We start from the raw sequence: 72,089 nt of genomic DNA on the forward strand, positions 1-72,089 counted from the left end.
ATCAACAAGTTAGAGCCATAATAAAGATGCAGATGTCATGTAAGGTTAGAAATGAACCCCTGACACACATGAGGCAAAGAACTACCAAAGAGCTAATGAGTTTGTTTTGTGTTGGCCATTCCCTGCTGGATATGGGGCCTGCCTTAGAAATTCTTTGTATTTCAGAAAGAATACATTTGAGAAGTCTACTTTTTCACTTTTGAGTGGTTATCAATTGCAAATAGCTTTTGATTTGTGAATGGGGCTTGTTTCTCCTTCTCCTCTCAGTGTTACCCCGTCTGGAGCACACGCATGGAGTTCCTGTAGAAAACTCATTGCAGAATTCACACAACAAAAGCATGTAAGTACTCTAAGTATACACTGTTGTAATAATGAAAATATTAAGCTATAATCAAAGAATGGAATGAACTCACAGTTGTTAATATGACTGACTTCTTTGTAGTTATGCTTATCAACATGGAAAAACACTAATCTCTTGTTACTCAATGAAAAATTTACAGATAAAAACACATTAAATAACCCAGTAAATCATTTAGAGTAAATGGTGCTTATATGGATGGTGACACTATAGACAAACCAAACAACAACAACCACAACAAAACTCTGACAAATGTATGTAAATGTGCATATATATATATATATATATATATATATATATATATATATGGAAGAGAACTGATCAGTCAACCTCATCAGCTTAATCCATGTAACCCAATATGTACAAGTTCAACAGAACCACCATATATGGCCTATCCGCGCATGCTGTGGCATTGCCAGGGCATAAATTTCATTTCATTCATATGAAAATGACAAAACAGAGTGCCCTCCACTAACCAATACAGCTGGTAATGAACAGACAGTTTATGCATATTACAATTCTCTAAGGCACTCACAGAAAGTGATATACAATTTATTTAAAATATTGACGTAAACATATAAATAAGCACAATGCATGCAATCTTAAGGAGATTTCACTTTCATTTGTTTTAGTAGTTTCACAGGAAAGAAGCTTGTCATATTTTCTTTTTTTCTTCAGTTTTTTCTTTCTTTCTTTCTTTCTTTCTTTTTTTTTTTTTTTTTTTTTTTTTGATTTTTCGAGAAAGGGTTTCTCCGTAGCTTTTGGTTCCTGTCCTGGAACTAGCTCTTGTAGACCAGACTGGCCTCTTACTCACAGAACTCTCCTGCCTCTGCCTCCTGAGTGCTGGGATTAAAGGCGTGCGCCACCACCGCCTGGCACGTTTTTTCTATTTTTTATTGACTGAACTCGAACCCAGGGTTGTATTGCTAATTAGGCATGCATTCTACCATTGTACACTCTAACTCAGCTTCTTTCTTTGAAAATATGTCTGTAGTATGATTTGTTGATTGATCTACACATCATTGTTACACTCCAAAGTGAAGACTGCCTTCTTCCTGATGTCAGACGTGTCTTTCAACATGTATAACAAAAAGCTATTACTCAACAAATCCTTGCTGGTAAAAGAAAGAATATGATGTTGTGCAGCAATTAACTATTAAAATGTGAACAGAAACAATAATCCCAGCCGTCTTGAGGTCCAAACTATTCTTTTGCCATTCATGTTCAAGAGGGGATCACTCACAGTTTCTGGATAACACCTCCACCACACTGAAAGGCACATTGGTACCAATTAAAGAAAATGACAGATGTTAGTGGGAGCTCATGGGGATTTGGTATGATATCACCAAACCTACCACTCACACAAGTCACCCAGGCTGGCTAGACAAGAGTATCCTGGCTTCTTCCCTTGAGGTTGTGAGTCAGTTTGGTATGGGGTCTGAGATTTTGTTTCTCAAATGAATTCTTCCCCAGGTGGTTTTCCCATTGGGAAGGTTTGACATAATCACAGTAGGTTTTTGTTTTTGTCTTTTTCTGAGTAACAGCCCTAATTATCTTGGGACTTGCGCTTTAGACCAGGCTGGCCTCAAACACAGAGGTCCACCAGTCTCTGCCTCCAGAATGCTGGTATTAAAGGCATGTGCCACCACCTCCTGGCCTACAGTAGGTTCTTTTATTATTGATTTTTATTGAGCTCTACATTTTTCTCTGCTCCCCTCTCTGCCTCTCCCCTCCCCTTCAACCCTCTCCAAAGGTCCCCATGCTCCCAATTTACTCAGGAGATCTTGTCTTTTTCTACATCCCATGTAGATTAGATCTATGTATGTCTCAGGGTCCTCATGTTGTGTAGGTTTTTGGGATTGCGATTTGTGGGCTGGTTTTCTTTACCTTATGTTTAAAAACCACTTATGAGTGAGTACATATGATAATTGTCTTTCTGTGTCTGGGTGTCCTCACTCAAAATGATGTATTCTAGCTCCATCCATTTTACTGCAAAATTCAAGATGTCTTTATTTTTTTCTGCTGTGTAGTACTTCATTGTGTAAATATACCACATTTTCCTTATCCATTCTTTGGTCGAAGAGCACTCAGGTTCTTTACAAGTTCTGGCTATGACAAACAATGCTGTTATGAACATCATTGAGCACCTGTCCTTGTGGCACAATTAAGCTTTTTTTTTTTTGAATACATACCAAAAGTGGTATTACTGGGTCTTAGGGAAGGTTATTTCCTAATTTTCTGAGAAATCATCACACTGACTTCCAAAGGGGCTGTACCAGCTTGCATTCCCACAAGCAATGTAGAAATGTTTCCTTTACCCCATAACCTCTCCAGCATAAGTTGTCTTCAGTGGTTTTAATCTTGGCCATTCTTAAAGGTGAAAGATGGAATCTCAGAGTTGTTTTGATTTGCATTTCTCTGATTAGTAAGGATGTTAAATACTTCCTTAAGTGTCTTTCAGCCATTTTATATTCCTCTGATGAGAGTTCTCTGTTTAGGTCTGTACTCCATTTTTTTATTGGATTATTTGTTCTTGTGATGACAATTTCTTGAGTTTTTGTATATTTTGGAGATCAGACCTCTGTCTGATGTGGGGTTAGTGAAGATCTCTTCTCATTCTGTAGGCTGTTGTTTTGTCTTGTTGACCATGTCCTTTGCTTTACAGAAGCTTTTCAGTTTCAGGAGGTTCCATTTATTAATTGATTCTCTCAGTGTCTGTGCTGCTGGGATTATATTTAGGAAGTGGTCTCCTGTACTAATGTGTTCAAGTGTACTTCCCACTTTCTCTTGTATAAGGTTCAGTGTGATTGTATTTATGTTTAGGTCTTTGATCCATTTGGACTTGAGTATTGTGCATAGTGATAGATATGAGTCTATTTTCATTCTTCTGCATGTTGATATCCAGTTATGCCAGCACCATTTGTTAAATATGCTTTCTTTTTTCCCTTTGATATTTATTGTGTCTTTGTTCAAAGGTGTGTGGATTAATATCTGGGTCTTTGATTCTTTTCCATTCATCCTCCTATCTATTCTTACGTCAATATAAGGCTGTGAGTGGAAGGTGAATATGTGATCAATATTATTATAAAGAATTCTTAAAAATTTAACACAAATATATTTAAAATGTAAGTATTGAACTAGTTCTTTAATTGATTCTTAGTGAGGATTATAGCAACAGGAGATTTTCATTGTATAATTATATCCTCAAACTCTTAAAGAGGTCTTTTCTTAATATGATAAACAAAATACAACTTTTCTTATTTCATTCACATTATAATTCTATTGCAATCTCTTCACCTTTCTCAGAAGCAGTAATATGATTTTGAGATCATATCATCATATCAACTCATAGCACCTTTTTGTTGTGCTGTAATTTGACATGTGAAGGGAGTCAACTCTCAGAAAGATTGCAAGTATTAATGATTTCCAGGATCTTTGAGACATCAACTTATAATTGCACAGCTTACTGTTATGATGGCCATCGTGGAGATTATTTACTGATGCTTGCAAAAAAGGCATGTGGGATTTCTGGGCTAATTTGCTTTGACCTTCCCTTTATTATGCCATCAACCATGTTTTGATTCCCATCTGTAGGCAGCCCATTGATATTCTGACACTCCTGCCATGTATTAGGCTCATGACAATGACATACTTAAAATATAGATGCAAAATGAGTATAGGCAGAATATAAAAAGGTACATCCATTTGGCAATTCTTTAAAAATAAAAAAAAAACATGAGTTTACTGTGTGAAACAACTCCACTCTCTAGCATCTTCACAAAGATTTCAAATATTCCTTTTTATATCAATCTGGAAAATCTCAGCTATAATAATCATAAAAGGAGTTATGTAGACATAGTCCAAGTATACAATGAGAGGATAAGATATATACAGAATATGAAATATTCCTTCAGTGTATTATTAGTGGGCCATAAACATGCTAGATAATTGTCAGTATTCAGGGAATTGTTACATAAAAATCGGTATATGTAAAAGTGTAGATGGGTCTTGATTATAAATACTAAGTAAAGTAATTAAGTCACCAAAAATGTACATATTATATGAAATATTGAAAATTGGTTACTGGGTGGATAAATAAATTATAAAAGTTCTTAAGTTAGGCCATGACAAGAGAAGTTGCCTGTCTCTCTACCATGTGTGGTCAAAGAGTATATTTTGGCAAATGATGACTATGTTCCAAAATTAAATAGTGATGATGGTTACATAATACTATTTATAGATTAGAAACTGTATATTTTAGGCTACAAGCAGGTAATTTCTAGCCCTGTAAATTGCAGGGGATTTTTTTCTTAAATGTACACTTCACAACAAAATGATTTACTGAAAATTTCAGCATAAACTTGTCTTTGGGGTTCCTCTGTTCCTGTTAGGCTGGCCTTATACTTAATATATCTTAGGGGATGTGTATTTCTTCTGCTTTACAAGTTAGACATTGGATTCACCTTGCCGAATAAAGCAACATTTCACTCTGGTATGCTTTCCTTCCCTTTACAATGCTCAAAGTGAAATTTTAGTTGCGGATCACTTCAAAGCAGCAGGACTAAATATCAGGCGGGACTGCACATTCTGTACTGTTCCTACCATAAACACATACCTTGTTGGGGATGAGCACACTCAGGAAAATGGGATCTTCCCTTAAGGATTTGACAGATTTTGTCCAACTGCTAAAATAGATGCTTTCTTTTGAGACTTCATGTTTTATTACTATTTGGTAGTAGAACTTTTTTTGGTTCTTTCTCTGACCTCAACTTCCTCCTGGTTTTATTGTTAGCAATCAGGAGTGTGTATAATTTTAGAAGCAGGGTTCTGTGAGTCAGCATAGCTTCTCTACAGAGCATTCCAGGAAATTCGGTTTTCTCAAGCCTTTTATTGACCCAGCTCTATCTTTCAGAATAACAATAAAATAAAATTGAATGGAGGGCTATAGATTTTGAAGACAGGGACACAGAAACCTCTTTGTTTTCTTCTTTGTTAGCTTCTTAGAAGCTATGCTGGACATCAGGAGAAATAACTGTAATCTTCTGGGACAAAAGCTAATCACACAAATTCTTATTATAGGAGTTGACCCTTTTGCAAGATGGAAAGTCCTGCAATGCTTAGAAATACCTTTTCTTTCTTGAAATAAACAATATAACTTTATTTTTAGCTACTGTTCCAATTATAAACACACAGACATACACACATACATAAACAGTTTATTCACACTCTCAAGACTGAAATGGAAAGTATCACCAGTATTAAAATTAAAAGTAAGCAAAAGTTCTTAATGAAAATTCAAATTAATATAAAAATTTTAATGATAATTATAGATAAAAAGGGCTGAAAGTACAATATATTTTGAGTTCTGAAAAGTAAAGGGGACTAGTGTATTTTCCCACTATACAGATTATGTGGAATCCTTGAGGATGGGAAAGGGCAGGCGAAACAAAATGGAACACAAAACAAAACAAAAACTATTACAAATAAGACTAGAATACGCTCCAGAAAATACTTTGTTAAAAATTTAAGAAAAATTCTGTCTTTTGCTCAATAAAGAGAAACCAAATCTTAAATTGTTAGTTGATGAACATATACATGGAATAATAACCTGTTACAGTTAAATATATTAACACAAGGTTTTCTAACATTAAGGCACATAAAGTCTGAAAAAGTGGATATATATGAGGGTAAAATAGATACTTTTTTTATTTAAAATAATTTACCTTTGCTATTTAATAATTGGTTTTTAAAGGGTTTAGAAAGTTATTAAAGGCAGAAGATGTTCATAACTGTCTTTTTTTTATTGAGAAAAGGAGAAAAAAAAAAGTTTCCACCTCCTCCCAGCCTCCCATTTCCCTCCCCCTCCTCCCACCCTTCTCCCCCTCCCCCCACTCCTTTCCCCCTCCCTCTCCAGTCCAAAGAGCAGTCAGGGTTCCCTGCCCTGTGGTAAGTCCTAGATCCTCCCCCCTCCGTCCATATCTAGGAAGGTGAATATCCAAACTGGCTAGGCTCCCACAAAGCCAGCACATAAAGTAGGATCAAAACCCCGTGCCATTGTCCTTGGCGACTCATCAGCCCTCATTGTTCGACATATTCAGAGAGTCCAGTTTTATCCCATGCTTTTTCAGTCACAGTCCAGCTGGCCTTGGTGAGCTCCCAGTAGATCAGCTCCACTGTCTCAGTGGGTGGGTGTACCCCTCATGGTCCCGACTTCCAAGGAAAAACATATGGATATCCTCTTGGCTAAGGGAAGTAGACAAAATTGCCAGGGAGAAAATTGGGATCTTGGGGGTGGGGTGGGATGGGGGTAAGGGGAGATGGGAAGAGAAAAGGGAGAAGGGAAGGGGGGAGGACTTGGGGAAACAGGAGGATTGGGATAAAGGAAGGTTGAACAGGGGAGCACGGAACCACAATTCTTAGTTAAGAGAGCCACTTTAGGGTGGGCAAGAGACTTGACCCTAGAGGGGCTCCCAGGTGCCCAAGCTGAAGTCCCCAGTTAGTTCCTTGGGCAGCTGAGGATAGGGAACCTGAAATGACCCTATCCAAGAGCAATACTGACGAATATCTTGCATATCATCATAGAACCTTCGTCTGGTGATGGATGGAGATAGAGACAGAGACCCACACTGGAGCACTGGACTGAGCTCCCAAGGTCCCAATGAGGAGCAGAAGGAGGGAGAACATGAGCATAAATGTCTTTTTGAATGATGGGAAAGTCCTTGTAATTTCATGAATCACACCAAAGCTCCTCATACTCTAAACTCAATGGCTAACTAAGAAGAAGAAAACAATCTAAAGATGAAGTGATGAGCTACTCCCAGGGTAAACATACAGTTTAAGCTGTATTAGGATTGAAGATATAGCCAAATACCATAGTCTCAAAAGGAACACTTCAAAGACATAGTTTTTCATTTGTTATAATATATTTCTAGCAGATGCTACTTCTATTTTCATGGATTATTTCATAACATCTACTAGAATAAAAATAATTTTCTTGGATTTTAAGTTAATATGCTTGAAAGGACATGGAAAATATATTTGTATTTTCTAGAAAGTTCTAGTATCTTGGTATTGTAATATTCATATCAGTGTGCCCTGATTTGAATATAAATCGAAGTAAGATATTTAAATTTATTCTAGGCGGAGACAGTATTACATAAAAAATATAGCTATTTACTTAGTCTTTTCCAAATATTTCACAGGACTGGCGTGAGTACTTTTACTGACCAGGGCATTTTATATTAAACACATCACACAAACTAGTGCGACAGGGGCTGGAGAGATGGCTCAGAGGTTAAGAGCATCGCCTGCTCTTCCAAAGGTCCTGAGTTCAATTCCCAGCAACCACATGGTGGCTCACAACCATCTGTAATTAGGTCTGGTGCCCTCTTCTGGTCTGCAGACACACACACAGACAGAATGTTGTATACATAATAAATAAATAAATAAAAAAAAAACAAACTAGTGCGACAAATCATGAATGATGCTTAAATGATCTCTTAGTGAACCCACATCAGTACGAGTACCTTATCCTGATGAATTGGGAAAATGATTTCTCATACATAATCAAAATTATTATGTACAATTTCTTCCTTATTACTTATTCTATCATTGTATTTACTATATGTTAATTCTTATGTAATGGTTATTCAGTAGTAAGCAGTCATGTTATATATATTTCATACTAACAGATGGCATTGTTATGTGTTATAGACAATATTTAATCCTTGCTCAAAATTTCCTTCCTAAATAATGGAATAGTCTTGATGGAAGTCCTGTTACTAAGTGATTATTTGCCTAACCTTTCCCCATTCCTCAGTTTTTCACCCAGTTCACCCAGAGAAAATAAAGTTAAAAGTTGTCTAAGAGTCTAGGGCATGTAACTCAGGCAGGGAATTTGAAGAAATTCAAAGAAGTTCCAACCAAATCAGAACCGACCAGATCAGTTAACTATTGTATTTTAGTGAAATCTAGAGAGATAATTTTGGTCCCTGGAAAATGAGACTACTTGGGGTAATTAGAAAAAGAAATGAATTAACAGAGCTTTCTGAGAGGGTGAGCACAAGATCTTCAGATAAGAACATGTCTTATCTTCCTTTTCGCAAACTAACACCTAATCACGTGATCAATATTGATACTATCTTTACAAACTTCCAACAGATGCCATTCTGAACTACATTTTGTTAATTTCCATTCTTGATTTATCTAATTTAAGATAGTAAGGAAACAATACAAATTCAATATGTTCTATTATCTCTGTGACTCTCTGGAAGACAAAAGAGATTGATATATTATAATTTTGAAAGTACATTATTGTATAGCAGAAAATATAACAGGTAACTCATTTATTGTTACATATGTTCCAGGTGAAGGGTTAAATATTTTCATACAGGATATATAATGTCATCTTCCCAGTTCTACAGTAAATAGAATTATGAAACATACTTTTCCAAAATGGAAATTAAAATATAATGATATTGGGTGAATTTCAAAGCTTTTTATCTTTGATTTTGTTTCAATAAAATTGTGCATTCTTTTGTATAAAGCAGACAATATCCTCCAGACATAATACTTTCTCTTAATATGTATAGAACAAATTACAATAGGCTGAAACCAAGGAATTTAGGTATTTTAGTTTTCAAATTCTGTTAATTATACTGGCTACTTTCTCCCACTGTGCAAATGACTTCTAGAAACTAGTTTCCTTTAGAACCTTAAGTATTCCCAAAAATTCCTTTGAAAATATCACGAAGAGATGAACAGATGGCTTAGAGGATAAAGGATTTGCTGTACGGATATAAGGAACTGAGTTTAGATCCCTGATAAAAAAACAAACAAACAAAAGCCAAAATCCCTGAACATTGCATTGTTTGCCTATAATCCTAGGATGTGGAATACAAAGCCAAGTATATCTTGACAGCAAGCTAGCCAGCCAGCTTATCTGCAACAGGATGCTGCAGATTCATTGAGAGATATTCAATTACAATAACAGGAGCAGAGAATGATAGAGGAAGACATCACAACAATGTCTGGATATCATGTGCAACTGCCATGCTCATGTGTATAACATGCCATTATGCATGTTAACAAACAAATGTACACATACATGCAAACACACACATGCAGAGACAGAGAGACAGAGACAGAGAGACAGAGATCTTGAACCTGGACTTTGTCGCTTTGTTGATTATGGACTAATGTAGAGAAGAAAAACTATATGTATCTGAGAAGTAGAATAAATGTACCTATATAATACATATAAATATATAAGGAAATTATTACTGGAATTTTCTTAAAGAATATGGGAGATCAGTTTGTCATATCTTAGGATGTCATGGAGAAAAAGGACAACCTAACAAGCCTCTATTTTGTTAAATATGATTCTGAATGGCTGAGAACAAATGCAGTCAATAGTATATGTCCAGTGTGAGGATCCAAGAACCACAATCCTCAATGTCTGATGGTATAAAAAGATTGATGCACATGATGAAGACAAAAATATATAATTAACCTTTTCTCTGCATTTTTCTTCTGTGTGAGCCCTAATGATGCCTGCCCACTATGGTAAGGGAAATCTCTACATTATTCGTTAATTCAGATATAAATGTCTTTTCAAATATCTTCAGTAGAAATAATGTTCTGTCCTCTTTATGAGCATTCATTAGCTCCAAAAGGGTGATGCATAAAAGTAATTACCACAAACTTAACTAAAATATTCAGTTAACAGAATTCATGAATCTGACCTAATTTGATGCATTTACCTTTTATGAAAATATTGATATACCTCAACAATAAAACTGAAAGACAAATAAGTTTTGAAGATACCAGATACATTCTTTGAACTTTGGAAATTGATGTAAGAATGTAGTGTCCTTTAGGAATATGAATGATAAATATAGTTCATTACTTATTTTTTTAATAAAACTAAATCTGAACCTTTTCCTTATGACAGGTTGCAAGCACAGTTATATTTATATATGGAACCTGAAAATTTTGGTCACAAGGAAGCAGAGAAGAGCACTGTGATTATCAGTCCAAACAGGAATTTACACAGAAGAAGGGAGTGTGGAGAATGAATGATTAATGGGCATTGGAGATATTTGATAGGAAGAAAAACTTTACTGTTCCATAGAAGAGACACAAGTCTAGGGTTGAAAATAAATAATTGGATATTGAAAAATAGATAGCACACAATATTTTAATGTTCATATCCCATAGGTAAACAAATAACCAAAAGATGTTCTTGTAATTATAATAAATTGGTAATCATAATTATATGCATGTGTTGATATACAATTCTACAGTGTATATACATATATCCCTGAAGTTATATAACAAATGAAAGAACAAATGCTTAAGTAGCAATAGAGACAATTTTGTTGCCTTGGTTGTTTGCAGTACACTTTCTTAGTAATTATTTATATGTAGTATTATACAATTCTCTGCAGATTTTAGCTATTAACATAATATAGTACCAACATTTTTGGGAACTAAAACTGACTTAGTTACTTTGCTATTGCTGTGATAAACATCATGACCAAAGAAACTAATAAAATACAGCATTTAATGCGGGGTCTTACATTTTCAGATTGTTAGAGTCCATATTCATCATGATTAGGAGCATGGCAGCAAGCAGGCAGGCATGATAACTGGAGCAGTAGCTGAGAGCTGATATCTTAAGAAATAATCCTGTAATAGAGAGAGCTAACTGGAAAGCACATAGACTATTGAAGCATCAAAGGCCATTCCCAGTGCCAAGCCTCCTTCAACAAAGCCACAGCTCCTAATCCTTCCCAAACAGTTCTACCAACTGAAAACGAAGTATTAAATCTATCAACCTATAGGGCTGTTCTCATTGAAACTGCTTTTCCATTCCCATTATTCCTTGAAGTATGTGCCTTGTTTTTCAACTAGTCCACTAGTTACTCTGAAGATGACAGTATTGATGCAGAGAAGATGATAAAATAAATTTTGTATATGTTTTTTTATATTATCATACCATATCCCATAAAGTTATACATTTGTAAGTGCCAATTAAAATTTAAAATTAATGGTAAAATATTGTACCAATAAACACATGACATGCATATTTGTTGACAAGTACTTCTATTGTACTATCATCTGCCTTTATTACTAATTTTATGCTTCCTTGAGTTGTCCTCATTAGTTTACACAAAGGTGATCACAGATTTATCATCAAATATCTAACCACTAAATGGGGAGGATTCTTTTGTTTTTGTGAAATAGGATTTTATGTAAGTATATAATTTATTAACACCTAAATCTGAGATGTAAAAAGTGATTTAATAAAAATTGTGTATGTTTTTAGTTCTTATGTAAATGGGGATTAAATAAGGTTCTGGAAAATAAAAATTAGTTTTTATTTAATTTTGAATACACGTGCTTGAATGTAAATAACAATGAACATGAAATGGGATGTGACACATAAATTACATAAATACAATCTAATTAAAATGAGAACAGCTATCTATAAAAATGTAAAAATCTGAATTATAAAAATTCATCTCGGTAATGAGAAATTGATAAAGGATTCGACAAGATTCAATGTTATTTCTTATACTGATTTTACAAAAGGGAATAAAAATTTGATTGTCACAAACAGTGAAATATTATGCAGTCTGACTTTAAAAATCCAACTGTTTACATAATCAAAATTTGTTTTAACCAAATGTCATTTTTCTTCACTTAATAGAGATGGACCAATAATTACTAAAATCCTCCAAAATTGAAATAACATTCCCAAATCCTTTTTAATAATATTTTACTTATTTTAAAAATGTAATACAATTTTTATAATTATCATTGTAAATGTTTAATGTACTATATTTCATTAGAATAAAATTTTGATCTTAGTACACAATATTATGAAAATCTTCTATTAAAACTAATTTAGACAAGTACATATTGGGAACATTTTCTAATAATCAATTTATGATCATAATTTAATATTTTATAATTGAATAGTTACAGTTACCTGCAATTATATAGCTTAATTTTTGCACCTTATATGTATATGCTTTTTATGTTTACCTTTGCTTTAGTTCACACATTCTTATTTTGATGTACTTTCTAATACTCTTCTAAATATCTTCTACCCATTTGAACTTGTCATTTCATTTCTGATCCTGCCTTACTCCCTCTTTCTTTAAACACTTTCATCTAACTGTCTTACATTTTGTCACATGTAGGCATTTTAACCATGATCATGTTTAACATAAATGCCTGTACTTGATATAATCATTTGCTTAGCTGAACATTAGAGCTCTTTGAGATTCTAACCTGATTTATATCCTTTAGCTTATCAAGTCACCAGCAACAACATCAATAGGCTTATACTAAACATGATATAATTAATAGTGCTTCAGTGGACAGACATCTGGAGTTTTCTCCAGAAGTTTATATAGATGATTGACTGATGACTGATACACGAAAGATCAATAATTGATAGAGAGATAACAGATACCTAGATGATAGAAATATTGATGGTAAATATAAAAGTAGTCAAACTATTAAGAAGAAAATCCTATTAGTTGGTTTCATGAAACTTTTGTTTGGACAATTATAAATAAAATTTTATAAGCTATTTCTTTATGTACTCAAAACAATACATCTTCAGTGTTTTCTTGTGTGGAAATTGATGCTTTTGAAACATTTGTAAAGTCATTCATTAGGATGGCTCGAAGATTATAGATGTATGTTTCTTCCAGTTTCCAGTATTAACCAACAGAAGTCAAGGGCACAGAAGAGGAAGAATCATAATAACAGGGTGTGCTTAGACAAAGGCCAGTGTTATGCTTTACATGACAAGGCACACCTTTAGAAAGAATCAGAATATATTTCACTATAATTTTCTCAATGATATTGATTGTTTTTTATATTATAAAAAGCCTTATTTCCCAGAAGCAAACCATATTTTAAAAAAAAATATTTAAACCCCTTTTCCTCATAGAAAAATACAGTTGAAACCATCATTAATGATAATGAGGTATGGGAATTGAGGTGTAAGTTGAAAGGGTGATGTTTGTGTTAAATGATGGGGCCAGAAATAAACCTATTGGACATTCTGAAACAAGTGTGTTGTAATATGTTTGCTTTTCAAAAACAAGATTCCATAGACAAAACTTAAAATTAGATCTCACCATAGCTCACTGATAAGGTTCTTCCCCTAAAGGAAACATAAAACATTTTCATTTCTTTCAATCAAGAAAAGAGGCTTAACCTGTGGAAAATAGAAAGCCAAAGGGAATTAAAAAAAATAAAGCAAAGCCTAGAGGACAATCTGGCAGTGCTACCCTTTTCTAAGGAGGGTTGAATTGGGGAGGATGTTTTCACTTCTCAGTGATAAAAGGAATTTTCCTTGGTTTGGAAAGGAGCACTAGTTGCCAGGATCAGAAAATAGTCAGAGACTCTAAAGCTGAGAAGCACATTATTATGTCATGATGAGCTCTGCTTTGTCTTATATTTGTTTCAGAAATCTATTTTCCTCATCTCACTTTAGAGTCTCCCTGTTAGTCAGCCTCCAGAAATAACCAAGGAGCTTATTCATGCACACTCAAAAGAAGAAATGGTTTCCAATCCAGAGACAGAATTATTGAATAATTTATACTAGTTAAGTCAGTATTAATATTTTTCTTCTGAACAAATTAATTAGTTTGGATTGAAAGTTAGTTCCCTTTACACTTTGCATTTCCCTCCTATAGTAATACTCATTATCTGTCCTACAATATTATTATTTCAATATTCTCTGCTAGCTGCATATATAAGTATTTTATTTATATTATTTCTACCTTTTCTTCAATCTACAACTCCTTCTTCTCCTCTCTCAATTTCATGACCTATCTTTCTTTAATTACTAATTATATATACATATTCATATATACATATTCATTTGTATGTATGCATGTGGACGTTACAATCTCACCAAAGCATTTAGTGTTTCTTGTGTCTGTACGCTCTGAGGGATAACCACTTGCTATTGGATAATCTATCATAGAGACTGTCCCTAGAGAAGACTGATTTTCCATCTCTCATCAGCCATAATGCCTTTTGATCTTCATTTATAATTAGAGCCTTGTGAAATTTCTCCATTCAGATTAACAAGTTGAGTTGTGTTGACATAGTTCAGATTTTGTTGCAAAATGTTCATGGACACAGCTTCCCTGTCTGATTTGGAATATACAATGAAGCAGAAGACTTCTTCAGAGTCTTACAGTCTTTGCATCTCTTTCTTGGTGCTCTCTGATCCTGGTTTGGCTTTGAGTTGTTGGTGATGTGCAATATGCAACAATTGCTCTACACACTTTGACCAGTTATGGATTTCTAGAATGTTATTGAAGGCAAAAAGAAACTTCTTTGATGATAGATTGATCTCTGTGCATGAAGATGGGAATTGAGAGTGAAGTTAGAAGTTGTACTGTTTCAAGAAAGTAGCGTTAGGTATGTTTCATGGCTTTAGCAGCCCCAAGCAGATTTACAAGGCTACATTTATATGGTATGAGATTCTTTGTATTAACGTCAATTAGATGGTCATTGATCAATTAAAAGATGTAAGTGCCATCATAGCACATTTATGGTTGTCTTGCCATGCTTGCTAGTCATAAGCACGACATCTGTGTAGGTCTGTCGATTGCCTAACTCCAGTGGCAGGTACATACGTCCCTCTCATTCTTTGACAATTATCAGAGAATGAGGATACTAGATCAGTACTTTCAGTTCCTCCAAGTGTCGTGTCTTCAACTTGGGGTTTTTCCTTAAGTTCACGTGGCAGTCAAAGGCAAAAGAAATAGCCTACATTATTTTAGGAGTTTCTTTCTTTCTTTCTTTCTTTCTTTCTTTCTTTCTTTCTTTCTTTTTTGAGGGGTTGTTTTTTATTTTATTTTATTTTTTTGCGTTTTTTCTTTTTATTATTATTATTACAAATTTTCACCTCCTCCCCTCCTCCCATTTCCCTCCTCCTCCCGCCATTCCCCCTCTGCCTCCCTCTCCAGTCCAAAGAGCAGTCAGGGTGCCCTGCCCTGTGGGAAGTCCAAGGTCCTCCCCGCTCCATCCAGGTCTAAGAAGTTGAGGCTCCAAACAGACTAGGTTCCCACAAAGTACATGGAGTGGAATCAAAACCCAGTGCCTTTGTGCTTGGCTTCTCAGACAGCCCTCCATGTCAGCCACCTTCAGAGAGTCCGGTTTATCACATGCTCGTCAGTGTCAGTGCAGCTGTCCTTGGTGAGCTCCCATTAGGTCATTCCCACCGTCTCCGTGGGTGGACGCACCCCTCGTGGTCCTGACTTCCTTACTCATGTTCTCTCTTCTCATTTGGACCTTGGGAGCTCAGTCCAATGCTCCAGTGTGGGTCTCTGTCTCTATCTCCATCCATCGCCAGATGAAGTTTCTATGGTGATATGCAAGGTATTCATCAGAGTGGCTATAGGATAGGGCCAGTTCAGACGCCTTCTCCTCAGCTGCTCAAGGAACAAGCTGAGGACATCTCCTTGAACACCTGGGAAACCCTAAAAACTGACAAAAGAATCAATTCAAAGAAAGTCCACATAGGAAGTTTATATCTTTGGCTGGAGATTTATCTCTCTAAGTATAATAATTCATTTAAGTTATATTTTACACACAACCTCCAAACACACCTATATTTATACATATATTATTATTAGAATATATATGCAAACACATATACAAATAATAATCCTGAGAAAAAGATTATGACCATAGTCTCACTCACAGCAGTCTCAAAATATAAAATATCAAGTTAAACCTAACCTAGAATATGAAGTTCTTCCAATATGTCAAATTTCAATCACTGAAGAAAAAAATGAGAAATATTATAAAAAGCTGAAAAGACCTTTCATACTCACAGTTTGTTAGAATTAATGTTGCTATAAATTACAATTTAAAGCAAAGCAATTACTGATTCATTGCAATCTCAATCAAAATCAATATAGAAAAAAAGTATAAAATTAATATGGAAGCAAAAATCACCCCAAGTCAACAAAAAACTGAGTTAAAAAAACGACCTTGGAGTAATGATTAAACCATATTTCATGCTATATGAAGCTATGGAAGAAAAGTACCCTAAAACATTGTGGTAACAACATGAAAACAGACATATAGATATAATACAATACAATGGAAGATGCCATTATGAAGGCACAAATTTATAGCAATCTTCAACTACAGGCTGGGGATAAGACTGGTTTTGGAGAACTGAGGGTGAGGTAAAGATCTGAAGTTAGTCTAAACTTCCTGGCCAGACTGGTAGAAAAAAAAAAGAAAAAAAAAAGAACATCAACAAACATGTTTTAATGTATTTGTTAAAAGTAATTTTTCTTTTTGGAGGTGGTTAAGGCATGACAACAAGAACTCCTTGAATGTTCCCAGCAACCTATCCAGGGAGTGAAAGACTGCTCTCTAGAGCTTTTCTCCCTGTGGTTGTCTGAATCTGAATGTCCCCTGCAAGCTCATTTATTTAAATGATTGGTAAACGTTGGCAGAACTGTTTAGGAGGGATTGAGAGATTTGGTCCTGTCAATGTCAGAGAAGTCTACAACTGGGAATGGGCTTGGAGGTTTAAAAATGTTCATGCCATTCACAGTTTGCTCTCATGGCTCCTACTTGTATATAAAGGATGCAAGCTTTCAGCTCCTGCTTTAGTGTCACACCTGCTGGCAGGCTTCCATTTTCCCACTGATGAACATGAACTCTAGCCTGGTAGAACTGTGAATGCCAATAAATGTTTGCCTTTATAAGTTGCCTCGGTCATGGTGTTTTGTCTTGGAAATAGAAAAGTAACCAATACTGCCTTACAATCATGAGTAGACACACAGCATGTTGAAAATAGTTACTGTGTTCTTAGTTAACCCATTGACTTCTACATTTTATACTTCTAGATCTGGTTATTTGTTTTGTGCTTATTATACTCCAAGCACTATTCTTTTTTTGGTTTATAGGTGCAGATTTTAAGCTTCCACTATTCCACAGAGATATTATTCGTTGTTTTTCCTATGTACAGATAAATAAGAAGAAAGGAAACGAACAAAAACAGCAAAAAGTGAAACATGAGGATTCAAGAAATTTATCAAAGTTTACATATTAGGTAACAAGGTTCAACTTTGATCAAGGTAGAAAGGCATGAACATAACTTACAGGCATATCAAATGATGCTTGCAGTTCTGCCAAATCACAAAGCCATGTTACAGTTATCCCATTTTCAATATACTTCTGTCAGATTTACCATCCCATTTCTTATTTTGGTGCTCCTGGCAGGTATGAATTACTTTTGCTTAAATAATTCACATCAGTCATAAGTCAGGCCTTGTTAAAATATTATGGGAAAGTCAGAGAAGAAACTTGCTAGGCATACACAATTCATCATCATTTTTATATTATAAACATGTAAAATGTTTCACCATATGTATTAAGTCACTCTTCTGTACTCATTATTAATAGCATCATCAGAACTCTTCCTTCATTGTACATAAATAACAAGACCATATTAGATGTAATGCTAACATCTGGGTTTTCCTATCAGAAGATCAGCTATGAGGCCAAACAACAGGATCACAAAATAGATATTGCTCTACATAAAGTGATTTCTTTGCCAATAATTCAATTTTCCCATATGTGTCATTATGACACCATGAGAACCGAATTTAAAGTTTAAATCTATAAATTTGAAAACAAAATTCCCTGAATTGTTATCACCTTATTGGGAACTAAATTACATGGCAACAAAGTACATTCATATCATATGGCTTGCTTCATATCATATGAAATGACTGAAGTTTCTAATTTGTTTCAATTTAGACTTAAACTTGAAAAGGTTAGTTGTAGCACCACAGAGTTGTTATTATTTTAGAGATTAGTGACTGAGAGTTTATTACATGCCACAACTCATGCTGATAAATTTATATCAGTTAAGCCAACATGATTTGCACAGAAATTTAAGAAGCTAGCTATTAACTCAAAGAGGCAAATTGATAACCAAATCAAGAGAAGTATATACCCAAAATTCAGGCACATCAAGCCAGCAAAATCTAGGTGGGAATCACGTTTCTCTGTTATTAGATCTCATGCTTTTAAACACTAAAGGTTGTTTCTGGAACATGCATGGGGATCCTTGTCATCTTTCCCTCCTTTCTCCTTCTTGTTTTCCTTTGCATTCTACATCTGTACAGAAAACACTTTATAATTATAAATTCTAGAATATGATATCACTAAAAGACATTACCATACTTTAGTTTGAAGGTGTGAAATATGACAGAATCAAGTAATTGAATGAAAAGAAAGATGATAATTTCAGTAAATCTAGACTCGTCTGCTAAGTCTGTGCCTGAATTACAGTAATCACTGATAAATTGGAAACAGATTACACATGCAAACATATATATGTGTGTATATATATATATATATATATAATCAGTCCATGAAGTCTAGAAATGTTTGGGATAATCAACTATCCATGTTTTTTAGACTAGAATTTTAATATTTACTTATGTATGTTCCATGTAATCAGTAATGACACTATGACCTGGTATCCTAGGGGATAATTATATTAAATACAAATACGAATTTAATTGTGTTACTTCTTCATTTAATAGAATATGAAATCAGGAGTAGATAACTTTTAGATAGAAAATGTTATCTCCTAAAATTTTAAAAGATGGAAGGAGGTAGATGACCACTTAACACATGAAAAAAAAAGTTGTTTTAAAAAATAATTTATCTACATAATAACTGAACTTTTACTTTAAAGTACTATGAAATAAAGATGGTCATACTAAGAGCTACAGTATACACCTCTGAGTGGAATGCCAATGTAGGTCAATGGGAGGAATCAAGTGCATTGGGAGAGAAAGAACAAGACAAATAGCAAGAAGAGACCAAGTAACGGCAATGACATGAACACATTTTATTCTATGAATCCAAAAGGGAAAAAATTACGCTTTCATAAATGTACACCTTTAATGTTATATACATTGCATATATATATATATATATATATATATATATATATATATATATATATATAATTTGTGGTTCACATGAGATATAAAGTGAGAAGCATGTTGCTGCTTGACCCAGAGGGCACTGTGAAATTGACTTTATCAAATTACATTAAAAAATCTTATAGAATTTTTAATATTTATATGTTACTATGTCAGCATATTTAAGTGGTTTTTATGATTAAAGTTTCTTTTTAAACTAAAAGTTCATATACAGAAAGGGTGAGAAGTCTACTCAATATCACAATGTGTGACCTGAGATGAGAGGAAGACATGTCAAGATTGGTTGTGTGTTTCTGCATTAGTAAATCAAGAAGAAGTTCTCATCTAACTCAGCTGCCATATAAGCAACATACTGTTCTTTCTATAAAGGTGTAAGATTTCAGTATTCCATGTAGGACAGAAGAACCTTTCTCATTACATTACTCAATTTCTTTCTAAAATATATAAAAATAATGGAATAATCTAAATCTAAATATTATATTCTTAGAATGCTAAGAATTCCTAACAATCCTCTAAATTGCTAGTTTCCTCCTTTTCAAATATAGTAGTTTTTTAAAACAAAATTACAACCAATTCAGAAGTAGATAACATACTCACATTGATAACCAGTAGCCATGTTTCCCAATTCTACGGATAATGAATTCACAAGCAATTACCCCCAAAATGGATAGGAGATTGTTTGTCCAAACTAATGTCAGCAGTATCCTGGTGTTCTGACAAAGGAAAATCTGATTTCACATCTAATGATGACAGATATGGACTATTAATTAATCAAATTGCCTCAAAAGAGAGTTCAGCAGGTGGAAATAATTATCAGCTAATTGTCTCCTGTTCATTACTTTACAGATATATAAATCCAACGACTGCAGTCATTTTTATAATATTTACTGAAAAGCTACTAGGAAATAAAACAGAATCACAGATGTTATGTGACAATATTTGCATTTGCTGACCGAGACAATGCTAACAGATAGCAAAATGTCTGTTGCATCCATTTATAAAAGAATATTTTATCTAATACGGGTAGAGGACTTATACAATTGAAAAAAAGGTCTTGTGGCAGAAGGAAATAAAAGATGTTCAAATTGAATCCTTAAAAAAAGGAAAATAGGTATTTGTGAAATTTATGATCCATGAGAGACATACCTTTCTGAGATATCAGAATTTTCTATCCTGTATCTGGATACAGAATAAAGTTACTACAAATATATGCATATGTGGGTTAAACAGAAGAATATCTTATTTAGTAGATAAAAATTTTAACTCTGGATATCATTTTATTCTTTGATATAAAACTTTATAAAATGGTGATGATGATGGCATTGCTTAAGGTTTAAGATAAGAGAGTAGTAATTGACCTGAGGTGTTAAACATAATTTTTGAAAGCTAACAGGTAGTAGATCATTAAATTTTTATGTAATTACCCTTTTCTCCTAATTTAAGTGTTAAGTAACAATTTTGTTGTAAAAATGCTAATTAGCTAAATTCTTAATTTGATTTTTACTCATTTGTCATATTTAGAACTAAATGTTAACTTTTTAAATTTGAGTTTTGAAGCAAGGGTTTGTAGCATACTCAGACTTCAAACTCTATAGCTAATTAATGTTCTGAGATAAACCCTCTGAAACTCTCAAGCACAGCAAAAAGTAGATATCATAGCAATGGTTTGCTGAACTCAAACAACAGAATGAAAGTAAGAGGTTTTTTTTTCTGTTTTAATCAAACTTTGATATACAGGATATCTGTGTTGGAGCTATGTATATAAAATATGATTTAGAAAAAGTAAATCAATATCCACTTAGTTTAATTAATCTCTATTGTTTAATGGAACACAATGAAATTTTTTTTTTAGAAAATGGAGCATATTAATGAATTTGTTATTAGTTAAATATGGGTATCATTTTATCACATATATACTGATTATTTATAACTATTTAATACAACATCATCTCTAGAGTCATATTTTTCCTGATAAGGTGATAAATTATCACATATTACTACCCAGGATTTTATGAACAATGAGAGATTGACAGATACTTACTACTATTTTCTTTAAAAGCAGTCTTATATTATATACCAATCCCATTCACTCTCCCTCCTGTTCTCCTGCTTTCCCTACCTTCTCTCAACCCCCTCCACAGCCATGCTTCAAAGATGGTAAGGACCCTCATGGGAAGTCAACAAAGTCAGTTACATCACTTGAGGCAGGATCAAGGTCATCTCTCCTATATCTAAGTTGAGAAAGGTATCCCTCGATAGGAAATGGGCTCCAAAGAGCCAGTTCACTAGGTATAAATACTGACTCCATTGCTAGTACCCCCACAAACTTCCCATGCCACACAGCTGGGGTTTAGTGAGCTCCCACTATCTTGGGTCAACTGTTACTGAGGGTTTCCCCATCATGATCTTGGACCCTTTGGTCATAATATCACTCCTCCCTTTCTGTGACTGACTCCATAAGTTCAGCCCAGTACTTAGCTGCAGTTCTGTGTGTCTGCTTCCATCAGTTGCTGGATGAATGACAATTAAGGTAGTCATCAATCTGAATACAGGGGAAGGGCAGTTAAGTTAGCTTATCCACTATTATTTAGATTCTTAGCTGTGGCAATACTTGTGGATTCCTGGTAATTTCCCTAGTGCTTGGTTTCACTCAATCCTCATAGATGAGAAAGTGGGAAGTAACCTTGAACAGGACAAAGCAGCAGCCAAAAGAATGGTAGAAAAATCTTCACCAATTGGACATCCAAAATATACAAATTGCTCAAGAAACTAGATATCAAAATATCAAATAATCCAATTTAAAGATGGGGTAGAGATCTAAACAGAGTATTCTCATCAGAATAATCTCAAATGGCTGAAAGGCACTTAAGGAACTGCTCAACATCTTTAGCCACAAAGAAAATGCAAATCAAAACAACTCTGAGATATCATCTTATACCAGTCAGTATGACTAAAATCAAAAACAATATTGAAATATTATGCAGCAGAGGATGTGGAGTTAAGGGAACACTACTCCATTGCTCATGGGAGTATAAACTTGTACAGCCACTTTGAAAATTAGTAGGGAAGTTTCTCAGAAAATTGGGAATCATTCTACCTTAAGACCCAGCATTACCACTTTTGGGCATATACCCTAAGGTTGTACACTAATATTACAAAGATATTTCCTCAACTATGTTCATAGTAGCATTATTCATAATAGGCAGAACCTGGAAACAACCTAGATGCCCTTCAACTGAAGAATTAATAAAGAAAATGTGGTACATTTGCACAATGGAGTGTTATTCAACTGTTAAAAACAATGACATCTTGAAATTTGATGAAAATTGCTGAAACTAGAAAAAACAACCTGATAGTGGTAACCTAGGCCCCCAAAGGCAAAGTATATACTTAGATGTGGATAGTAGATGTAAAGCAAAGGATAACCATCTTATAGTCCACAACCCCAAAGACAGGAAGCAAGGAGAACCCTGAGAGAGACCTATATGGATTTCCCTAGTAAGGGGAAGTAGACAAGGTCTCCTTAGTTAATTGTTAGTGTAGGGGGAGGGTGGAAGGTGATAGAAAAGTTGTGAGGGGAGAAAGGGAGCAGAGAGGAGAACATAAGGGATTGCGAAGGTAGAGGGAAGTGAAGAACAGAGAGGGAGAGCAGGAAAGAGATACCCTGAAAAAGAGAGTCATTATGTTACCAAAATACACACATATTATATATCATGTGTATAATACATAATTTCAGAAGGTCTGCCAATAAATATTGTATGTATTTCTTGGTTTACATAAGTAATGTAGAAATGAAATAAGTTATATTGTGAGAATAATTAAATGTAGTGACTTTTACTCTAGTTTATCAAAATATTTTCCATCAGTGGAATCAAAAAATTTCCATCATGAAATTGTTAATTCTTGAAGCACCTAAGGGATACTTCTATAATAATGTCTCATTGTTACTCACTGATTTGGGAAACTTTGGTAAATAATAATACAAAGAACATCAATATCATTATATATCTCTACTTATTATCATTTTATATAATGCTTTTCCACTTATATATAAATACGTATGCTGTAAAATAAATCTGAATACACTTATTTGTAGTGTAAAATAACTCAAACTCCTTTCTCCTCTGTATTTTCCAAATTTCTTTTATATGTTTCCTCCCACTTCTTTAAATATGTTTGTCTCAGTATTGTCTCTCAGTGTGAGCAGGTTGATGAAGGCTAATACATGGACTTTATCACAATGGATGACTTGTTATCTCTATAACATGTCACATATTATTAGCTTTATGTTTGTTTAAGTGGATTTTTTTCATTATTAAAACTATGTGATCTTAAAATGAAGATGGGGTAGAGAAATTTTCATGACCATAAAATATGCTCTAAAAACCTACCTGTTATTAAAGAAATTCTAATGCCAATGGTGAAATATTCCTTTATGAGTTGCTATGCAGGGTAACTCTTTGATACTCAAAAAAATAGTACAGTTTCTGTCGTTACTCATGGTTGCCTAGCGTAACTATAATGATGAAAATACTGTGTACCATAAATGTGTTCTATAAAGAAATCAAACTGAAAATTCTTCGGGAGCATTTTTCTTGTTTGCTATCTTTAATAGAACTTGAAGGTGCTTTTCCAATTGGTTAAGAAGAAAAAGCACCAATATCTTATCCAGTTGTGAGTTAGATAACTGCAGGACCCAACTTGCATGTAGGTTGTGCCACTCTTGTGAAATAATGGCACACCTCTTGTTGGAGTAACCAACTGCCCTCTGTATTTATATGTACCCCAAAAATAGGGAAACCATGCATAGTATTGTCAACCTGGTCAATAACTTATTTCAAGAAGATCATAAATACTAGGTGGATCCTGAACAGTGTTGCTTAGCAAACTGACATAGGGTGAAGTCTTTTAACACTTGATATTTATATTGACAAATATTCATCTTGATGTTCACAAAAGTTGCCTGTATTTTTATCTAACTATGATAAATTTAGAGTCTCATGGCTTCAAAAGGTACTAGTATTAAATAAAAGATGAGTAGTTAGCTCATGTTGAAGAAAAGGGACATATAGATCATATCTGGGCAAAGAGATATAAGCACAAGTTTTAAAATCTCATTGCTTTGACAAATCATAGCCATTATATTCACAACAGCTATGGATATAAGCACATGCTCTGTATAAAAATGGGACTTGTGTTCCTAACCATTCATTGTTGAACTATTGGTTGCTGATATACTCGAAAAGGGCAGTATTATTTTCTTCAGTCATGCAACAAGTGTTGACCTCACCATAATGTGATACTTCTAATCTAATCCTATCTAAACTCATGAACCACAGAATATAACACAAAGTAATGAATATAGATAAAAGATAATTAGGGAGGGAAGGAGCACATTACTAGAGGAGGACTGGGTGAGAGAATAGTTATGATAACATATACATGTATAAAATTGTTAAATAAAAGTAATAAAAATAAGCTATTAGATAAATGATATATATATATGATTGTTTCATTTTTTATGTTGTAAATACAAAGAATTCTCCAGATAAACATACAAGCATCTATTTTTATCATAACGTGCAATGAGGAACTTTTTTTCGTTTATGATTTGTGATTCATTTTTAATATCTGTTCAATTTTAATTGTTAAAAAATCATTTGTGCTATAGCTGATTGTTTTAAAGGCGTTAACAGCTTTAAATTCAGTAGCTGTTCTTGTCTCTTTCTTTACATAGAAGGAAAGGGAAGCTATTTTTAAGGGCAATTGTGTATAAATTTGGTGTTGGTGGATTTGGAGAAAATATCCATCGTACAAAAAGAAAGTGTACCTGGTTGAGGTTTTAGCAAAGTTGTAATTTTGTCTTTAGGTTCCCACTTGCAATTTATGACTTCAACAGCTTCAATGGAAATTACAGCTTGAAGCCCACATGAAGCACTTTATTTTCTATTCTTAAAACTTGAGGGGGTATAGGAGAGCTAAATTCATGGCAGATAACCACTATTGTTAGACAAAGGCTCGAAAATCAAATTTCTGGGTACATGATTTAAGAGAAAGAACTTCATAAGAATTCTGTACTTTTTCTTTTGCATATTTTACCTTTTTCCATTCCTATTTTCAAATATCATCTATTACAAGTTGTGGTTTGAAAAAGTCCTTTGAGTATTCTGGAAATACATGTTAAAGAATAAACTGCAACATATAATCTAACTATATAACAACAGATTAGTCATGCTAAAAGCTGTTTTTATAGCTTCCACCGATGTATTTAAAAGTAAGATTTGTGAAAATCTGCTTCTTTCAAACAGGGAAAACTTATTTAAGTTCTGGGTTTCCTGATTCGTAACTGTTTAGCTTAGTGTATTAGCAGAGTCTACTTGACTTCAGAAGTCATAGGAAGAGAGAACACTTTAATTATTTGCCCCTAGTGATTAAAATATAGTTGTGTTTCTCTAAATATAACAGAAGTTTGTCAGAATATAAAATATTGTTATTAATGTTAACTATATAATATTTTAGCATAAGGATGGAAATTATTAGAAGCACAATATTAATCCCATAATATTTAGGCAAAGATAAAAAAGAACACCTTATTTCCAAAGTTATAATTTTCTACTTTTGAATAGGTGTTTATTGATTATTACATGGAAGGAAATACTAATTCTTTTTCCGTGTGGATGTTTTATAATGTACAGTCTGCTATGTTCAGACTACTAAGTTCAGACAACTAACAGCTGTTTTAGAAAAAGCTGGATGAAAATATTGCTGAATTTTATCCTAGCAGATTTGTAACAGGTGTCTATGTAATGCATACTTATATAAAGAAAGAACAGGAGAACTTCTGTGTCTTAGGTTATCCTTTTATAAGTGTTTAAATCCCATCCATTAGCACTTCACTCATGACATACCTTCAAAGAGTCACACCTACAAATTCCATTTCGTTAGCTTGTAGATTACAAAACAAATTTTGAGCTAAGAAAATATTATTCTATAGAAAAAAGTCCATCCCAAGACTTAGGTTCAAGTTGAGATATCTGTCTTTCATCTTTTTACACCAAAATGTAAAGAGACCTTAAAAGTTTTTGGAAAATGGAGATGATAAGATGTCTTTGTGGTTTGAGTTCTAACTGGTATTAATAATAAAAACCTAGAGTCAGATATTAGGAGGTGAAAGTTGAAAGAACAGAGAAAAAGAAAAGATCTTACCTTTAAGACTCTTAGCCCCCAAAGAGACCAAGCTCTTCTCTCTGTCTTGCCTTATTACTTCTTCTCTCCGCCCAGTCTTATCATTCCTGTCTGTCTCTTCAGACTTCCAGACCTCTATGGTTAAATACTGGCTAGCCCCACCTTCTGGTCTTCAGGCAAGCTTTATTTGTAGAGTAAAAACCAAATATCACCACATGTCTCAGTGATTAAAATGCTAGCCATACAGGTATATTGATCTGAGTTCAGTACCTGTAAAATAGAGTAGACTCCACAAACTTGAGTTGGCATCTGATCTTCATATTTGTGTCTTAACATGAGCACAAAGACATACACACACACACACACACACACACACACACACACACAGCCCATACCCTGAAGAACACACAGACAACACACACATGCACATATCAAACATACACAATTTCTCTGTCCTCTGTCTCTCTCTGCTTTTCTCTCTCTCTCTCTCTCTCTCTCTCTCTCTCTCTCTCTCTCTGTCTCTCACACACACACACACACACACACACACACAATTTGATCATGAATTTAAAGTTATTTTTCAATTACTGTTCTTTTTAAGTTACAGTTACATGGACAGTCTCATACAGATAAAGATTTGCATAATCTTTCTAAAAATGAATAGACAAAAATTAATATTGTTCTGGTGACTACCTTAATAGTCATAATAGAACCTTCATCCAGTAATTAATTGAAGCAAATGTAGGATCCATAGTCGTGTACTGGGCTGAGCTCCGGGAGCCCAACTGAAGAGATGGGGAAAGATTATATAAGGAACGGGAGCAATTATAATGGGGCAAACCACAGGGAGCACTGACCCAAGTTCCATAAGAGCTCACGGACTATAAAACAACAGCTTGCTAGTCTGTACTGAACCAACTTAGGCCATCTGCATGTGGGTAAGAGTTGTGTAATTTTCGCTCCTCATTGGGACCTTGGGAGCTCATTCCAGTGCTCCAGTGTGGGTCTCTGTCTCTATCTCCATCCATCACCAGATGAAGGTTCTATGGTGAAAAGCAAGACATTCGTCAGTATTGCTATAGGATAGGGTCATTTCAGGTTCCCTATCCTCAGCTTCCCAAGGAACTAACTGGGGACATCGCCTTGGGCTCCTTGGAGCCACTCTAGGTTCAAGTCTCTTGCCAACCCCACGGTGGCTCCCTTAACTAAGAATTGTGCTTCTGTGCTCCCCTATCCAACCTTCCTTTATCCCAATCCTCCTTTTTCCCCAAGTGTCCCCCATCCTCCCCTTCTCCCTTTTCTCTCCCCTTCTCCCCTTACCCCCATCCCACCCCACCCCCAAGATCCGAATTTTTCCCCGGCAATTTTGTCTACTTCCCATGGTCAAGAGGATAACTATATGTTTTTCCTTGGATTCACCTTCTTACTCAGCTTCTTTAGGTTCACCAATTGTAGACTCTGTGACCCTTATTTATGGCTAGAAACCAATTATGAGTGAGTACATCCCATGTTCATCTTTTTGGGTCTGGGTTACCTCACTCAGGATAGTGTTTCCTATGTCCATCCATTTGCATGCATAATTCGAGAAGTCATTGTTTTTTTACCACAGCGTAGTACTCTAATGTGTAGATATTCCACACTTTCTTCATCCATTCTTCCAATGAAGGGCATCTAGGTTGTTTCCAGGTTCTGGCTATTACAAATAATACTGCTATGAACATAGTTGAACAAATGCTTTTGTCATAAGATAGGGCATCTCTTGGGTATATTCCCAAGAGTGGTATTGCTGGGTCCAGGGGTAGGTTGATCCAGAATTTCCTGAGAAACCAAAACACTGATTTCCAAAGTGGTTGGAAGGAGAAGATGAGCAAGGAAGTCAGGACCACTGAGATAGTGGGGCTGATCTATTGGGAGCTCACCTAGGCCAACTGGACTGTGACTGAACAAGCATGGGATAAAACCAAACTCTGAACATGGCAAACAATGAGGGCTGATGAGAACCCACGGACAATGGCACGGGGTTTTGATCCTACTTCATGTTCTGGCTTTGTGGGAGCCTAGCCAGTTTGGATGCTCACCTTCCTAGACATGGACGGAGGGGGGGAGGACCTTGGACTTTCCACAGGGCAGCGAACCCTGACTGCTCTTTGGACTGGAGAGGGATGGGGAGAGGAGTCGGGGGAGGGGGAGAAGGGTGGGAGGAAGAGGAGGGAAATGGGAGGCTAGGAGTAGGCGGAAACTTTTTTTTTTCCTTTTCTCAATAAAAAAAAAAAAAAGAGTTGTGTAATTTTGCCTGTTAGTGGAACCCCTAACACTGGGGCCAGGATTATTCCAGACACATGAGCTGGTTTTCTGGAACCTATTCTCTATGGTGGGATACTTTGCGCAGCCTTGATGAAAAGGAGGGAGTTTGGTTCTTCTTTAACTTGATATGCCATGCTTTGTTGACTCCCACAGGAACCCTTACCCCTTCTGAGAAATGAATGGCCTGGGGAGAAAGGAACTGAGGGAGGAAATAGGATGAGAGGAGAGGAAACTGTGATTCATATGTAAAATAAATAAAAACATTAATTTAAAAAGAATTCAAAAGCATTATCACATATCTGTTTGAAAGTACTAACTAAAACATATTTGTGTATTGTCATTTATTTCACAAACTGTAGTTGGATACTGCTCTTTTGTTTCCTAGATGTCCACATCTAAGTAGCCACACAGAAACTACATTAATTACAACACTAATAGGCCAATGACTTAGGTGTATTTCTAGCTAGCTCTTTTCTTAAATTAACCAATTTCTATTAATCTGTGTATTGCCACATGACTGTGGGTACCAGCAAAGGTTCTGGACGTCTTTCTCGTTTGGCAGCTACATGGCATCTCTTTGACTCCACCTACTCTCTCTCTCTCTCTTTATATATATATATATATATATATATATATATATTCTAGCCTGACTATATTCTTCTCTGTCATAAGTTAAAGAAGATTTATTTATTAACCAATAAGAGCAACACATACAGAAAGACATCCCACATCAAAGAAACATATGAAAAATTTAGCATCCTTAAATAAAGTGTTTTCTAGAACATAGCACATTTAGTAATTCAATTCAAATAATCATATTTAAAAAAATCATAAAACACTATCCTGAGTGAGGTAAGCCAGACCCAAAAAGAGGAACAGGGGATGTACTCACTCTTATTTGGTTTCTAGCCATATATAAAGGACATTGAGCCTATAATTAGTGATCGTAGAGAAGCTAAATAAGAAGGTGAACCCAAAGAAAAACATATAGGCATCCTCCTGAATATTAACCTTCATCAGGAGATGAAATGAGACACAGACAGAGACCCACATGGGAGCACTGGACTGAAATCTCAAGGTCCAAATCAGGAGCAGAAGGAGAGAGAGCACAAGCAAGGAACTCTGGAACTCAAGGGGTGCACCCACACATTGAGACAATGGGGATGTTCTATTGGGAACTCACCAAGGCCAGCTGGCCTGGGTCTGAAAATACATGGGATAAAACCGGACTTGCTGACAAGGAAGGGGTACTTGATTGGGGGAGGGGAGGGAAATGGGAGGCGGTGGCGGGGAGGAGGCAGAAATCTTTAATAAATAAATAAATAAAATGTAAAAAAAATATCATACTGTGAGGACCACAGCTCATACCTGTATTCCCAGCACTTGGACAGATGATTTATTGATTAGCACGTCAGCTTAAGCTATAAAATGAGAACGTATCTTAAATAAACAATATAGTTGGACTTTTCTTTGGGCCACCAGATCACAAATATTGACATAGAGAGTTGTTTTTCATTATTAAACCGTGACTTTAGTTTGGGCTTTTGAAAAACTAATTCTTATAACTTAACTAACACATTTTTATTAATCTACATTCTCTTATGTGACTCAGTCAACTTCCTTCTCTTTCATATATTTGACATTTTATACTTCTCTGGCATCTCATATACACTTAATTTCTTCCCTCTGACTCTGACTCTCTACCTGGAAATCCTGCCTATTCTTTCCTGCCTAGCTGTTGGCCATTTACTTTTTTATCACACCAATCACAGTAACACAACTTCATACAGTGCACAAATATCCTACAACAAACCAAAGTAAAAATCATAATAATAGACTATTGGGTAACCTCAGAAGAATTTCTTTTGAAATGTTGAGCAAAAAATGTTTACAAAACTGAATTCAGCAGAAAGTTACATATTTGACAATTTTTGACGTGTCATGCCTGTCTTTTTATTAAGAAACATAACTGCTCATATTTATTTTTTAACTATTATTTTCTGTTTTCATTGAATTTTTATTTTTTGATGTGATATTAACTTTTAGGGAAATCTCATTAGTTTTCTGGTCACTTTCAGGTTTAATGGTTAGTTAGATGCAATAGCCTAAGCACCAATCCCCCATATGGTAGAGAACTTTCTTTGTCACTGCTGGATTATATTAAGAGAGAGAGAGGGATTTGTTCTATTTCTTCAGCTTATGCTACATGTTCCTTTTCCTGAGGATTTGTTAATTTCTTAAATTCTAGCTACACTGTCATTTTACATAATATTCCCTGAAATAAGCCAAGAAATTTCCAGTGTACTATTCCTATCATCTTCCTGGACATTCATTGTATTTAACAGTATATGTTTCTCTATATAGGAACTTTCTAGCCTCTAGCAGCAAGCTGACTTGGCCCAACTACACCATAAGACAGGTCAAGGCTGGGTTCCTTGCTTGTATCCATATGAATCCCAAGAGAAGTTTTACAGAAAATTTCATTTTGTCAATGACAGCACAATGTGTTCTGACTGAAATGTTTTCTGCTTCCTGTATACTGTGCTCAGAATGCTTTAAAGTCACCAAATTCATATTGAAAACCTCTCAAGATGATGATATTGGGAGATACCACCTGTGAGATGTCATAAATCCATGAGCATGAAGCCCTAGTCAATCACTTATTGATCTCATAGTACAGGACTGAGACTCTACATTGTGCCCTTTCCACACCAGGTAATTTAGTGCAAGAAGATTGCCACAGGTGAGGAACCTCTGCAAACACTGATTCCGCTCATGTTTGATTTGGGGTTTATTGTCTCTATAATCTGCAATTCTCACTTGAAACCCTAGGGGAACTAGGTTGATCAGGTGAGGTCCTGAGCCAAAGACATAAAAACAGCATTTTTTTTTTTGTGCAAGTTTAGCCAGGCCCAGTGGGAGTAAAGCAGCAACATTGTACTTAGGGAGTGGAGCATAGACACTTAGACAATCTTAGGGACTGCCTTTAGAAGCATATCTTTCCTGAATGTATGAATATCTACTGGTTCATGTCTATACTCTCAGAAGCAGAATTCTTGAAAAAAATTGATTCCCCTTTATCAGAAGCATTCAGTTATTAATTTCTTCTTTGTTTGTGTTAGAATGGGTGTTTGTGGGCAGGTTTTGTGCACAAAATCACATCTGTTAAGATGAGTTCAGATGACCAAATCTGCAAAGGTTTCCTGCAAGTACCGTTTTGCTTAGACAACAACTACTCTAGTTATCACAATCATTTGTCCTAGTGAATGTTTTATTTCTGTGAAGAGACAACATGGCCATGACAATTCTTATAAAAAGGAAACAAATTTCTTGGGGCTGGCTTCCAGTTCAGACACTTATTCCATTATAGTCATAGAAAGAAGCATTGTATGATGCAAGCAGTGAGGATGCTGGACAATTAGCTGAGTTCTTCATCTGCATTCACAGACAGCAGGAAGGGACAGTGAGCTGCTAGGACTGGCTTGAGCTTCTGAAACCTCAAAGCCTTCCTGCAAGTAACACTCTTCATTCAAGACCATACCTACTCCGACCAGGCAGGGTTGGTAGAGGATACTCTTTTGTTCCCAGTCACCCAGACCCAAAATAACTATATGGAAACCGTATTATTTAAAACAGTGCTTGGCCAATCACTTACGTGTATTGCTAGCTAGCTCTTATATCTTAAATGAACCCATTTCTATTAACCTGTATATTGCCACATGATTGTGGCCCACTGGTAAGTTTCTGTCCAGTGTCTGGTGTCTGTCTCCTGTGGTGACTATATGACTTCTCCCTGACTCCACCTACTCTTTCTATATATCTTTTTTAGCCTAGCTATATTCTGTAAAGCCATTGACTAAAAGCAGCATTAATACTAACTAATGGAAATAAAACATATTTACAGCACACAGAGGGGAATCCCATATCACCTCCACCCATTCCCACCACCTGTCAAGATGGGGAGTTCAGAGCTGCGGGCATGGACTCAGCTACTTTCCTCCCAACCCTAATTGGGCACATAAGCATGCGGACCCAAAGTGGGTGGCAGGTATCAGCCATCTAAAATAGCCAAAGCTCTATCATGTTTTTACGTAGATCTAATCACCCACGTTGCACCACTTTGTAGAGGGAAGCTGGTTGTTCATTTCTTGGCCACTCAGACATGAAATAATTTCACAAAACTATATTGAATACAATACTGTTTGGCCAATAGCTTAAACATATTTTAGCTAGCTCTTACATCTTAAATAAATCTATTTATATTTCTTTTATATTTTTTCATGAGGCTTATGGTTTACCAGAAAGTTTCCAACTGGTGGCTCATGTCTTTCTCCTCTGGCAGCTACATGGCATTCCTGACACTGCATTATTTCCTCCTCTATTTTCTTGGAATTCCCACCTTGCTCTATTCTGCTAAGCCACTGGCTAAACAAGCTTTAGTCATTAATCTATATAAGCAACTTATATACAGAAGGACTTCCCACACCAAGGCCACATCTCCAATAATGCTATTCCCTATGAGTCGATGGAGGTGATTTTCTTTCAGATCACCAAAGCCTCCTTCTTCTGAGATCATCTCTGAGTCTTGGTAGGAAAGGATATAATATTAATGTCCCATTTAGAGTTGGACACTCCACAGTCTCTTATTCACATGGATATTGTTCTCTTATGTATTCCTATATTGTTATCTACTATAAAAGAAGTTTCTATGGTGTAGAAGGGAAAAGATATTAACCTATCAGTCTAAAACTATGAACTGTGTGTTCTTACTTTATTACGAGTTTACTTTAGCAAAATGATAGTATTTGGTTCTCCTCCAGGGCATATATACTAACCAACCATGGAGTTTGGGGCCAGACATAATTTTTATTGTGTGTATTGGCTTTAAATCCAACCAGAAAGTAGTTGATTATTTCCATAACAGTTTTGCCACTATAATGTAAAGGACAGTTTACACAGGCCAGTATTTACTGGAGACTGGGATAAGAGTGTTCAATTTTCCCTTCCAAAGAGTATTCATAGCAATGTACAGCACTAGCAAAGCTGGCCAGTATGGACTACACTTCCAGGTCAGTACCAGCCTTATTCCTCTAATGAGTCCTCTTCATATTAGATTTCCTTTGCAATGGTGTTTTACCATCAAGTTCTAGAGAGATACCTTGAGCAGTATTTTGTCATGTTCAGAAGGTCTATGGGACTACTCTAAGCAACTCAAGAACAGGTAATCCATACCTGGCAGGGATGGCTTTGATTTGATAGTCTGTGGTATTTATTTCATTGTCCTCTCCCATTATAGATTGACTTCAATTAAAACAATTTTATACATGCATATGTATCCATTACAGATAGATTCTATAGTTGAAGCTTGTCCATATAGCATATTCAAAGTTCTTTAGTGTTAGATTAACTTTCTTGAGTTTATCCTACCCATTTGACTCCATCTTGCCCCATTTAACACCTCTTGTTTTAATATTTTCCTTTTTACCATTATTTGTTATCTACAATTCCAATCCCATATGCATTCAGAAGTTAGGAAGTAAAAAGAACTTTTGCTTGCTTTTGGTTATTTTGACACACAAATAACAAAATTGTTTATTTATAATTAAATTTTAATAATTAAAGAAGATTATTCAACCAGTCCATGGTAAACTATCAAACAAGCAATGCCCAACACCATAACTACAGAAGAAACAACTTTAGTATATTTTGAAAACTAAAATAAAATTCTTAAGCAGTTTCTTTGATTTTTGTTGTGTGGATATATTTTTATTAATTCTTAAAAGAAAAGACAGTGCTCGAGATTATATTTCTCCCCACAGTCTTTATCCTTTTGGATTAATTTTAAGGCTCAGTTATTTGCATAATAGAGTTATTTGGGAAGACTTGCCCATTAATAAGTCCCTACTTGAAGCACATTTTCCTTCTCCATTACATCTCAAGCACTACATCATCCTCTGCTCCACAGTTTATAGTGTTAAGTGAATCAACGATAAGTTTCTGTTTATCCTGGAACACTACAACTGAAGATATCACATCTCTGGTTGCTTCTTTTCCTGCTATTTTTTCTTACATTAAGTCCCTAGGGTTGTTGAATATGAAATTTGCAAGAAATGTTACCAGACCCAAGGGAAACAGCAGAGAATTGGATCTGAGTTGGGAAAGTTTACCAAATGAATACAACATTTTTCTCTTTATATATAAAGATATGTCAGCACTCAAAACAAATATTATGTTATTTCCCTGGACATTTTATTTTACTACTACTGGAGCCTGTTTTGTTTTTGTGCTGATATTAATTAAAAATGAGATTTAAGGAACACCCATTGGGCCCTTCAATTTGAAGGAAGGGGAATATCAACAACTAAATAGCTTTCTATGACAAATAAAAAAATCGCAATATGAGGACTTGAAAACACTGGTTCCTAACCATTGTTACTTTACTTCCCTTCTGTCACTATTTTAACTTTGAACAATCTCTCCTTTTTATGATGTAAAAAAAAAGCAAGAACCATGTTATAACCTGACTGGGTACAGTGATAAATAAGAATCAGTCTTGCTCTTGGAGAATTAAGTCCGACCCAGGATGGACTAGGCTAGAATCTTCCCGGTAAGACCGGTGCTCACAGATTGTTAGAGATGGGTTGATCGGGATATCAGAATTAGCCAGTAAGGGCTAGAGCTAAAGGGGCAAGCTGTGTTTAAATGAAACAATTTGTGTGTTGTTATTTAGGGGCATAAGCAAGCAGGCGGCTGGAGTGCTGGGGATGCAGCCCTGCCGCTCTTATTACTACAGAGAAAATACAATTGACTTTCATAGGTAGCAGAATGAATTAATGTTCACATGAATTTCTTCCTACGTTGATCTGAATATATTTTCACTACACATGTAAATGGATTGGCATCATAAGATTTATTTTTTTTTAATTTTTAAAACAATATTTTTAATTCCTTGAGGATTTCATGTGGTGTATTCTTAAAATGTTCTTTTCTATGCCCATATTCTGGGTCCTTCCATAACTATCCTTCTCTCTATATTTCCCAACTCTCCTCTTCCAATACTATCCATTTATTAGATATTTCAACTTTTGGTCCATGGATACTTTCTATCATTTTATTACCTATTGCATTTTTCTCCATCCTGATTTTCATTATTTTCTTCCTCTTTTGATCTTTGTTGTTTTCTTAATTTAAATTAATGAGAGAGATTACTTGTGAAATTTCTTTCATGTAATATTTACAGAAAAATTATTATATGTAAAGTAGTTGTTCTTCCATTCTAAAAGTTCTCATATATTGTATTTTACTTTTTCTTTTGTATATTTATTTTCTGATTTCCATTATAAATATCCATGACTGATATTAATTTTGGATCAATTTATAATTAGTTTTGGTGCTGGAAGGAAAGCAGAGTTTGTATCCTTTAAATGTTGTTTATAATTAATTAAGAATTGTTTTCTTGTATGGACTATGATTATTGTAAATGATGTTCCATGTATTTCTTCAAAATCAAGTATTCATGCAGTTCTAGATATATCTCTGTAGCCAGTTTTCAAATTCCATGAACTCAAATTGCAGTACAAAGTGGATTAGCTTCTCTTTGTTCCCACTGTCTTCTACCTCATTGATTATTAATACTGGCATATTGAAATATTTAATATCATTATTGATTAGCACATTTTCTTCCAATTGTCAGCTATACTTCATGTATTTGTTAACTGGGTAAGAGTGTAGTGTTTATTATTTTAGGTCTTTTAGATGGATTGACTCATCAATTTCATGCTCTCCAGACCACCCTTTAATCTTTACCTATACTTTACTGTAGTATTTCAAACATAATCAAAACTTCTTTGACCTGTTTGTCCACTGTATCTTCTAATTTACCACAACAACAATTTCTTTTATCTGGAGTTGTATTGGGCTTTTGTTGGTTGCTTATATTTTACTTATTTTTATTTTTATCCCCAACATTTCATTTGGGCCTCTCTTGTACATACTCATATAGTCAACCTCTTCTTTCATATTCTACATATTTTCCTTTAGCCCTTTGGGTGTCTTTGGGTTTCTTAAAATTCAAAGTCCATGTTTTGTTTACCCTTGCTATTTACTTATTTCTGTATTTTTTTTATTATCCTTGGAAATATAAGTGTGTTTTCTGGCTACTCCTAAGATTCGGGGAGCTTACTTACTTCTTCTGAAAATATTTCAGTGGGGCCTTATATTATGCTCTCTCTCTCTTTTTCTCTCTCCCTCTCTCTTTTTTCTCTCTCTCCCTCTCTCTCTTTTTCGTTCTTCTCTCTCATTCCATGAGCCCTTGTAGACTAACACACACAATCTTTTATGGTGCTAAAGATTTGTATAAAGACATATTTGAACCATTTCTAGCATAGGCCTTTTGTGTCAGAATATTTTATTGGTCATATTGTTTTTGGAAGAAGTTACTTTAAAATGTTTATTGCTGTCAAAGATTCTTTTCACTTCGATACATTTGGGGACAGTTAAGTAACACCATTAAAAATGGCTCTGTGATGACACCAAGAAGATGAGCCTTAGAAAATGCAAAGGTGTCCATCTTTCCAAAGATTCTTGCTTTCTTTCATGTTTTACTCGATTAAGCTAGAAGCTTTTCTGCTATTTTTCTTGTATGTCATGAAGTATCATTTTCTTCTGATGAACATCTACAAGGATTCTATTGCTTTTATTAATTCCTTTAAGCTTGAACTTCTCTAGTCTGTTTTAAAAAATAAAATTGGTCTGATCACTCAGAGTTGATGAGTTCATTGTTTCCAAGAGGAATAGATAACCAGGCATAATCTCAAATAGCAAGTTGAATATAAATCTTGGTATAAATAAAACCTAGGTGAGAAATGAGTTTTCATATTCACCATGGGTCATTTTCAAAAGAGTAAGCTAGAGCAGGGCAGTGGTGGTGCATGCCTTTAAGTTCAACACTTGGGAGACAGAGGCAGGCAAATCTCTCTGAGTTTGAGACCAGCCTGGTCTACAAGAGATAGTTCAAGAACAGGCTCCAATGCTACAGAGAAACTCTGTCTCAATAAACCAATAAAAATAAATAAATAAATAAATAAATAAATAAATAAAAAGTGTTTTGTTTGTAGACATGTGGCATTGTTTGTCAGCTCTTCCTGAGAAGCAGTACATACTATACACATAGGGATTTGATAAAGAGTGGAGATGAGAAACAACAGGCTACGTCTCCAGTGTAAATTTATAAGCTTAGAGTTGGGCCTGGGAAAATGAAGAAACCCTACCATATCATGATCAGAGCTATGAAACATGTCTGGAAACACATAACAAAGCAAGTTATTTTATATTTCTTACCAAGATTTCATACATGTTTTGAGTTAATTTTCATTCACACAATTATAACTTCAAATCATCATTTGAAAAAAGTCAGCTATTTCAACTGTTGTTGTTTTGGGAAGTAGCTGTCAAACCTTACTCAGAAGTTCTGCCATTTAAATAAATATAAAAAGTAGCACAGTGGCAACAACGACAAATGAAATCAATAAAAAAGAGTTATGAGATAAGGTGTGGTGGCATATGCCTTAAAAGACACCAGGACCGTCAGGGCTACGTAGAGAAGCCCTGTCTCAAACAACCAAAACATAAGCCACAAAAACCAAACCAAACCCAACAGAAATTTATGTTGATAACATGATATAATAATCTGAGCATTCTCATAATTATTACCCTCCAAGAATATATCCCCATCTTTACCCTTCCCAACACTAACACCTTTATTTCACGGCCATAAGTCATAGAACACTATAGCTCATCTGGGAAGTTAAATCCTTACTATGTGCACAACATCCCAAACATTGCTTATGATCAATACACAGTAATATCCATTCGCAGTATGGCCTTAACTGCTGTGAGCTTCCACCATGTCACCCATTCCAACATTCACTATATAATTTCTTTGACTTGCTATGAAAGTAAATATAGTAAAGTTTCCAAGACAGAAAAATTCAAATGAGTATTCTATTTTCTTCAAATGTCCTAACCCAATGGAAACTTCCCCTCCCAAGTTTAACATGTCAATGTACTCAGAACTGTTTACTTAAAATCAGCTTTTGATGGATTTGTTTTCTTCTATCTATAAGCTACTTTTCTTACTGTAGGATATCACTACACAGTCACCCTCTCCATAAGTCCTTCCAGGTTAAATGCTATGTAAGTATATTAATTTTTTCAGCCTCTTCTGTGTATGTTCATGAATCCTGAAGAGAGTATTAAGTCTTTTAAATGTTTTATATTTGTATATAGGTTTTTGTTGTGTATCTGTGCGTTTGGGTGTGTATACAAGTACATAGATGTGTGTGAAGGTCAGATGTCAATATTAGAGGGCTGGTTTGCATGTTTTCCTACTTATTTTTACCTACAGCTTTTTCACTAAACCTATGTCGTTTGCCTTGTTGTTTACACAAACAAGCCTGCAAGCTTTCTTGATCTCTCTGCTTCTGTCTACTTGAAAGTGAGGTATAAAATGCACACTACCAAACCCAAATTTTATGTAGGCAGTAGGGATACGTCCTCACATCTTAATATTTCTTTGCCTAGACATCCTCCTGGCTACCTCATAGCTTTAATTTTTATACTGTTCTTTGAAACATTTCTTTCCTTAAGACAATAACATACTAGTGGCATTGTTATAGCTATAAATATATAATGAACAATTAGAATGTAATACATACCAAGTTAATTGTTTGCTATTAGTGAATTATTTAGTTAAGAAATATTGGAGAAAAAGAAAACAGTGAGTACTGTACTCTATAAGTATTTTTGCTTATTGTTTAAAAGTATCAATTCATAAATTAAGAACTGACTTCATGATAATACAATTCAAGAACTGACTTCATGATAATACAATGGATGCTAAAACAATCATTTACATAATGATTTTAATTGTTTGACTTTGGAAAGGTTAGTGACTATTATAAACTTATATTTTCACATAAACAAGAAATTTGAAATAAGATATATTCTTATAAAAAGCACTATGGTTGCTAAAATTCTGTTCTATTTGTATTTCATATAGGCACCAATTATGGTCGATCCTAATTGGTTTCCTAATATTAGAAATTGGATTGATTGACAGTGAGTCAGTTGTAACCACCAATTTCTGCCCCTGTGGTATGGAGAATTTGAGACTAGGCCATATTTAGAGACTTGTAGTATAGTTCTCTAAAAATGGCTTGCCATCTTTTAGGAAAAAAGGTCCTAGTGTGTCGGACACACTTCTCTTAATATGTGAGCTGGTTCCATAGTTTAAACCTTCTGGAAAATCAGATATAATTTAGAAGTAATATGCATAAAAATCTTGTCTAATTAGCCAGGTGGTGGTGGCACACTCCTTTCATCCCAGCACTTGAAGGCAGAGCCAGGCAAATTACTGAGTTCAAGGCCAGTTTGATTTACAAGAGCTAGTTCTAGGACAGACTCCAAGCCTACAGAGAAAACCCTGTCTCACAACAACAACAACAAAAATATCTTGTCTAATGAACTTTATACTGTTTATATAAAACCCTTATTTCATCACAACTAATTCCCAGTTCCACTACACACAAAACTTTTTCAATATATTCAAGGCTACTATTAACCACTTAGAAACTAGGGGTAGAAGGGGTGGGCAATAAGACTGAAACCAAAAGCAACATGAAACTAATAAGGAATCTCAATTTGTCAAATGAGGGTAATGGTTTGCCAAACACTGTTATAATGGTTTTATTAGTCCAGGATTCATTGTAGACCAGTTCCTGAGTTATTTTGACCTACATGCTAGCAATTTATGTGGATTTCTGCATACTGATTTATAAAACCACTCAAAAGAGCTAATGCATATGTTCACCTTTGCATTCTTTATGAGAAAGTTACAGAATTCTTTTATTGATATGACTTGGTAACCACATTAAGCTAACTCACATATATCACATTAGTCCACCTATCAGGTTACCCTGAAAATGATCTCTTTATAACACTCAATAAATATTCTCATATGTTTACCATAAACCTTCATTATATACCTTACTACAAAAGAGCACAGGAACTCTGTGTAAGGTCTCTCAGTCCCAAACCATTTGCTCACAGTTCAGTCAGGGGATGAATAAGGACTGTGGAGGTGGGGGTGCTTTTAATGCTTCAACACTGATAGTTGCTCAAGAGGCCCACAGCACTCCTTGCAACTTTGAGGTACAAGGTGATAGAGCAGAAATGACAATGGTCAAATACATTCCAACGGGTAATGAGTGAGCTGTATGAGCTTCATTACTCACCATCATAGGGAATTGTTATACTGTGTAAGTTGCTTTTTATTGGGTGTCAATTTTATTTGTCTTAAAGACACATTTTTAGAGGGAGCCTCACTTTTTTCATCTTACACGTACTGAGACAAGCTAAGAATCACCATCATTTAGTATGGGAATGAGACCTCTGCACAATGCAGAAAAAGAATGGTGCATGCCTGCAGAGACTAAAATACTGAGAGTAAGATCTTCAACCCTAGAGATAAGATGAGAGCAGAGAAGAGCAATGCTTTTTTCTTGAACAATATGAGGTGAGATATGTTAATTTAAAGCCAAACTGTAATCAGCTAGGAATGCTGTCTACCTCTGTTTAACAACTGCTCTTTTTCTGTTTGAGTAGTTGGTTTGGGTATTAATTAACAGTTGTCTGGCAGACAATCCATTTGCTGGGAATTGGGTATGATTTTGATACTTAAAAATGTCTAAAAATTATTTGGAAGCTCTTTTGACCCAAACCATCTTTGCAGAACAGCAAAATTTGATTTTACCAAATCTAAGTGAATAAAAGTTTTTTATTCTCTTCTACTAAGAAGTGATTTAATCATAAAATATCTAATTGATATATCACTAATTGCATAGCAAATGAGTGATGGTAAACAGATGTCTCCCAAAGTATCTATATGATACATATATGCACGTGTATATATATATATGTAATTGCATATATAATATTATATATATGATCTTGTTTGTTTTACTTAGACAAATATGATTTCTTGTAATATATACACTTTATATACTATTTTATTTTATTTTTTTAATATATTTTTTATATGCTATTTTAAATTTACCATTGGCCATGCCTTAGGAGTAGCAAGTTGCATTTGAAGTTCTAGGTATCAACCCACCATAGAATCCTCTGATGGGCCAATCTTGTTCAGGCAATGCTAAAAGACTGTAGTCCATGGAATATCTTTTGCTTCTGCTGTGCCTTTATATGTTTGCTCAAGCTCTCTTTCTCTGGTATCTAACATGATATGAATGGATGTGGGGAGTCATTTGATACTGCAGACTTCTAAGCTAAACCAACATATATATTTCAAAAATATCTTGAATTCAAAATTTGAGTCTAAGGATATGCTGCTTTGGAAAAGAGGTTCTTCTCTTGTTTCCACAGAGGATAAGAACCTATGGATTGCTTTCAGACTGGTGTGGTTTGATGGAACAAGATCCTCCAAATCTCACCATAAACAACCCCCAGAATTACTACATCCAATAAACAGCAGGAAGCAGTATGAACAAAGCTACACTTATATTCCCAAATATTGTTTATAAATGCTTGTTCATATTTAAAGGAGATATGCTATAGAAATTTGCATTGGCATGGATCTTGCTTTATTGATACAAATTTAAGGTCAATTTTGTTGTTGTGTATATTTCTGCTCTTGATTAAGGTATTGTGTTTGTACAGCTCATTAAAAATGCAATGTAAATTAAGAAATATAGATTAATAGATAATCATCTATAATAGTCAAGCTTGTAGTCATATTAGTTAGATTTTCTAGATGTACAAAGATGTATTTTGGATTAATAGGCATTCTTCAAACCTTTCATTTAAAGTGTTTTAAGAATTTAGGACTTTCGTGACAAAGAAACACATCTGCTCCTGGCAGCACCAATTACTTCAAGAGGAAGATGGACATCAGAGAGGTTCCTAATGGAGTTAGTTAACCATTTGTGCAAGAAACTTCCCTTGCTTGGACTTCTTGATAAACTGGACATGCAGGACCCTCAGAGAAATGACTGCTAAACTTGCCTAAAGATGAGATGGTCCTTTGAGGTTCCTCCTTCATGAAAGACTCTGCTAAATATTCTGTAGGATATAGAAGAAAGTGACTGGCAAACTGCCAACATAGGCAGAACTGTCCTTAGGATTTCTTGCTTCATGAAAAATTCTGCTGGATACTATGGGCCAGCATGCTGTAGATAGATGCCCCAATGGTACAGAAAAACTTCAGGTGACGCTACAGGCAGCAAGATGTCTCTGTCAATTCTAGAGTTTTAGAAGTTGCTTACAATGTACTTCCTGTTTATTTAGGTAATATTAAATCTATCTGGAGTCTTTGATGGAGTTGAAGAATTTATAGTAATTGTTATAGTTTTTCTTAGTTATGATAAATGATAAAGTAGATATAAATATTGTAACTGTAATTATTGTTTGATACCGGTTTTGTTATATGTTATTTTACTATATTAAAGCTAAAACCTTCCTTTTTATTTAAACAGAAAAGGAGAGGTGATGTGGGAGTCACCTTTGTGTTCTGTGATTAATTAATTAATTAAGAAACTGCTTTGGACCTTTAGCAAGGCAGAACATAGGTAGGCAGGGAGAGCTATGCTAAATAGTAGGAGAAAGAAAGGTGGAGTCAGAGAGAAAAGTGATGGAGCCACTAGAGACAGATGCTGGGAACTTAAGCCAGTAAGCCACAGCCACGTGGTGACATATAGATTAATAGAAATTGGTTAAATTAATATAATAGTTAGCCAATAAGAAGCTAGAAATAATGGGCCAAGCAGTGTTACAATTAATACAGTTTCTGTGTGGTTATTTCAGGTGTAAGCTAGTAGGGTGGCTGGGAACCAACCAGCTCTTTCCTCTGATAGATTGTTAATATGACTACCTCCTTAAGTTGTACTTTCTAATTTGATAATACTAATGATAGCTTATACAGAGTTTTGATGAATAAAAATATGTACACGGATGTGTTTCACAGTCAAGATTTATGAATTTCACCTAAGGAGTTTCACGGACTGTAATTCAAGTAAATGACTAACAACTGTCTCCCAGTAGGACAACTGGTTTAAATTCTTTTAACCTTAATGTCTGGAGATGTTTTCACAGTTATTTTGGTTGAGGGTATCACTGCTGAAACAGTGTTTTGAAAGTAGCAAAGTTAGACTGAGATATTTTTGCTAAATAACTTTGAGGTGAAAAACACAAGAAGGCAATCTAAAACTTTAAGAAGGCATATTGTTGAAGGCCCAACTCCTTAGGCACAAGGAGCAAGGTCAAGGCAGTCAAATTATTATTGGTTGATGTCCTCTCCTTACTATATTTGGTTGTTGACCAAAGGTGATATACTTTCTGTCCTCAGTCTCCTGACATAAAATCTGTTAATAAATATTTTCCCTAAAGGTTTAAAGTAGAGCTGACTGACGCTTTTTCATACATAAAGGTTTAGATTTGTGATTCCTTTAAGATACCTTATAAGATTACCTTTCCAGATAAGTAATACAGTATTTGGTTCTTTCTTTGAAACTACAAAATGCAGCCTACCTGTAAAAGACGTGACAAGAACAGCTTGCTTATCCACATGGTTAACCTATAAAATGTTGCCTTGGTATGAATACATGTGGGTTCTTGGGATAATTTGGTTTTTACCTGCACTACATAAAATGTTTAAACATGTGAGGGAGATGAAAAACATGTTTTTACTTACAGTCATTCACTTGAGAAATTTAATGCAACTGCTTTGACTATTGTGGTGCCTCGAAGATTCTGGGGTGAGTATAAAAAGCTGTAACATGAGAAAAGAGAGAGAGAAGAAACAGAGAAAAGAAAGTAGAAAACAATGAAGAGAGTTTGTGAGTGACATTTCTCCTAAAGCCCCTCAAATAAAAAATTCTAGCTTTTCCAACTGCATGGATTTCCATCAAAGCCCTGTGTAAATGAGTAGAATATCAGTGAAAAATTATTTTAGATCTATTTCATTCAAACTCATTATTCATAGGGTTATGTATTACATTTTGAGAAGTATCCCTCCACACACAAAGTAGGATGAAAATTTACATTAAAAATTATGGATCTTCTCCTTAAAGGCTGTTTTGCCCAGAGTTGGGCAACATATCAAAATAAATAATCTCAAACTCCCATTACCTGAAGTAAATAAAAGTACATTTCATACTTTGACCATAGTCTTCTGTAACTGGTTTCATTGTGCTAGTATACAGAACTCAAGTATATTGTATCATTTAACTTGACATCTTCTCACTCTAAAGTATTTTTTTTTTCTGAGTTTTAGGTCTCCAAAAGAGAAATAGTTTCTCCAGGTATCTTATTTTATTTTTATTCACAATTCTTTGCCATGAATTCAGTCACACAAAGGCACTGTTCGGAAAAATAGGGATCGATAAGTAAATTGTCTATGTTTGTGAGAAAAATAAAGAGAGTTTGGAATGCACCCCCAAAACTTGCATAAAGATAAGCACACAGATATACAAACATGGAGAACCAAATTATAAATACAAAATTGACCTAATCTTTTGGAATGAAGGGGAGACTATTTTAACTCTGTATGTATATTATTGATCATGATGGCAATAAATTCACACAACGAGTCATGTCATTCATCACATAACAGATAAGGTTATTTGTTTGTAACCAATCCATCAGCATATGTGTCTGCTTTGGCAAATGGCTGGAGTACGCAAAATGTTTGATAGATTAAACTTGTGTACACATTTGAGCTAACCAAATTAAGACAAAAATTTGCATATTATGGTTATAATAAAATAGTCTTATTTTACACTTAAGTTTATTAGTGGTATCTGTCTAATTACCATATATATATAGTAAAGGTGAAGAGGCTTTATGCACTGCACAAATGAACTTTCTCTAAGGTTTACTTAATTATATTAGTAAACTTTTAAAAATACCCTCAATGGATGTAGCTTTGTTTTTGTATATTATTCTTGAAGAGCACTGTGAATACAATACAGAAGTTAACAGAAATTTAATTGAGCCAAGTTTACTACACAAGATGAAGCTCATCACTGTTCACATTTTTAAAGCACTTAGAACACTATTATATGAGGAAAAGGAGGAATATTATTAAGCAAATTCATCTAGTCTCCTTTAGCTTGAGACACTCTTGGCAATTGGCTATCAGATTTTCTAGATATACTTGTCTGTACTTTATAGCCATGGAGTCCTGAAATAGATTTCTAAAATTAAATTTCAATAACTTAAAATTGTTTTGAAAGGAGAGAGTACTTTTATACAATGTAAGTTGACCAATTCTTCACCTACCACAAAATATACTATATTTTTCATTCTGCTTCACTCACATAATGTCAACATTGTTTTTAAGTTTTCTCTTAAAAGCAGATATTCCAATTTTATCATGGTTGTAGAATAAAGAAAATAAAATTTGGTAAAGATATAAAGGATAAAGTACATAATACTATGCCTCTGTCTTATACTGTGTAAAATATACTAAACTATTATTTATCATAACATTATTATTTAATAACATATTTTGTAAATATTCAAGTAAATGTATATTTGTATAATATTGAATCATGTGAATTTATGTTTGACTAAAAATTAATCATTTTTTCCTATAGAATGATTATTTTCTATGCTTAGCTGTCCTTTCCACATACACATACACACACAAAAAATGTGTACATCCATTTTATTTTCTCTCAAAATATTTCATCAAAAGTGGCCTGGCCAGAGGGATTCTCTCAAGTCCTATTAGGGGCAAAAAAAGACTGACTTTAAAGGTCACATTAGTTTTATGCTGACAGGGCATCTTTGAATAAGACATCTCTGCTGGGTTTGCCTGTGGAACTGTTAATAGGTATTTCTAATGGCTGGCTACATGATATTGTAAAACTTTACACTATTTCTTTTATTTATTTATTTGTTTTCTTTTTTCTTCCTCTTTGCAGTGTTCCAACTCACAGTACCAGCAATGGCACAGAAAAATCAGTCAAAAATCACAAAACAAAACTATATGTTCAAAGATGGTGACAGAGTTTTAATATTAAAAATTCAATAGGTTATTAAACAATGCTGTAAGCTTTCAGAGTAATTTCAGACCTTTCAGTCACACCTGCCAATTAGACACTCAAGTAAGGAAAGTGACAGACTGTCTCAGCTGGAGTGAGATATGTCACATTTTATACTCTGAATGTGCTGATGACTATCTTTTGAAGGAAAATGGTGGGTTTTTTTTGAGATGTTTTTCCTTGACAATAAAGGTTTTGCAGAGCAAGTAGATCTCTATTTTAAAACAAGAAATATTTGTAGCACCTATTTCTCCCCCACACTCCCTCTGTCTCTTCCCTCTCCTTTTATTCCCTTCTTCTTCCCTTCCCTACTTATTTTCTTTCTTTGATGCTAAGAATCTAACTCATGAATATGCTAGGTAAGTTCTCTACCACTGAGCTATGTCTACAGCAATTGTTATATTTTCTTAACTTGTAAAATGAGTTATATTATTGTTTCATTTCGAAATGATAGTCAGCAGACCACATGCTTAAAACATTACAAAATTTTGTCAGACATAATGAACACATGGATTAAAAAGGAACTAGAGAAAAATTTGGTTGCTCTTTCCACTCTTAAATAGGAGTGCACCTTCATCGGGTTCAATTTGTCATACAGTTTGGAAAAATACAGATTATCTACCACCAAATAAGCAGCCGAGAAACAAATTCATATTTTCTCAGAATTACTAAGTACCAAGGATTCTTTGTTTTATATTTTAGATAAATGCTTTTGCTAAGAAATATTTCTACTGTTTATAGATAAAATAAACTGCATTTTGGTTATAGTTGTCAGGCTTAATTCTACTATTTATTCTCTGACTTAACACATAGCACATGCAAAGAAAAAAACATTAAGTAAATTAGTTGAATTAGTTTGGATTTCATTTTCTATGCCATTAAGCATGCTTAACATCAACATCTCACTCTCTTTTCCATTTCTCATTCTATCACATTCTTATGTCAACTTGCCAATCCTTGAAACTTGAGAATAACAATAAATGCCCGAATGATATCCAAAAAATTAAATTAAAACTAATGGCTCGATGAAGACAAGTCGAGATTCAAAATAAAAGTTTATACAAGTGACAGAAATAGAAAAGAACACTGTGTCTGAAAAGACTATTTCAATAAATTAAGTAGAAAACAAATGGGAATTCTTTACATTATATGGACCAAATAAAGTAAAGATTATCAGGCCTAGAAGACATTGGGCGTCTCTGCAAACATTATCACCAGCAGAGTGTCAATCTTTGAATTGAGGAATAAAAATTGCCAAGAGAGTGGAAAAATACAGCAAGGAAACATTAATGAAATAGAAGGGACAACAAGAACACAAACAGAAAAAAAAAGATGATAGGAGCAACAACAATAACTACAAAAAGAAAACTGACTTCAATCAACACATAGCTTTCAAAAGTTAGTTTAATTATTAATGATTTTAATTATCCTGTCAAAGGACACAGGCTAGCTGAATGGATTCAGAAAAATTTCCAAAATGTCAGATGGTGGTGGCACCCTGCACTTACAAGGCAGAGCCAGGCAGATCTCTGTGAGTTTTAGACCACCTTGGTCTATGAAAGGTAGTTCCAGAACAGTTTGGTCTGTAATACAGAGAAATCATATCTCAATAATTAAAAGAAAAAAAATCCCCATTCTTCTGTAGTCTACATGAAACTTAAGAAATTTGACTGTGAATCTTAAACTTCATTTCTCTCCACTCCTCCAAATCCAAAAAAAAAAAAAAGCGCCTGCTCTAACTGGATGGCTACATGAAGAAGAATTCATACTGACCCACACTTACCACCTTTCACAAACCACATCTTGGAATACAACATATCTCAAACAAACAAAATCAGATATACTGAACCTTACAGAAGAAAAAGTGGGGCATAGTTATGAACTAAAGGCACAGAAAAGACTTTCAGAACAGAACCTTGTTAACACAGGCACAAAGACAATTAAAGGAGAACTCATGAAACCGAAAAGCTTCTCTCCAGCAAATGATACCAACCTTAGGAAAAATGTGACAGTCTAAATAATGAGAGAAGTTTTTTTTTTTTCCAATTCCACATCTAAGGAGAGCTAATATCCAGAATAAATAAACAACTCAAAAAGGAGTAAGCAGTTAAAACTGGAAGACAAATCTAAATAGTTAATTATCAAAGGAGAAAACAAATGGCTCATAAATGTTTAAACAAATGTTGAACATTGTTAGTTATCATAAAAATGCAAAGCAAAGCTACTTTGAGATTGTATCTTCCACTCACTAGAATGATTGAGAATAATAAAATAACTTCTACCTCATGCACATGATGATATGGAGCAAGGAGAACACTCATCCATTGCTTGAAAGAATACAAACTTGTAAAACCACTATGGAAATAAGGGTGGCCTTTCCTCAGGAAGAAGGAAAGTGACCTACCTCAAGATCCAACTATACCATTCTTAGGTATCTACCCAAAGGATCTTTCATTCTATAATGGAAACTCATGCTCAAATATGTTCACTTCTGTTATATTCATAATAACTGGAAATGGATAAACAATCTTTCTGTAGGTCAATAGAAAATGGATAAGGAAAATGTGCTACATGAATATATTTAGTATAACTTTTTCCTTAGAAAGAATGAAATCATGAAATTTGTAGGTAAATGGATGAAACAAATAAGCAAAAAAAAATCTGCTATGGGACAATAGTCTTGTATCCTGTAAAGATGTCTCAGTTGTTTTGGTTTTATAAATGTTGATTGGCCAGTAGTCAGGCAGGAAGTATAGGCAAGACAACCATAACAGGAGAATTCTGAGAAAAGGATGCAGAGAAAGAAAGATGACAACACCTCACTGATAAAAGGTACCCACCAACATGGCTAACACAGACAAGAATTCTGGGTTAATGTAAGTTATAAGAGTTAATAAGAAGCCTGAGCTAATAGGCCAACAAGTTTATAATTAATATAGACCTCTGTGTGCTTCTTTAGTACTGAATGGCTGCAGGATGAGTAGGACAGAAACCTCTGTCAACAAAAAACAAGAAAAACAAACAATAAACCATCCTGATGGAGATGACAAAGACCCAGAGAGATAAATTTGACAAGGCCCTTGCTCAACCATATTCAGAAAAATTTACTACCACAGCAGATCAGAACAAGTACAGGGACCCATAGCCAGACTTTATGCAGAGAGTGAGAGACCTTGGAACACTCAGCTCTATGTGGGATGTCCCCATCAAATCACTTACCTCAGGGTTCAGGGAATGTTGTCAAGAGGATGTTTAAACAATGTAAAAGCCAGAAAGGATGGTTCACAGTACAAAACACATGGCCTTCTTAATAATTATGAAGGGTGCACATTTGAACTCAAAGACAAAGAAATCATATAAATGGGGTTCCCAGGTAAGCATCATTTGGGGTCCTACAACTGAAATAAGAAGTCAACTCATGCTCCAATGTGGGTCTCTGTCTCTGTCTCCTTTCATCGCCTGCTGAAGGTTAATATTCAGGAGGATGCCTATATGTTTTTCTTTGGGTTCTCCTTATTTAGCTTCTCTAGGATCACTAACAATAGGCTCAATGTCCTTTGTTTATGGCTAGAAACCAAATATGAGTGAGTACATCCCATACTCCTCTTTTTGGGTCTGGCTTACCTCACTCAGTATAGTGTTTTCTATTTCCATCCATTTGCATGCAAAATTCAAGAAGCCCTTGTTTTTTACTGCTGAGTAGTACTCTAATATGTATATATTCCATACTTTCTTCATTCATTCTTCTATTGAAGGGCATCTAGGTTGTTTCCAGGTTCTGGCTATTACAAATAATGCTGCTATGAACATAGTTGAGCATATACTTTTGTTGTATGATCGGGCATCTCTTAGGTATATTCCCAATAGTGGTATTGCTGGGTCCAGGGGTAAGTTGATCCCGAATTTCCTGATAAACCGCCACACTGCTTTCCAAAGTGGTTGCACAAGTTGACATTCCCACCAGCAATGGATGAGTGTACCCCTTATCTCAAGGTCCAAATCAGGAGCATAAGGAGAGAGAGCACGAGCAAGAAACTCAGAACCGCAAAGGGTGCACCCACACACTGAGACAATGGGGATGTTCTACTGGGAACTCACCAAGGCCAGCTGGCCTGGGTCTGAAAAAGCCTGGGATAAAACCGAACTCGCTGAACATAGCGGACAATGAGGACTACTGAGAACTCAAGAACAATGGCAATGAGTTTTTGATCCTACTGCACATACTGGCTTTGTAGTAGCCTAGGCAGTTTGGATGCTCACCTTACTAGAACTGGATGGAGGTGGGGGTTCCTTGGACTTTCCACAGGGCAGGGAACCCTGATTGCTCTTCCGACTGAGGAGGGAGGGGGACTTGATTGGGAGAGGGGGAGGGAAATGGGAGGCGGTGGTGGGGAAGAGACAGAAATCTTTAATAAATAAATAAATTAAAAAAAATAAAAAATACAAAAAAGACTTTAACTCTGAAAAAAAAAGTCAACTCATGCCACCATCCCTAACTCAGAAGCCATCTTCAACTGATAGTCATTTGCAAATGAAAATTTAATATCCTCTAAGGGAGTCCCACTGGGAAAACCAACTATTCTTAAGGATATGCATCATGTCCAGTAGTTCATGGCTAACAGAAAATGAACTCAGTGTGTGTGTGTTTGCATGCATGCTAGTCTCTCTTTTTAACCTACAGATCCTTTGTGTATATATTTAGACTTGTCGTTCAGTGATTTTTATGAGATTCCTAAGAGTATGAATAAGTGGGTTTCAGTTTATTTTGTCTTTTCTTCGTTGTTTTCCTTCTTTTTGTAAAAAAGTTTGAGGTTTCCACTTTTTGTTTTATTTTTGTATCTATTATTTCATATTTTTTATTATCTCATAGAAACATGTTATCCCCTTTAATGTGAGACAGAACAGAGGTAGATATGAAGGGGAAGGTAAGTGGGGAGGAGTTGGGTAAAACAGAGGAAAGGGGAAAAGTAATCAGGATATATTATGCAAGAAAAAAATCTACTTTAAATTAAAGGGAGAAGAATAACAATAAAAAATTAAATCTAGCCGGGCGATGGTGGCACATGCCTTTAATCCCAGCACTCGGGAGGAAGAGGCAGGTGGATCTCTATGAGTTTGAGACCAGCCTGGTCTACAGAGCTAGTTCCAGGACAGGCTCCAAAGCCAGAGAGAAACCCTGTCTCGAAAAAAAAAAAAAAAAAAAAGGAAAAAAAATTAAATCTAGGTATCATCTTAAAGTAAAAGTGTTGGTAAAATAATTTTAAACAAATGGGGTAAGAAGAAGGAAGGAATTGCCTCTTTAGTATCTGATAAACTAGAATTCAAATTAAGGGATAACAAAGGTACTTCATTCTAATCAAGGACATAAACAAATCAATAAAACAAAAAGATACTATACACATATGCCCCAAACTCTGCTGAACCTAACTACATTAAAATAATAATACTGGAAATGAATGCACAGCTTAACATCAACCTAATAACAATTTTTTATATCCACAACTACTTTCTCCAATACACAGGTCACCTGGGCAAAAGAAATAAGTAAAGAAGCTACAGAAATATATGAAATCTTACAGGAAAATACCTAACAGATATCTAACAGAGCATTCCACGCAAATAGCAAAGAATATATCTTATATTCTGCAGCTGGTGGAAGATTCTTTATAATAGATAATATCCTATGACTCACAAGAAAACCTTAACAAGTTCAGAAAAATTGAAATAATTCCCTGTATTCCATCTAACAATTATGTAATAAAAGTTAAATTCACAGTCAATAAATATCTAAAAGTGTATAAATTCATGAAGTCTGATCAACTTATTATTAAACAATAAATTGCTAAAAGAAGAATAAAGAAAGAAAACAAAACACTCATGGAACCAAATGAAAATGTAAATACAAACCAATGATACACCTGGGACATATTAAAGCAGCTGTAAGAAGGAAATATACAGCCCTAAAATCACAAAAAGCAAAAATAAATAACTTGATGATAAATCTCAAGAATGGCAAAGTAGGAACAAACCAAAACCGAATACAATAGAAAATAAATAAATAATGACAATCCAAGCAGAAATGAATTAGAAACAGAAAAACAAACAAAAAATCAATAACTCAAAAGCCATTTATTTGAAAATATATATGAGATCAAAAGTTTCTTTATCCACAAGGCAAAAGAAAACGTGACCAACATAACAGAATCAAAATAAACGCAGGAAAGAAATTCAATATATTTCAAGAGAATATTTTATAATTTATTCAATTAAAATATAAAATCCCTTTTAAAAATATATGTGGTGTGTGTGGAGGCTAGTCTGTATACATATGTAGTGTTTGCAGGGATATATGTTTATTTGTATATTCTTGTGTATGCAGGGATATATAAATATGTATTCTCATGCATGTAGAGACCAGAGTTTGAATTTGCATGCCATTTCCATCATACCATCAAATTTTTCGAGATAAAGCATCTTAATGAACCCGGAACTTATAAGATGGCTGTACAACCGGGGCAGTGATTTGCAGTAATCCTCCAGTCTCTGCCTCCCATGACAAAATTGCGGTAATAAACATGTGGTTTTGTGCTCAAAGTTCTACATGAAGGGTTGGATCCAAACACAGGGCCTCATGTTTACATGACAAACACTTTGCTGACTGAACCATCCTCAGTGCTAGGCTAGGTTTGTGTATTTGTTTAAATCTTTGTCTATGTAGTTTATTAATTAGAACATATCAATAAAAAGAAACAATATAAATTTATGGCTATATAAATGATCATCTTTTTATTTTTCTAAATAAGGGAAATACATACACATAGATGCATTAGACAAGGAAGTATAAAATTCTTAAAATACACACTATCATTAGAAAGTTATTTAGAATGTCAAGAATCAAGGTTCAAAGTGGGCCTGACAGCACATATCTATAACTCTACTGGGGTAGGAAAGAGGAATCTGAACAAGACAGTGATTTCAAGATCATCTGGGATAAAGTACACTGAGTGTACATTTCCTTTAGAGAATGCTTCTTCAGCCTAAGATGCACAAAACCCTAGATAAAATAACAATGCTGCATAAAAGAAAAAATTCACATTCAGACAGAACTTTTAAAATAATCATCACAAACCGAAGAGCCCGTGTAACCATATTACAATCATAATATTTTTCCAAGTACAACAAAATTTCTAAATGTAAAGTTGATTTAACAAGGAATGATTAGAATGTGTGTGGAGAATCAAAACTAACACCAATGATTATATGTAGATGACGTGATATTGTCACGAATGCACCAAATTAGTGGTGTGAAAGATCAACACTTAGCTTAAGTATGTTTATCAAGAACAGAATCAATAGTATATGAGGTACTTTCTCAAATTAAATGAATTTATTTTAAATAAACAAAAAAATAAAATTTAAAACAGAGAAAAGGGAGATAAATTATTTTACCAAAACGATCTGAAAATATTTAGAGGACTCCTTTAGGGACAAAAATAAATATTAAATATTCCCACGCCCATGTATGGTGGGGAAATTCTATCTGATTATGGAGCATCACTAAAAAAATAAAATATAAACTGTGAAAAATTGTACCTAAATCCAATATAAATACTTTTATTATACTTCACAATGCAGCACATTTTAATTAAAATTAAATGTGAATATTATAAAAGCAAAAACAACAGAAGAAATGAAGTGCTCAATGTTGTTATACTTGAGTAGTAATGGATTTCTTCAACAAGATCCAAGCAAAATCAAAAAATCTTAAAATGGAATGGAATGCATATATGATCTAGTAAAATAAGGATTTGCTCTAAGGCACAGTGAGGCATGCTTATAATCTCAGTACGTAGGAGCTAGAGGGAGTAGGTAACATGCACGGAAAGGCTAAGATATTTGGTTGTCATTAATTTGACTTTCAAAAAGGGTCTGGTTGAAAGTTTACCAAGAAAATTATTTTTTCTTAATTTGCAGCATTTGAATCATTATATATTAAACAATTAGAATAATGTTATTAAATCACTCAAATAGAATTATGTTCCAGAACCCTCCAATTATAAAAATTTTCTTTCCAATAACCTGGTTATTGGACATCTAAAAGTTATGTTAAGTATCTAGCTTCTCCCACCCAGTCATAGAACATGAAGATACAAGTCAAAAGACGTGTCTAATGTTTCCAAAAGTTCAAAGGTAAAATTCATTTTATAAAAGCTTATTCACTTAACTAATAAAGAAGTTAACTAATAAAGAAAGATTTTCAAAAATCATCTGCCGTATCGGAGCTCACATATTCCTGAATATAATAAAAACAGAACCTGATTTGCTGTAGCACACTGGATCCACACTCAATTGGCTTAAGAATGTGTAGTAGGAGGCTGTTTGTTCCTGGATGCTCAGCCCCAAAAGAATCACACAGAAACCATATTATTTGCAATAATATTGGCTGTTGGCCAATAGCTTTAGCATATTTCTGGCTAACTCATATCTTAAATTAATCTATCTCCATTAATCTGTGTATTGCCATGAGGTTGTGGCTTACTGGGTAAAATCTGTTCCCTGCAGCTACATGTCTTTTCTTGACTCTTTCTTTCTTTCAGCATTCAGTGTATTTCTCTGCCTAGCTCTAATTTTTTTCCCTATCACAGGCCAAGACAGTTTCTTTATTAACCAATGGTATTCACAGCATACAGAGGAGAATCCCACATCACCTCCCTTTTGTGTTTAAATAAAAAAGGAGGGTTTTAACTTTAACACAGAAAAATTGCATATCACAAAACAGATATCACGCAAGAATTACTGTTACAATATTAATATCTACTTTATCTTTTATCATAACTATGGAAAACTATAATTATAACTCTCTATTCTTCAATTTCATCAAAGACCCCAGAAGGATATACTATTACCTAAGTTAACAGCAAGTGCATTGTAAGAGACTTACTAGAATTGAAAGAGACATCACGCTGCCTAGATGGTCACTCAGAGTTCTTCTGTACTGTTGGAGCACCCATATTCAGCCTACAGGCCCATAACATCCATCAGACTTTTCCATGAAGCAAGAAATTTTTTTTAGTGCTAAAATGTATTTAATTATTATTATTATTATTTAAATTTTTGCAGTTTTTTTTGTATTGAAAAAAATTTCCATCTCCTCCCCTCCTCCCATTTCCCTCTCCCTCCTCCCATTTCTCTCCTCTTCCCCCAATTCCTCTCCCACTCCCCATTTTAAAGACAGTTCTGCCCATATTGGCAGTTTGTCAGTCACTTTCTTCTGTGTCCCACAGATGTCAAACAGTCTCTTTCATGTAGTAGGAATCCTGAAGGAACATCTCCACTTTAGAAAAGTTCAGCAGTCATTTTTATGTGGGTCCTGCATGTCCAGTTCATACACTATAGTATCAAGCAGTCCAGGCAAGAGCAGTTTCCTGCCCAAATGGCTAACCAATACAACAGAGGTATTTTAATATACATGATTCTTTATGACAAGCTTTGAAATAAATGAAGGGGCCCATAATCAAGTAAGAGATGAAGAAAATCTCTCTCTCTCTCTCTCTCTCTCTCTCTCTCTCTCTTTCTCTCTCCCCTCACACACACACACACACACACACACACACACACACACAGAGACAGACAGACAGACAGACAGACAGACAGACAGAGGAGAGAGGACACCATAGCATATGAAGGAATATTGGTAGAAATGCAGATCATGAAGTTAAGTCAAATAATCCAGAAAAAGAGAGACAAACATCTATTTTCTCTCATAAGCATAGAGGAAAAATATTATAAAAATCAAGAGATTTAGGGACAAGGAAGGGTAATAGGGGTGATTATAATCATAGTACACCACTTATATACCACTTATATTTTGAAAATAGTATAAGGAAAAACATTATCGTATAAGTAATGTGTACAATAAAATGCAGAATAAGACTTATATATTTATCTCTAGAATACATAAAACATTCTTCAAAGTAACTAAGATCTTGAAAAGCACCTAAGAAGTTAAAAACACACAAATGACAGAGACACTTTTTAAAAAATGGAAAATGAAGGACGTGGATTTTAAAACAATATTAAAAATTGTCAAAAAAAAGCAAGATAGCAGTAAAAAAATAATAATAATTCTTGGGAACAAAGGTAGAAGATTTAAAGAGCCAAGGCAGTGTATAACAAGACAACAGTTTTCTGGAGAAAACAGTGCAATCCCTCTATTAATTTAGAGAAGTTATGACAGCATGCACAAGACCTGTTTAAGTTTAAGTAAGACCACATCACAGTATGAGAAGATGAGGTAGGCACAAGTCCCACTCCATCTGAAATGATATTGGCCACTTATAGTCATTTGCAGAGGGAGAGTCAATTTTCTGTAAGATATGCTTCCGAGCAGACCTATCATATACCAATGGAAGACCACAAATCCAAGACTATGTGGACAGCACAGATTGAACTTGATAAGTTTACAAAATTAAAATTAAATAAAACACAACACAAAATTGTATGTATAAAGAAAAGTAGATCTGAGAGTAGTCAGAAGAGAAGTGAATGTGATCAAGATACATGCAAGGATGGGGAGAAGTCTATGAGGCTTTAACCCTATCAAAGGACTGTAGCCAATTAAGAAATTCTAAGAGTGGGCCAAATAGCCTTCTCCAGGGAAGAGAACACTAATTGGCTATCTGTAAATGTCAATGCTTGTTGTCTGGTCTAAGGTTACAAGATATTACTGATGAGAAATGAAAACCAAGTTGGGTTGTAGGGATCTCAATAAGACTGAAGATGAGACAAGTTTATTTCAAGCAATCAGATATTTTACATCTTTATTAGTAACAGTTGCTAAAACATTGCCAGAATCAATGCAATTATAGTTGTCAAGATACAATGACGTTTGAGAGCTATACAAGGTATAAAAGAATAATGTCTAAGATTAATTGTTGGTCAAGCTTCTGTTTGCTTTGCTGGCTAGTAAGAATCACAGAGAAACACAGGCAGCCTGGATGCTTAACTGTTTGAGGGAATGCCTACATCTTTTGGGAACTGGAAAGCATACAGTGACCCAGGAGCCACAGACTCTAACCTGAAAAACCCTTAATGCATGCCTCTTTAGGCAGTTAGACCAAGTCAGCTCCTGATCACCCAACACCAAATAGCTTGCCCTGAAAATATATACACAACTGGTCAATATGAACTGATTGGGTTCTATTTAGAAATATATATGTCTAAACATAAATATATGCACATCTCAAGCAATATTAAAAAAGGAGGCCATGAATTTGAAAGAAGCAAGGAATATATGGCAGGCTTTGGAGGGTAAAAAAAGGAAAAGAAAATTATATAACTATATAATCTCAAAAATAAAACATGGGAAAAATTGAAAAGAATGGAAATTGTAAATTCAAGTAAACAATTGAAATTCAACATGCCCACCTGAATAGCAGAAATAGCAATTATACTAGCCTGTACCTGTAGAATCTATTGTAAAATGGGAAGCATTTCACTCTCTTAATATCATCTGGCATGGGATTTCTGATGATCTACCTGTTAGTCATTAGCCAAATTAAGTATAAATTATTTTATGCATATTCTTTAAAACTTGCAATTTAATTGTGTTAATTATAACAATTGATTAGAGAAAAGTTGTAATTCCACAAACAGGAAGAGAAAGAATCACCTAGAAAAGGAAATAATGGGTGATAGACATAGAAGAAAGAGGAAAAAGAATGACAATAGTTAAGGAAAATGTGTATATTGGCTTTGGATTTACATAGTATATGATTTTATTCAGAAAGTAATATAGTTAATATACTTCCTTAAAATATGTATCCCAGCAATTTTTTATGTTTTATGCATAAATAGCATGTACCAATAAAGTTTATATATGCTCCAATAGTTTGAATTTTAGATTGCTGAAGGGAGAAATTAAGAAATTCCTGTAAAATAAATTAAAGAAAGCTTCCCAGAGTAGAGAGTCTGCATCCTCTTTGGAGTAGAATGCATAACAGGAGCAAATTAACAGCAGAAGGAGAAGACCAGTAACAAATGAAGATTGACACAGAAGGCATTCTGTGAAGATTTGAGGCAGATCCAGAAAAAAAAAATGCTGTATTTGGAAACATGAGGACAGTTGAACAGTGGCCAGAGACTGTGTTTCTCAAGAAGATCATGGATGCACCTGCAGTTGTGAGTGCGTATTTAATCACAGGTATGAAGCCCTTTACTTATCTCCACTTGGATTTTGTCTATGACCTAAGAATAATTTTTGTGAATGAAACTGCATTTAAGTAAACAACAATTTAATGATCCTTGTGCCTAAGCACCCCAAAGCAAAAGAGATCTACATATTAGGATACAAATTACAACTAAAGTTCATGGAAAGATTTACTATAGAATCAACGCAGAACAGATGTTTCTCCTCAGAATGATTCTCCTCGAAGGCAGTTCCTCAGCCTTTACAATTGCCTCATCCTCCTTCTGTGGTCTTGAAATGTGTTCAACATTATTAAAAATTTATGTATATTGATGCATTTTATTTTCTGTTGCCACTTATATGACCTCAGTCATTGTAATTTATAAATTTCACAAAGGAATGATATGCCTAAATGTATTAAGTCAGCTAAATTATATCTTCATCCAAACTGCAATTTCTTTTACCAATTAAATAATTTTGTTGGACAAAATACATGGAATAATTTATAAGCCAATGAAATTATAGAATACAAAATGTGATCAACATAATTATATAAGTTCTTGGAATATGGTTACTAATATTTTCTAATCCACTGAGACATGCCAGGTTTTATTTTCAGTTATAAACATTAATGTTTTAAATTTTCCAGTGTGCTATATAAGTGCTATTTAAGACTTGGCTGATTTAAAAGGCATCCCACCAAAATATCTTTCCTTGGAAGTTGTTCATACAGACCACCAGACTCTTGAGAAACAAATGCTCCTGGGTTTTGTAACAGGGGGTGGGGAAAATTTCTCAAATGCTCTGTTTCATGTTAGTTGGAGAGGGAGGTATCTTTGAAACTGGGCTCATGTGGAGTTGCATGGGAAATGATGGGATATTTTCTATGTATCATGTTAAATATCAGAAGAAAGTAAAGATTCTTTTTCTAAATTATTTTGAAGGTACCAAACCTTGAACTGCCTTTTGCTTAATATCACATGTCAACAAGCCTTTTAGTTTTTTTTTTCTTTTACCTAGGAGTTTGCATTGTTGAAGTTCACTGTTGGAGAGAGAGAAGGCAGAGTCAGAAAGTTCATATGCCAGGATCTACCCTCAAGTCTGTCTCCAATGGGCTTTAAGCCACGTCCTTTTTATTGATCTCAAGCTTCTCCTGTGTCGTTTCTGAGTTAATAACAGTTCATGGAATTATAACAAATGGGCTAGGATTTATTACATTCATGATTAAGAGACAGCAGAGACTACAACCTAATTTACTTAAAAATGACCTTTATAAAATGTATCAGGATTTTTTTATGCAGAGTTTTTCATAATATCTCCATCTGTAAGAATGTTTACAAAGCTGGCAGGAACGTAGATTACACAGGGGGTATTCAGGCTTCAAATCATTATAACAATTTAAATGTAACTCTCACATATTCTGTCTTTGATAGATTCAATCATTTCTTTACATTCTCTCCGATCAAGTAGATATAGAGCAGTTGTCATAACATTAACAACTGTGATGGTATAGGTCTAGTGGGGGCATGCGCACAGGATTGGTTAGGTAAAGAATATGATTGGAACCTGGTCCTGAGGAACCTAGGCACATACATAGGCAGATAGAAACCAAAGTATCTACTTTTGAGGGTCAAATTAGCAGGGACATTATCAGATTTCAATTACTAATAGGTCCCACTTACTGTGTATAGCATCCTGTCTAACAAAGGGTGTAATAGGTCCCACTTACTGTGTATAGCATCCTGTCTAACAAAGGGTGTAATAGGTCCCACTTACTGTGTATAGCATCCTGTCTAACAAAGGGTGTAATAGGTCCCACTTACTGTGTATAGCATCCTGTCTAACAAAGGGTGTGACATAGAGATAGAGTGCACATAATCAAACCCTGAGATAATTTAGAAAGCAAAAACTCGAGAATATAACAGTACAGCTAGAAGAGTTCTAAAATAGTGCCAAGAGTCTGGATTATTTAAAACCAAGGACAAGTGTGAAAGTGCTTAAAACCTGGGCTGCATCTTCAGGCCAACAATGGAATTACATTTTTATGGGAACATGATACAAAGGATATGGGCGGATAACCAGGCCCCTCTCCTATCAGGTACTTTCTATGTGAGAGAAGAGGAACAGGATTTGTGCGTATACCATTTGAATCAGCAAACTAAATGAAAAAGCCTTTCATCCTCAGCAACATGGTTGACATCATCAGCCCCTCACAGGTCAGACAAAAGGAAGAGAAAGAAAATACCCTTTTTTTATTTGAGGTAACATCTGCCTTCTCTGACCTTGTACCGTATGCTCCCAGTTTTTAGTTCCCTTTTCCAAACTGTATCTATTACTAAAGTATTTTATTTTCTGTTTCTCCAATTTGCACATGAAATCTTAATAGTCCACTTAAATATCTGTAATTATGTCAGCCAATTCTTTTTTTTTTTTTTGAGACAAGGATTCCCTGTAGCTTTGGTACCTATACTGAAACTAGCTCTTGTAGACCATGCTGGCCTCGAACTCACAGAGATCCATCTGCCTCTGCCTCCTGAGGATTAAAGGCATGTGCCACCACTACCTGGATAATGGCAGCCAATTATTAAAACTTCCATAGAAGATTATTTCATAATTATATGTAGGAATATGCATATATATATATATATGTATCATGTTCGTGTATTTATATATGAATCAAATGAGGTATGTAGAAATATACTATGTTGTTTTGAGGAATCCTGACTAATACGGGTGTCATTTTCATTAGGGAATCAAAAATCATGAGACCTAGAAAGAACAGTTTGAAATATATAAATAGAGATAGCATAATTGTAAATACAAACAAATGAGACAAACATTAAGTAAATATTTTTCCTAGCCCATTGAGTGATTTAAACACACCCACACCCCTCCCCTCACATTTTTGTCTGCTAAATGTAATTGTTTGTGCACTATTTCTTGCTTTGCTCCACATCCTTTCTAGCATAAGTTATCTTTTGTGTTTTTGATTTTAGCCATTCTGTTAGGGGTAAGATGGAATCTTAGAGTCATTTTTATTTGCATTTGCCTGATGACTAAATATTTCTCTATCATTTGAGATTCTTTTGGTGAAAGTTATCTGTTTAGGTCAATACCCCTTTTTTAATTGAATTATAATTTTTTGATGTCTAGTTTCTTGAGTTTTTTAATACATATTTTGGAGATGAGCTCTCTGTCAGATTTGGGGTTGGCAAGGATCTTTTCCCATTCTGTAGGTTTCCTTTTTATTTTATTACCAGTGTCCTTTGCTTCGTGGATGAAAATTAATGGGTCTAAAAACAATGGCTTCAGCTAAGACTCCTGGCAGCACTGGATGCACTGCCTGAACTGGCGATACCCTGAGACTGGATTGGTGTCTATGGTAGTTATCTGCAGAGTGCCTTCATTCCATTGACTGATGGAGGCAGAGTCAGAGACCTACAGCCATACACTGGGCCACGCTCAGGAAGTCCTGCTGGGGAGAGCAAGGGAAAGAGTGATTGTACAAGTCAGAGGGTTCAAGAATGTATGAGGAAAAACCGCTGAAACAACTTCACTGGCTCATAGAAACTCACAGAATCTGAATTAACAACTCGAAAGCCTTCATGGGACTGACCTAGGCTCTCTGCATGTATGTGACAGTTTTGTAGCTTGGTCTATTTGCAGGAGTCATGGTAATGAGAACACAGTTTGTCCCCGGTGCTCTGAGTGACTCTTAGGAAACTATTCCTCTTGCCCAGCCTGAACACTAGAGGAGGTGCTTGATCTTATGCCAGCTTGATATGCCCTGATTTGCTGATTTTTGAGCAAATATTTGCTCTTTGAGCAAATACTGAGGAGGGGTGGACAGGGAGGGGGCAGATGGGAGGTAGGGGAGGAAAAGAAGGAGAGAAGGGAGGGAATGCTGTAGTCAAGACATAAAATAAATAAATAAATGAATAAACAATAAATAAATAAATAATTTTTAATTGTACCAGAGAGGGAGAGAGAGAGAGAGAGAGAGAGAGAGAGAGAGAGAGAGAGAGAGAAACTATTAATCAAGTGACAAGGCAGAATACAAACTAGGAGAAAACCTTTACCACCTACCCACCTACACATCTTATAGAGGATTAATAATTGTAATATGCAAATAATTTAATAAACTAAACATCAAAAGCCAAACAACCCAATCAAATATTGGCTTAGGAAGTGAACAAAGAGTTTACAAAAGAAGTATGCACTAACAATATTTTTCTAGTGTTCAACATCCTATGCTGTCAAGGCAATGCAAATCAAAAGTACTTTGAGATTCCATCTCCCCTATATCAGAATGACTATCATCAAGAAAACAAATTAATACAAATGCTAAAACAGATTTACAATTTTTTTTTTGTTTTTCACTGCTAGAGTAAATGTGGCTAATGTGGTCACTATGGAAATCAATATGGAAATTGATCAAAAACACTTTAAGAAAGAGAACTGACATATGATCCAACAATACCACTTCTTCTTCCTCTCACAGGATACCTAAATATCTATTCATTGAAACCCTAATCACAATATCTAGAAAATAGATTTGGCCTATTAACCTTCAATGAGTCAATAAACAAGAAAACTGTCATGTGTGTATACATACAAAAAGAAACAAATAAAACATGTCTTGATAGTTGTGTATATAAGAAAATAATTCCATGCTCTGGTTAGAACTCAGACTTTTGTATAATAATAGTAAGCTATATTCCATAAAGTAGCATCTGAGGCTCTTCACTCTGAAGCTAATAATTATAGTATGTAATAAAATGCACAGAAAATAATGCAAAATTGTAACTAAATCTGGCTTACGCAGCAGTATTCTTTTAGTCTCTCCTTCCTTTTCACTGCAGAATGTGTGGAACCATGACTTGCCTGTCATTCAGAAAATAATGTACATATTAGGGGCTTTCTATACCTTCAGAAACACATATAGACACACACACAAAGAGACAGACACACAAATATTTGATATAAAATATCTGGTTTTCTAACATAACGGTGAAAAATTTCAAGATGCATGATTCATTTACTGAAAAATGGTTTGCCCTTGCTGTTTGCTGTAAAGTTAACCACTATTTGTACTGTAAATTACTCAACACAAGGGTAACTAATTTTCTATACAAAATTCTGAAGTTGCAACTGTTCAGAACTCTACAGTTCAGTATTGAGCCCTAGAATCCGACAGTTACTTTTGGGCATATAAATACCTGAGTCTGTCTCAATTTCCAACTTGAATTTTCCACGTGATTAAATTGCTGCAAATGAAACCTTTGTCACACCCATAAACAGTCTCTTTGAAAATATCGCCATAATCATCTTGCCTTCAGTGGCTGTTGGCAAAATTTAGTTTCTAATACCAAATCCTTTCCAAATCAACTAATTAAATACATCAGCACGAATAATTATTCCTTGTAACTATTCTTAATGAATAATGCTGCATTGGGAAGGCAGATAAGAAAAAAGTGATCAGTGCCAGTGAACAGAAAAAAAAAGAAAAGTTAATAGAGAAATTAATTAGCAATATCCAGCTGATTTCCCCAGAAACAAGAGACCTGGAGAATAATCTCATTTCAAAGATCACTTAAAGGAGATACATTTATATTTGCCTTTCCGTCTTCTAGCTATTACAAAATTGACTGACCATCTCATTTCTCCATATGCTTGGGTGTCTGTAAACCAAAAACATAGAGCATTATTTACAGGAATCTTGCCTAGCAAAGATGCTAAGTAGGCTGTCAACGATGTGCTCTTAGGGGAAACACATGTACATACAACCTACACATACAAAGGAACAGACATATTTAGTCTTTTTTTTTTTTAGTTTCTTCTATTTTGTCTGTTTTAGAAGGTTTGGTAGCTATATAATCTCTGTAATATTTCTGTTTCCCTAATATCAATAGGCTTTGATATGCTTTAGATTTACAATTTACAATCAGTAGTCTTTCAACTATCATTTTTTTTCTTTACAATGCTAACATTGAACTAACCATATAGTGAAGTTGACACTATAAATTCTATAATTTGAAAACCCAAAATGATCTTCTTTTGTACATTTTGGAAGTATTACTATAAAAAATATATGCCTATGTAGAAATGGTGGTCTGCTAATTCAATGCTCTTCAATTTCATGGAAATCTCTGAATTATTATTTTTATTATTGGGAAAACATCTTCTAAAGATTTAAGTTCATGCCTCACTTATATTCTATTTTCTGGTAAGTTTTTATAGCACGATATCATGAAGAGATGTTTATTAATTGTTTAGTAAACACATGTTTACTAAATGAAAAACTATTTACTATTTCAATTCATAAAAACATGAGAATATAGAGTGGAATGAGGAATTAACATTCTCATGGTTTATATATAATGACACAGTTACTAAAATAGAAAATAAATCACTGAGAGTTATGGATATATGGGTTTAGTCCCAAAGACCTGTCTCATTGGTTGAAAATAATTGACTATAATTATCACATATTAGCTTTAACAATCTACAAGATATCACTTGCTTCACTTCAACTGTATAAAATCATTTAGTATCTATAAATATTTGTTACACAATAGGAGTTTAAATCTACTGAATGAATAAAAGAATACATAATCAGAAAAATTTTAATCAATAAAATATAAACCTTTAATGTAAAAAGGCAACTCTACAGTTGCATTTTTTTAATTTATTTATTTATTAAAGATTTCTGTCTCTTCCCCGCCACCGCCTCCCATTTCCCTCCCCCTCCCCCAATTAAGTCCCCCACCCCTCCTCAGCCTGAAACGCAATCAGGGTTCCCTGTCCTGTGGGAAGTCCAAGGAACCCCCAATTCCATCCAGGTCTAGTAAGTTGAGCATCCAAACTGCCTAGGCTCCCACAAAGCCAGTGCGTGCAGTAGGATCAGAAACCCACTGCCATTGTTCTTGAGTTCTCAGTAGTCCTCATTGTCCGCTATGTTCAGAGAGTCCGGTTTTATCCCAGGCTTTTCCAGACCCAGTCCAGCTGGCCTTGGTGAGTTCCCAGTAGAACATCCCCATTGTCTCAGTGTGTGGGTGCACCCCTTGCGGTCCTGAGTTCCTTGCTCATGCTCTCTCTCCTTCTGCTCCTGATTTGGACCTTGAGGTTTATGTCCGGTGCTCCAATGTGGGTCTCTGTCTCTGTCTCCTTTCATCGCCTGCTGAAGGTAAATATTCAGGAGGATGCCTATATGTTTTTCTTTGGGTTCTCCTTATTTAGCTTCTCTAGGATCCCTAAATATAGGCTCAATGTCCTTGGTTTATGGCTAGAAACCAAATATGAGTGAGTACATCTCATGTTCCTCTTTTTGGTTCTGGCTTACCTCACTCAGGATAGTCTTTTCTATTTCCATACATTTGCATGCAAAATTCACGAAGTCATTGTTTTTTACCGCTGAGTAGTACTCTAGTATGTATATATTCCAAACTTTCTTCATCCATTCTTCCATTGAAGGGCATCTAGGTTGTTTCCAGGTTCTGGCTATTACAAAAAAAACTGCTATGAACATAGTTGAACAAATGCTTTTGTCATATGATAGGGCATCTCTTGGGTATATTCCCAAGAGTGGTATTACTGGATCTTGGGATAGGTTGATCCCGAATTTCCTGAGAAATCGCCACACTGATTTCCAAAGTGGTTTCACAAGTTTGCATTCCCACCAGCAATGGATGAGTGTACCCCTTTCTCCACAACCTCTCCAACAAAGGCTATCATTGGTGTTTTTTTTTTTTTTTTTTTAGCCATTCTGACAGGTTTAAGATGGTATTTCAAAGTTGTCTTGATTTGCATTTCCCTGATCGCTAAGGAAGTTGAGCATGACCTTAAGTGTCTTTTGGCCATTTGAAGTTCTTCTGTTGAAAATTCTCTGTTCAGCTCAATGCCCCATTTTATAATTGGGTTGATTAGAATTTTACGGTCTAGTTTCTTGAGATCTTTATATATTTTGGAGATCAGACCTTTGTCAGTTGCGGGGTTGGTGAAGATCTTCTCCCAGTCAATGGGTTGCCTTAAAAGTCAGTTGCCCTCCTTATACACAAAGGATAAGGAAGCAGAGAGGGAAATCAGAGAAGCATCACCTTTCACGATAGCCACAAATAGCATAAAATATCTTGGGGTAACTCAAACCAAGGATGTGAAGGATCTATTTGACAAGAACTTTAAGTCTTTGAAGAAAGAAATTGAGGAGGATACCAGAAAATGGAAGGATCTTCCTTGCTCTTCGATTGGGAGGATGAACATAGTAAAAATGGAAATTTTACCAAGGGCAATTTATAGATTCAATGCAATCCCCATTAAAATCTCATCGAAATTCTTCACAAATCTTGAGAGGACATTAATCAACTTTATATGGAAAAACAAAAAACCCAGGATAGCCAAAACAATCTTATACAATAAAGAGAGGGAGGGGGAATGGAGTGGGGGGAGGGGGAGGGAAATGGGAAATGGGGAGAAGGCGAATTTTTTTTCAACAACTAAAAATAAAAATTAAACAAAAAAACTCCAATACAACAATAAAACTGCCCCAAACCAGGCAAACAAAATAAAACACCTAACAAAAAGATCACAAAACAATGCCCAAATAAAAGGACACCAAAAGAAAAAAAAAGAACCCTGTGGAATCTATTATATATGGCTCAAATACTACTGAACATGAGGTCTGATATGAAGTGGTTGATATACCTATTATCATGTTATTGGATAAAACTTATTTCCTTTCTCCAAGCAGATGTAAATGACAGTTCAGCTGTTAACCTTTATCCTAGTCTCTAGGTTTTCCTTTATTCTTTTAAAAATATATAAAAATATAGTAAGATAATACAATAATGGTCATATTGAAATTGGATCAGACAAATCAACCAAAGGAAAAGAATTCAAGAGAAGGCATAAGAATCAGAGATTAACTCATTCACACATTCAGGATTTCCATAAATATACTAAACTAGAAGCTAAAATATATACCCCAAGGATCATGTGTCAACATGTTTGGTCATGCTGCTTGCTGCTTCAGTCTCTATGTGTTATATGAACTTTGGTCATAATGATTTAGAGGGCCTTGTTTTCTTAGGGTCCTCATCCCTTCTGGCTCTTAAATCCCTCTGCCTCCTTTTCCAGGGGGTTCCCTGAAATCTGAGGGCAATTATTCATTTGAGACATTCCATTTAAGCAGTGTGTTCTAAAGTCTCTAGATTTCTGCATAATGTCCAGTTGTTGGGCATATAGTTATTGTCTTCTGCCACAAGAAGATGCTTCTCTGATGATGGCTGTACAAGGCACTTATCTGAGTAGATTAAATATATTAGAATATAATTAGAAGTCATTTTATCATGCCATTCTTGGTTTGTTTGTTTTCCTTTAGTTAGACCTATAGATGGATACTATAAAGTAGTTCCACACTGTCTCAGAATTAAGTATAATAAAGGGTTCATTATTTATGGGTAGACTCACAGATCACAGTCCTCTAAATAAAAAGGGAACAAGGTCTGAATCTAGCAGCTTAGAGAGAGAGCATGCAAGCTTTGCATTTACATTTAGAGTATAAAAGAATATGCCCAATTTGGCTGGCATTTGCAGAGGCTGCTCACTCATTCCTGGATACCCAGAAGCAAAATAACTACACATAAAATATATTATTTGCAATACTTTTTGGCTAATACCTTAAGCATATTTTTATCTATCTCTTATATCCTAAGCTAACCCATCTCCATTAATCTGTGCATCACCATGAGGTTAGTTGCCTAAAGGCAGAGTTCTGACTGGTGGCTTGATCTTTATCCTCTGGTAGCTACATGACATTTCACTGACTACACCTACTCTCTCTCTCTCTCTCTCTCTCCATATATATATATATATATATATATATATATATATATATATATATATATATATTTATATTATCTGTTGGCATTTCCTACTTGGCTTTACTCTGCTAAACCATAAGTTGAAAGCAGCTTTATTCATCAATCGTTAAAAGCAACACATATATAGAAGGAACTCTCACAAAAGGCTAATATCTTTTTTTTTAATTGAGAAAAGAAGAAAAAAACATAAACAAAAATCAAGTTATCACCTCCTCCCAGCCTCCCATTTCCCTCCCCCTCCTCCCACCCTTCTCCCCCTCCTCCCACCCTTCTCCCCCTCCCCCCACTCCTCTCCCCCTCCCTCTCCCCTCTCCAGTCCACAGAGCAGTCCGGGTTCCCTGCCCTGTGGTAAGTCCTAGGTCCTCCCCCCTCCGTCCATATCTAGGAAGGTGAACATCCAAACTGGCTAGGCTTCCACAAAGCCAGCACATTAAGTAGGATCAAACCCCGTGCCATTGTCCTTGGCATCTCATCAGCCCTCACTGTTCGCCATGTTCAGAGAGTCTGGTTTTATCCCATGCTTTTTCAGTCACAGTCCAGCTGGCCTTGGTGAGCTCCCAGAAGATCAGCTCCACTGTCTCAGTGGGTGGGTGCACCCCTCGTGGTCCCGACTTTTTTGCTCATGTTCTCCCTCCTTCTGCTCCTCATTGGGACCTTGGGAGTTCAGTCTTGGCTAAGGGAAGTAGACCAAATTGCCGGGGAGAAAATTGGGATCTTGGGGGTGGGGTGGGATGGGGGTAAGGGGAGATGGGGAGAGAAAAGGTAGAAGGGAAGGAGGGGGAACTTGGGGAAACAGGAGAATTGAGATAAAGGAAAGGTGGATAGGAGAGCACGGAACCACAATTCTTAGTTAAGGGAGCCACTTTAGGGTGGGCAAGAGACTTGACCCTAGAGGGGCTCCCAAGTGCCCAAGATGAGTTTCCCAGTTAGTTCCTTGGGCAGCTGAGGATTGGGAACCCGAAATGACCCTATCCTAGAGCAATACTGATGAATATCTTGCATATCATCATAGAACCTTCATCTGGTGATGGATAGAGATAGAGACAGAGACCTAAAAAGGCTAATATTTTAAAGGCTATTGGCTGAAGGACTTCCCACAGAAGCTCCCCCTTTTGTCTAAATCAGAGAGTTCTAAGCCTAATATATATCTTGAACCTGAATGAATAATGAAGTCAATACTGTATCATTTGGTATAAATTCAGTGGTTTCAATTTGCAAAACAACTCATTTGAATATTGTAAATAAGTAACTATATTGAGAAGTATTTTTTTTTAATTTTTTAGTACCTTGAGAATACCATGTAATTCTGCCTTTTGGACAGAATTATAAGGGATTTGTTTCACCTTATTTAAATCTTCTGATTTGTAACTGTCTTTCCTGATTTAATTGCATCAGTATAGAATGTACTGGCTCCAGTTACTGGTGTGTCATATACAAAGCGTGGAAGAATCCAAGTAGTTCTCTTTATAAGGTTAATTCTATCACTTTTGGGATAATTGCTATTAATATTTCCTAAAAAGTAGCAGAACCTCTTTGCCAGGATTCATTGTCTTCATATATATATATATATATATATATATATATATATATAATTTCATCAGTAGTAAAAGGCAGTATAAGCTTTGCTGGGTCTATTACTGCTAGTTGACAAAGTTTCAAGTTTCCTTTTATAATTACTTTAAAGAACTTTTTCACATGAGTGTTTATTTTTTATAGGTGTATGTGGTAAAATGATTCATTTTATAACAATATCATCCATCTGCATTAAAATTCCTGTAGGGGAAATTCTGGAGGGCAATATAACTAGAATGCAGTAAAGATTTGGATCCACCTGATCCACATGTGCCTTCTGCAATTTCTCTTCAGCCAAATTTAATTCTTTCTCAACTACAACTGTTAATTTTCTGGGACTATTTAAAACTTTTCTCACCATCTAAGGTTTTGATTAAATAAATTATTAGGTCAGATGTTATCCCAACAGTGGGTCAGAAATTGGAAATGTCTGCTAACAATCTTTAAAAGACATTAAGAGTCTGCAATAAGTCTCTCCTAATTTAAACTTTTTGTGTTCTAATTTTCTGTATACCTATTTTATAACGTAGGTAATTAATAGAATCTCATCTTTGCATTCTTCAGGAGAAATTTATAAAATTCATTTAGTCAAAAACTTTCTTCACTTCTTTAGACATTTTTTTTTTTTTTGATTTTTCGAGACAGCGTTTCTCCGTAGCTTTTGGTTCCTGTCCTGGAACTAGCTCTTGCAGACCAGGCTGGCCTTGAACTCACAGAGATCCACCTGCCTCTGCCTCCTGAGTGCTGGGATTAAAGGCATGTGCCACCACCGCCTGGCCCAGACATTCTTTCTAAAGAATCTGCATTTTAATCAAATAGAAAAATATCTTCCACATAATGATATGGATTATGGATTTATGAAATTGTTCTGTATTATTTCCAATGGCTAACTAACAAGGTAATTGCACAGGGTAGGACTATTTAGTGTTCCCTAAGGGAAGAAAGTGAATTTATATCTCCTAAAAGCTTGAGACTTATTATAAGTGGAAACTATGAAGGCATTTTTTTCTCTGCTCTTTTCTTGTAAAGATATAGTGAAGAAAGTATCTTTTAAATCAATAACTATAAGAGGCCATCTTTTAGTTAATAGGCAAGACAAGTAAATTCAAGATTATAGAGTGCCCATAGGTTGAATTACCTTGTTGACAGTTTTTAAATCAGTCACCATTCTCCATTTTCCAGATGTCCTTTTTAATTGAATTTTATTGAGCTCTACATTTTTCTCTGCTTACCTTCCTGCCTATCTTTTTCCTTTCAACCCTTTCCCAAGATCTCCATGTTCCCAATTTACTCAGGAGAGCTTGTCTTTTTCTACTACCCATGTAGAATAGATCTATGTAAGTATCTCTTAGGGTCCTCATTGTTGTCTAGGTTCTCTGGGGTTGTGATTTGTAGGCTGGTTTTCTTTGCTTTATGTTTAAGAATGACTTATAAGTGAGTATATATGATAGTTGTCTT

The sequence above is a fragment of the Microtus oregoni genome, unplaced genomic scaffold (assembly GCF_018167655.1).
Source record: "Microtus oregoni isolate MIOR12 unplaced genomic scaffold, Mior012 000009F_ref0000495, whole genome shotgun sequence".
Classification (NCBI taxonomy): Eukaryota; Metazoa; Chordata; class Mammalia; order Rodentia; family Cricetidae; genus Microtus; species Microtus oregoni.